Genomic DNA, 72,089 nt, shown 5'->3' with positions numbered 1-72,089 from the left:
GGTTCTCCTTCATGGATGGATTTAGCGGGTACAACCAAATTAGAATGGCTCCGGGAGATGAAGAAAAAACAGCATTTCGAACACCCGTAGGTAATTTTTACTATACTGTCATGCCTTTTGGCCTAAAGAATGCTGGAGAAACCTACCAAAGAGCCATGACCGCTATATTCCATGACATAATGCATGACTTTGTAGAAGACTATGCAGACGATTTGGTTGTCAAGTCAACATCCGGAAAACAACACACAGAACACCTCAGAGCTGTGTTCACTAGATGCAGAAAGTATAGGCTCAAGATGAACCCTATGAAATGTGCCTTCGGGGTGTCATCTGGAAAGTTCTTAGGATTCAGAGTCCACAAAGGAGGCATTTCACCTGACGAGGATAAGATTAAAGCTATCCAAGACATGGAACCTCCGAAAGACATCAAGGGACTTCAGAAGTTCATAGGCAAGCTGGGGTACATTCGAAGGTTCATACCAGCATTAGGGGAGCTTTTAGGACCCCTAAGACCTTTGTTGAAAGAGAAGAACACCTTTATGTGGGGACAACACCACTAAGCTGTGATGGACAAGATCAAGAACGTTCTCACGTCCACTCACACCATGACTTCCCCTCAACCTGGTGCACCATTGAAGGTATACTTAGCGGTAGGAGAAGAAGCAGTTAGTGGGTTAATTGCACAAGAAGGTGAAGACAAAGAGAAATCCATTGCTTATGTTAGCAGAGCCATGAAAGGGCCAAAACAAAGATACTCTTCACCAGAGAAACATTGTCTCGCTCTGGTGTATATCTCACAAAGATACTGACACTATTTTCAAGCACACCAAGTAGAAGTCGTATCGAAAAATGAAGGTCTCAGGTTTTTAATTGAAAAGCCAATGTTGACTGGAAGAATGAGTCGTTGGGCACTCCTAATAAGTGAATATGATGTGAAATTAGTGACACCTACCACCATTAAGAGCCAAGCTTTGGCTGACCTCTTGTCGATCTGTCCTGAAAAAGCAACGATTGAAGAGTTGCCAGATCAGATTCCAGGAACAATAAAGACTGTTTATGCTTGCAATGAAGGGGAAACATGGACCTTCATGTTTGATGGAACACCCTCGAATCCTCAAGGAGGGGCATGAGTCATCCTTACAGACTCCCATGGAAGAAATCTGTCCTTCATGTTTCGATTGGATTTCTCTTGCACCAACAATGAGGCAGAGTATGAAGTACTAATGCTCGGTCTAAAGATGGCTTAAGAAGTTGGTATCAAGAAACTTCATGTCAAAGGAGACTCCAACCTAATAATACAACAAATCTTAGGAGGGTATGGCACGAAAGAAAGAAGTTTGGCCTTATGCAGAGAGCAAGTGTGGCGCATGATGAAGGTATTTGATAAGATCTCATTTGAGCATGTACCCCGAACAGAAAACAAGCATGCGGATGCTTTAGCAACATTGGGGAGTAGAGTCACTATTCAAAATGGACAACATGCTTTGGAACACCGGGTAGCTGAAAGTCCTGCCAGAGAAGAAGGGAAGTCTGTGGAAGGAAAAACAAATGATTGGCGAACGCCTATACATGAACAGCTCAGAACGCTCAACATCACCAAAGAAACAAGAGGATTTTGCCTCCTCAATGGGCAAATGTTCAGAAAAAGTAATGATGGACTCCTCATGAAATGTGTAGGAGAAGAAGAAGGGAAAGAAAAAGCAGAACAACTGCATGGAGCTACTTGCAGAGAAGAAGGCCCCGGTTTGTACCGAAGGCTCCAGAGGTGGGGTATTTATTGGCCGAAAATGAAGTTTCATTGTGATGAATTACAGGCTTCCTGCAAGGCTTGTCAAGAAACAAAAGAAAGCATGCAGATATGTAATGTTCACAATTGGCAACAACCCATCGTAGAGTACCTCGATGCTGGAGTTTTGCCTTCAGAGAAAATAGAAGCTGAGAGATTGAAGAAGAGATCAGAACGCTACTTCTTGCAAAAAGGTGAGTTGTTCAAAAAGAGTTTTACCGAAGAGATGCTAAAATGCGTTCGAGATGAAGAAAAAGATAAAGTCTTGGAAGAAGTCCATCAAGGAGTATGTGGGAGACACCAAGGAGGAAGGGCCTTATGGTATGAACTAATCAGGATTGGCTATTACTGGCTAAAAATGAAGGAAGATGCAATCAACTGGGCCAAAAGGTGTGTACAATGCCAAAAGCATGCAAACTTGATACATGCGCCAAGCGTGCAGAAGAACAGCCTCAAAACACCATACCCATTCCATACATGGGCGGTAGATTTTGTGGGACCAATCAACCCCCCATCAATGGGGAAGAAATGGATTCTAGTTGCAACAGAAAGCTTCACCAAGTGGGTGGAGGCTGTCGCTGTCAGGGAAGCAAATGCTAAAGCAGTAGTGAGATTTATCAAAGAAAATATAATATGCAGGTTCGGGCTACCAAGTGTTCTAGTGTTCGATAATGGAACCCACTTTGTTAACCAAAGAGTGTGGGGGTGTTCTTGAACAATACCAAATCAAACATCACAAGTCTTCCCCTTACTACCCGCAAGGCAATGGCCAGGCAGAGGCTACTAACAAGAGCCTTTTGAAAATACTCACAAAGATGGTGACCGATGCTCATAAAGATTGGAGTGAATACCTACCACTTGCTCTTTGGGCTTACAGAACAACCAGACATGGAACAACCGGAGTAACTCCCTTCTCGTTGGTTTATGGGGTTGAAGCTGTACTGCCAACAGAGATTGAAGTGCCCACCGCCAGGATGTTGTTAGACGAGGCAAGGGATCGTGAAGCTGAGTTGCAAGAATTGGAAGAAAAAAGAGAAGTTGTGGGAAGCAAGATGGAGGAATACCACCGGAGACTAGCGTTAGCTTACGACAAGCATGTTCAGCCCAGGGTGTTCCTAGAGGGTGATCTGGTGCTAAAATCAGTAGACGCAGTAATGAGAAAGATGTCTTTGCCAAAATGGGCTCCCAAATGGGAGGGTCCTTACATTGTTTCTGAAGTACACCCCAACGGACACTGTATCCTACTGGACCCAGATCATGGAACAACCACTGGCCCCATCAATTTCAAGTATGTCAAGAAATACTATGCCTAATTTCAGCTTTAGTAATTCAAATTTCAATTCTAAAAGGCTTCTTTATCAAGAGCCAATGTTTATGTTATATTATTCTACAAGCATCCTTCAATACATGAGAAAACTGCTTTAGCAATCATACACTCAAAAAATGCGAGTGATGCATCTTAAGAAATTTACAGTACAAAATAGTTCCAAAAAAGTGAAGTGTCCCACCCTCCAAGCTCCTAAAAAGAGTCGAGCATAAATAGGGCAAGAAAGTTATGGGTACCTTCCTTTTCTTTGCCTAAAAAAAAAAGAGGCAGAAAAAAATAGCAGTAAATAATCCTGCTCATCTTAAAATCATACCCTCCCCCTGCAAAAAAAATGTGTGTATCCAAAATAAAATGATCACATAAGCAGGTAAAGCCCCTGGAGGAGTATGCATATTATAAAAAAAAAATGAGGGAAAACAGAACACCCAAAAAGAGGTGTACAATGAAAGTCATAGAAGCAGTAGGACAAAAATATACTTTGTCAAAGTATTACATATTTTACAAAATAAAGTGCTGGAAACTATCACAGCCACAAAATATCACTGTAAGAAATCGCAGAAGAAGCAGCCTCCTTATGCTTGGCCAATTGCTCTCGCTCCATGCTGACGCTGGCTAACCTAGCCTTCATGGTGTTCAATTCAGATGTAAGCTTGTTAACCTTTTCTTGAAGAGCAGAAACATCAGAAGAGAGAACGTGATGCTCTTTAGACAACAATTCTTCTCTAGCAAGATCAGAGATCCCAGGTGGAGGCTACAATTTTGCAGAAAGATTTTCAAGCCAATGACCACTAAATTTAAATAACTTAAGGTTATTTAGATGATTTGCTACCATATCCCGATGAGCACCCCACAAGTCCGCAAGGGAGTGTGAAGTAAAGAAATCCCATGCATCCAGAAAAGCTTGGTACCCAAGCTTCTTGAAAAGGCAGTTCAGGTCATTTGGAAGCAAGAAGGAAGGAGCCCGGGATGCAATCTCCGATAACAAGTTCTTCGCATCGCCATTGAAATGCTCAAACTCATCGCGGACAGAAACTGAAAAGCAAAACAACCTTTTTTCATCAAGAACTTATAAAGTGCTGGCACGCCTGACAAATGAAAAGAAATACAATGGAACACACCAGAAGAAGCACTAGCTAAAGGTTCCTTTGTGATATCAGAAATGCTCGAAGCTTGAAAGTGGTCTCAGAAACAGCATGAGAAGCTGAAGATACAAACATACACACAAACAGCATGAACAAAATCATGTACCCCCTCTAAAAAAAAGAGAGGCAAAAAAAAAACAGTTGTACCTGCACCAGGAAATACCGTTCGGATGGGAGTAACAACACGTCTAGTAGGGTCCCCTTGGCAGGTAACACCCGGCTCAATGTCAACATTGCTCTTAGAACTTGCTATTGCTCGTGGGTCATCTCGCACAACTTCTTGGGTAGTACCCTTGTCAGGGATGTCGCCAACAACAAATGAATTAGGAGAGTCCCCACTGACCCTTTCTTGAGAGCTCTCATCGCCTACATTTACCGGATCAGAGGGTGCATTTAGAATTGTTTTCATTTTACCCAAAAGACGATGGGACCTACGCTTCACAACACTTCTAGATAAGCTAACCACAACTTTACCAGGAGACTGTGATGACTCAACAAAGCAAGCAGTAGCAGAAGAACTTTTAGCTTTTGCCGTCGAAGAAGGAGAAATCCCTGAGCCAGTGGAAATTGGTGAAGGCGTAGCATCAACAGAAGGCCTAGGTGGTCTTTCAAGAGACTTCTTTGCAACCTTAACATTTGAGCTCTCAACTTTACTGCGCTTGACCACTTCAGCAGTAACAACTGAATCATCAGGTTTTCTTTTTGAAGAAGGTGGATATCTATAACACCTGGCGTTCAAGTCTACAAAACACCAGCACAAAAGATACAGCAGTCAAATACACAAAGAGGAGAGAGAGATGAAAAAGAAATGAAAAAAAAACAAGAATCAGCAAAGAGCAAATATTACTTGTAATGGTCGAAGGAAAAAGGTTGCCAGTCATGAAATATGGATCCTTGATCAAAACTGGGACAAATGATCTGACATCAGGGACGGAGGTACCCTCATATTGCCTAATATGCTCCTTCATACGCATAAGGTAATCCACATACTCCTTTGTAACTCCCCCATCCCTGTCGAGAGGAACAACCAAGAAAGGATTGTACTTCGGGAGTTCTTCTTGAAACAGAACCTTTTTCATTAAATTTTCCGATGGAAAAAAATATGCTCCACGTTTTTTGGATCCTGGTCCCACCCTAGTTGGCGACTTACCCTATCAGGACGGTAGATCACTGGACAGATCAAAGCTCCACAGTGAAAATCCCTATCCATAACAATCAAACCAGGAAGAGGGGTAGGAGAAGTACACAAAAGCCAAAAGTCATAAACCCCATCCTGGCCGGTGGAAATATTATTGCGGTCATGCTCAAGACAAGCAGAATATATACAATAAATAGCCAATGCATCGGGCTGGTAAGAGGTTACGTACGGGCGAAAACAAAAATTTTCCTCCAAGTCAATAACATCCTCCAAAGATTTTGAAGGATGAGCTGAACCCCAAATCCAAGCACGAGGACTTGCCTTCTTATCTGGAAGAATTGCAGGGGGCTTACGGGTGGGAGCAAACAGAGAGAACCGCTAAAAAAGAAAGAGTTGAAGAAACATTTCGTCAATGAAAGACAAAACTGGAAAGCGACCATGAGCAATCTTGAGTTGCTGGGAAAATTGATCAAGCTGCGTATATAAGCTGCCGAGATACATAGGAGCCAATGGTAGACGTTCTCCTCTAGCAATCAAGCAGGCTAAAAGAAACACCCCATGGCTCATACACTCATCCGCCGGTCCCAAAAATACGTATTTACTTAACCAATAAGCAACAAAAGCAGCTCCCCTAAGATCTGAAGAAACAGCGGGAGCAGGGACAAACTCACCATTGAGGAAATCACCAAAGAAATAACGAGACCAATTAGAGTAAGAATACTTAACAGTAATCTTCTTCTTCTTGGAATCTTGCTTGTCGCTAACCACCTCTTTTCCTCTCGAGGACCGACGAGTCTTCGGATGCTCATCCTTGGAGGAAGATTTCTTAGCCTGCCTACTCTTGGACAACTCTTTCGCATATCGACCAGCATCACTTAAACTCATTTGAAGATGTCGTGCAAGCTTAAGCAGATCAGAATCTGGGCGAAGAAGAGTGAGATCCACACTACCAAACACCGGCAGTTGAAGAAGAACCACAACATCTTCCAAAGTGGGTGAAAACTCACCCCAAGAAGTCAGAAAAGTATGAGTCTGAGAACACCACCTCTGCCAAATTCACCCAAAACTCTACAATCTGAAGAATCAAAGGCGGGTTTCATAGTTTTATCCATACCTAATAACAAGCCAGAAGAAGGAGGGTCCAAAAAAGGTTTCTTCATCAGAGGAGGATCCACAAAAGTAGCCCTTTTATTTGATGGTTTAACCCAAGGTTGGGGGATAGATTCAGAAAATCCCATTGCATATTCTTTAGGAACATTGTCCATATCATTCACAGAAGAGTCAGTACCTAAACTATTATTAGAGTCCTCTGGGTCACTATCCATTATCTCAGCAAGTTTCACACGAGGCATGACAACAAAAAAGAAGCAATTCCTAAAAAAGGGGGGGAAGAAGGAGAACAGCAACAACAAAATAGAGTAAACATCAATATCACGCAAATACCAACGACAAAAATGTTCAAAATATAAAGGAGAATATTGCAGAACACTCAAGAAATTCTAAAAAAGCCAAAGAGCATCGCATGTCAAGAAAACAACCAAGGAGTTCTCAAATGAAACAAAAAAGCAAAGGTATGAAAATCATTCATCATATTCTTTATTCGATAAAGCCACTAACTCCTCATATCCTCAAAATATCATATTTCATTTGGTGACATATATGAAAATATTGCAAAACATTATACGTTTATAGCTTTGAAAGAATATAAATATGGAACACTAAAAATTTGTTCTAATTGAAAAAGTTTATAAACAAATTACTTATGACTATACTATACAAAAAAAAATAAATTTTTAATTAAATTATTTTTATTCTTAAATATCTATTTTATAGTTGCAGATGAACATTGCTCATGATGTTTAACTCAATTTCTTTTATTTTGTGATGCCATTGAAAACATATACAAATGAGAACATGTACAAATGAGGATACAACATCCAAGTTGTAAGGTGAAAGACCTTTATCAAAGAATCCCTATAGCTAATCCCAAAATTAGCAACTCAATATATATAGGGCTAAGAGGGGTTACATGAGAATAAAGGCAGAGAACATAATAATAAGGGTTCAGAGTAACAAAGAGTACAGAATGATCATCAGAGTTCAGACAAGAGTTCAGAGTAACAAAAGTTCAGAACAATATGAAAAAAAAAAATGTCAAATATACAATAGTAGATATTCAAGTGCCAGAATCTCACACAAGAAAATAGGAGTACGCATTATATGACAAAAAAGGGAGCAAGACCCAAGACAAAAGCAAGAAAAGAAGAAAAAGAGTCTTACCAAGTAAGAAGACAGAGCAATGTTGAATATGGGAGTGTCCTTTGTCCTAAGAAAAACTCCCAATTGTTGAAGAAGACAGAGGGTTTGGATGGTGGTGCTGCTGTGTAAAAAATACCCTAACAAAGATGATGAGAAACACGCTCTCCCCTATCCTCCCAGGTGTTCTCCCCTTCTTATGTGTCTCTCCAAATCCAAGTATTCAAATTTAAAACGCGTCCAATTAAAAGGGTAAGAGTTTCTCCCCTTCCTATTTCCTTATACATTAATTATTATATTAAATCAAATCTTTCCTCTTTTTTCATTAAAAAAAAAGAGTTTATATATATATAAATAAATAATAATATTATTATGTATATATACATACACTACTTTTAAAAATAAGTACATACATACAAATAAATTATGAATATATTCATTTACTAATCTTATTTATTTATTTATTTATTTTATTAATATTTAAAATATTTGCACAATAACATTCTTTTATTCATTTTTTTTATGAGCACATAATCATATTCAAATTATATAGACATATTTATATTTGAATATCATTTACAAATACATATCTTATTATAACAAAAAATAAATAAAAGAGGGGAGATTTGATTCTTTAGAGTTATGATATGTTAGCTTCTTAGAAAAAAATAAAAAATTATTATTCTTATTCTGTTGAGTACAAAAAAGTTTAATGCAGCTTGAGGGAATACTTTGTACCCTCAAAGACTGCATGGGGGCTTATGATTGTGTACTAAAAATATAAACCTTTTTTGTACATAATTATTTTTATAATGACCTAAAACATGGTCAAAAAAGAGTTAAGTTCCTCCTAAAGGTATTGGGCTAAAAGGATGGAACCCAAAATAACACCTTGAGGAGTTGAATTTCTTTTCAGTGGGAACTATATTGGTGGAAGTGGATTGGTTGGATTTGGAGTGTAAAGGTGTCATCTAGTTGAAAGAAAACCAAACTAGATGTCCCTTCACTAATGTCACATGTCAGGAGCTTTAGTTTAACGTGTGGGAATCAACTTCCTACCCTTTTCAGTTGACAAGACTTGAGGTGATCCCAAATACCTAAAGATATTTTAGAAAGAGCAGTAAACCAAATGTTAGACTAAAACCATTGGCCAAGGGGTGTCCTCTTCATCATGGTTTTACGCTATAAAAAGGACCTCAAACCACCTCTGTAAATCATCTTTTACTTCACTTTTCCTCCTTCATCTTTTACTTCACTTTTCACCTTCACCTTCAATCAGACTCTCACTTTTCACTTTCACTTTGATAATCTTCTTCTTCACAGACCTTGAAACCCTTTTCATCCTTTACTTTCACCTTCACCTTCACTTTCACTTTTTCACCTTCACCTTCATCCTCTTCTGAGAGCTTCTCTTCTCTGTAAACCATTCCTGTCCACTTTAAACAAAGCTCATTCATCCTCTTGTGACATTAGTGGAGGTCTCAACACTTGTTCTCCACCTCTCTTCCTCATTATTAGTTCTTGTATTGCTTATTTACCATTAGTAGAAGTGTCTTCCTCACAAGTTTACTTACCCCTAATCTCTCATCTTAACTATTATTTTTCACTTAATCTATTTTTCACAAAACAACCCGAATCATCTGGCGACTCCACTGGGGAGGAACACTTCGACGTGATGGCTAAATCCAGCAATACTCATCCTGGGCAGAATCAACCACCTAAGCGACGCTCAATAACTCTCGGGATCTCAACCTCAGCTTGGGATCACCTCAAGACGAGGACAGGCACAACCAAGAAGAAGAACACATGGAGCAGCAGAATCTGGGTGCAGGAGGATAAGGAGCTCATGCCCATGCAAATTTCTTCACACCCCATGCTGGAGGTACCACTGGCATGCACACTCATGTAACCATTCCTGCTCATGTGTACAACTATATGATGGACAACCAAACAAAGTTGCAAGCTTTGATCACAGAAATGATGGCTAGAGATCAAACGAGGTATAGAACCCCCTCACCGCCTCCATTCACGAACCAGGAGAATATGGAGGAAGACGAGAACACCCCAGTCACTCGTCGGGAGTTAGCACATATTCTAAAGGGCAAAGAAGAAGCAAGTGAGCCCACTTGGGAGATAAGTCCACCATTTGGGCATGATATTTTGGCAAAACCATACCCTAAGGGGTACCAACCACCTACCTTTCATAAATTTGATGGTACTGGAAGTGCCAAAGAACACATCCTGTCATTCTTGGACGATCTCGGGGTGTTCAAGAATCACCAAGAGCTCAAGATCAAGGAGTTCTCAAAATCACTGACAAGAAGGGCGTTCACGTGGTATTGCAAGTTGAAAGCCAGTAGCATCAACACCTGGGAGCAATTAGTGACGGAGTTCTGCAACAAGTTCCTGGAAGAGGAACCCTCCATGCACATCATGGACCTGGGGAGAGTGAAACAGAGACAAGGAGAAGGATTAGTAGCGTTCGTCAAGAGGTACAGAGATCAAGCTTTACTTTATATAGACACTCTCCCAGAGCCACAATTGGTGTACGGGTGTATTAGAAATGTGGAAGATGGATCCCAAATTTATCTTTCTATGAGCAACATAAACACTTTCTCTGAGCTCTTAAAGAGAGCATCTGACATAACAGAGGCAATGAAGCGCAATGGAAGGAGATATAAAGAAGTTTCTCCTCTGGAAGTGTGTGCCGTTGATGGCAGGGGCAGAAGGAGTTCCTATTCTAAGGGTGTTAAGAAAAGCAGTCCTCCACCCCCACTACCTCTCTCCAAAGCTCAGGCCATGGTTGTCGTAAATGGATGGTTTGAGGATGGAACATTAAACCCCAAAACAGATAGAGAGCCACCAACATCTGAAGACTTAAGAGATCCAAGATATTGCATGGTGCACCGCAATAAGGGCCATGGGTTAACCGATTTTTATGTGGTGAGGACGATGTTTCATAGGCAAGTGAAGGAAGGAAAGATACTCCTAAATGGGGAACAAAACCAAGAAGGTGTAAAAAGCACTCATTTTTCTCAACATGATGTTGGAATGATAGGCATTGAAGGAGAGGTAATGCTGACAGAGATCGTAGATGAAGCAGAAGAGATGGTTACCATGGAGGAGTCCTTGGATGAAGACACCTTGACAAGAGGTCTTTTGAAGTCTCGAGGTTGTAGAATCATGTTCAACCAACTTGGCTTGGAACCCCACATTCAGAAAGAGGTGGCCAGAGCTCTAATAGGAGTCATTCAGAAGCATGAAAAAGGTTTTGGGGGCATCAACGCTCAACTCACAAGATTAGCAAAGGCCCATGCAACCGCCCTGGTGTTTCGGGACCCTGACTCATTTAATGGGGAGTTCTACCATAATAAACCATTGTACATGGAAGCAGTGGTAGAAGGCATGAAGGTCAGATTACATACACCAATTCTTCCCTAGGAACTACCCATTCCTATCTGGGACAAGTCCAGAATCTATCCTCAAAACTGAACTTGACTTAGTCACCTACCAAGCTTTCAACTGCAAAGTACTAACCCAACTTGCAAGGGGATTCCCACAGAATCATGATACACAACATATAGATGTACAAAGGACCTCTAAGACATCTATAGCTTTTTCTTTAATTTTGCACTCTCTGCCTTTTTTCTCTCACTGGCTTTTTCTTACAAATCTCACACTGTTTGCCTTTTTCACCATGAGACTCAGACAAACAAAACTAAAGAAAAGAAAACAAAATGTAACACATTGAAGGAGAAGAACTTCTGTTAGCTTGGGTAGCTATGAGAACTCTGTGCTTACTCTCCTTACTTCAACCCTTGGCCGTTCACCCTTATTATTGAAGGGAGAGCTTCCAAGGATGAAACCGGTTCAACCAAGCCACCAACATCTTCTCCATCATACAAGACTGGTTCGGACAGAGAGAAGAGAGAGAAAAACCGAAAGCAAAACCAACATGCATGTACCTCTCTCTCATCCCTTCTCATCAAGCTTCATCAATCTGAGCCTTCCATCTTGACTTTGTCCCCAAGAAAGATTTCTGACCTTTGATGAACTATTGATCCTTGACAACTCCATCTGTTCCATTTTTGCTTCTTCCTCTACGTAGCTCCAGTAGCTACCTTCTGTGATGGATGAACAAAAGTAGAAACGAGCTTCACCTCAAGGATCTTCTTCTCTGACCAAGGCCGATTGCTTCTACTTTAGGCATGAAGAACTTAAAGCTTCTTCTTCACATCTTCCCTTTTGTGGCAAAAATCTCAGTCACTCCATGCCTTAGATCTTCTTTTTTCACAGGCCATCATAACCTTAGCCGCTTGCTTCTTCCTAGCTTTTCTGTGATTTTTTCTGATAGCTTGCATCTTCTTCTTTCCTGTTGAAGTGACAACCGAAAGCAAGAGAGAGAAGAGAGAGCAGAGGAAAAGAAACTTTGGAAGCAATGAATGAAATTAAACCAAATTAAATCAAATTAAATCCCACTTCCATTCCCCTATGCATAGTAACGTGTGAAGCATTAAAAACAATCAAATCAATTTTGAATTTTCTCTTTCCTATTACCAATGCATCTTGTTACTAATGCATGTAATTAATCCAATTGAATTAACTTTGAATTCCATTCCCATGGAGAAAGGTAACTGAGGAAAGCATGCTTCCAATTCCTTTCTTTCTTTTTTAATTTCGAACCAACACTTTGTTGGATCAAAAGGAATTTGTTCTGGGCTTCTCATTGGTTTTCCTGGCCCAATTAACATTTGCAAAACAAGAATAATTCAGCCACAATGCTTTTGGTATCAAAGGCTGAATGTTTTCTCAACATATTGGGCTTTATGTTTCTTATGCCCAATGATCAAAGTTCTGCACACAAAACAGAAATTATTAAACAAATAATTTTGAAACCAAAATCAAATTAATAATTTCTAATTAATATTTTTAACAATGTTTGATCATCATAATAATCTGAAGTTTTTCAAACTCAACAATCTCCCCCTTGATGACAAATATTATTAAAAATAGAATAGAAAAAGGATCAAGGATTTAAAAGAACTCCCTTGAAGATTTTTGAATCCTCCCCCTTTCCATTTATCATATAGCTCCCCCTTAATGTGTGCATTTTTCAGTGGAAGCTGTACCTGTAACATGCTTTCAACAGTTCCAAAAAATATTTTATGCATTCAACATATGGAACCATTTAAACAAAGACATGTTGAAAGAAGTGATTTTTGAGCAAATAATTAGGACTTAATTTCAGATAACATGATGCTAAAAAATGTTCATGTAAACAAAGTATGTCAGAGTACGTTTAGAGTACATTTCATCAACTGATCAATACTCTACATACCGCATATATCAACATGTAAAAAACAAATCCTTACCAAAAAAAATGTTTCCTGCCAAACTAAACAATTTCTCAAATAGATAAATCACACAGCCAGCATATAAACCCTTTTTAACCAAAAGAACAGAGCATCAATAATCATAAAAAAATCATTAAAAAACAAAAATCAGAACTTCAGAGTACAAGAATTGGATCCCCAATTCTATTTTCATCAACCTCTCAGCCCCCTTTTTCTTTTCTTTTTAATTCCTTCCCCTTTTGTCATCAAGGAGGGGCCTGCAAAACAGATGAAAAACAACATGTCAATAATGCAGATTTTTTATTAAAAAAACAAAACAAGGTAGTTAAGGTATCTCAGTATAGTCATCCAATAGTTCATAAAACACTAAATCAAAAGAACAATAAAACAGAAAGAGTTCAAAGTTATGGGCAGCAAAGAGCACATCAGTCAAGTATCAGAAAGATTTATATCTGAGCCGAGTTGATCATCTTCTTCATCCGACTGGGTCATATCTTTCTCTAAGCTCTTGATCAGCAGATTGATCCTCTCATTGCACTTGGTCCAGGCCTTTTCGTTTTCATATGCTTGTTTCCTATCCTCTTTGTAAGACTTGACCATCAGATTAGACATGTGAGAGAACTCATTCAACACATCCTTGACAGAGTCTGAAAGTTTAGAAAATTTAGAAGGAAGAGATTCACTTTCACTATCAGAGAGCATAGACGCCATTGAGCTTTTTCCTTTTTTTTATTTTTCATAGATTCAGGAAATCCACCTCCCTTTATGGTAGAAACCCTGTTCTCTACAGGCTCATTGATTAGATCAACATTGAAATATTCAAAAATGCAAGTCAGAAATATCCTATAAGGTAAATTTGCCTTTTTATCACTGCGAACACAATCCCACATGTGTCGCACCATGAGATATGCAAAAGAGATAGATGCAGAGGTAAGAATAGCAAATAAAACCAGGGTATCACAAACAGTTACTCGCTGATAGGAACCACTTTGGGGCATTAGAACATGATTAATGATGCGATGAAGCAGAGCTCTCACAGGGCCGAGAGCCTTGTGGGTCAGGACAGTTCCATCAAGTGCAGAAAAGTTCTCACAAACTCGAGACAGAGCAACTTGAAGGGAAACCCCAACATGGGAGTCCCATTTTCCAGACATGTACGTCCTTGCTCCTTCATCTTTGTATCATAGGGCAGCACTCACTGTGTCTCTATTTAGAGTTAGATGAACCTTCTTGACATAAGAGTGTAGAGCTCCAAATTTGGGTAAACCGGTTTGCGAATTTTAAACAGCGGAGTCCATTTGAGTTTGTCAAAGAGAGTAGTAAAATCTATACCCAAACTTATTTTTAAAATCCAGTGAGTCCAAGTTTGGTGGCTCTCGAGTGTTGTGAAGAATATAACCCTTCGAACGCTGAAAGGGTGCAGTTCGGCCAGAATGATGGGGAGTTGAGCGCCGTGGAGGTGAAGGTGGTGGTGAAAACTGAGATGCTTCTTCTTCCTTAGGCATTGGAACCTTTTCTTTTGCGTCTTTCTTATGCGAGGAGGTTCTTGGATGAATAACCTTCTTCCTCATTGAACCGGTTGAGTGAGACGATGGAGATGAGGATAAAGCAGAGTGAATATGAATATGAGTGTGTGTTTGAGGGGCAGAGGAAGATGGAGGTTTTTTGGTAGAGGGGGTTCGGTTGCTTCTTCTAGTAGCTAACTTCTTTCTCATGATAGAAGATGAAGTAGATAGAGAGAAGGTAAAGAGTGGCTGAAGAAGATGGAAGGTGGAGAGAGGTTTAATCACATTAAATGCTTAGTGGAAGGAATGTCATTTAAAGAGAAGAGCATTTAATGAAAATATTTTTCAATCAAGGAAATTTAAAATTAAAATAAGTAACTGAAAGATCTTTTCCTTGAAACGTGGGTGAGAATAAGGAAAAAGATATTGACTTGACATGAACTCCCCCTATAAAGATATGATGTGATAACCTTTCAAGAAAAATATTTAAAATTATTTTAATGAAAATATGATGAAAAAAAATGAAAACGGGTCAGACTCATGGAATGGATCAAGGAAGTTGGATGGGCATGAGTTCAAAGTCACAAAGGTCCAGTCTCCCCTTGATTCACAGCTTGTTCATCATATGCCCGGATTACATACACCAATTCTTCCCTAGGAACTACTCATTCCTATCTGGGACAAGTCCAGAATCTATCCTCAAAAACATGACTTGGTCACGTACTAAACTTTCAACTGCAAAGTGCTAACCCAACTTGCAAGGAGATTCCCACAGAACCATGATACACAACATGTAGATGTACAAAGGACCTCTAAGATATCTATAGCTTTTTCTTTAATTTTGCACTCTCTGTCTTTTTTCTCTCACTGGCTTTTTCTTGCAAACCTCACACTGTTTGCCTTTTTCACCCTGAGACTCAGACAGACAAAACTAAAGAAAAGAAAACAAAATGTAACACATTGAAGGAGAAGAACTTCTGTTAGCTTGGGTAGCTATGAGAACTCTGTGCTTACTCTCCTTGCTTCAACCCTTGGCCGTTCACCCTTATTATAGAAGGGGAAGCTTCCAAGGTTGAAACTGGTTCAACCAAGCCACCAACATCTTCTCCATCACACAAGACCGGTTCGGATAGAGAGAAGAGAGAGGGAAACCGAAAGCAAAACCAACATACTTGTACCTCTCTCTCATCCCTTCTCATCAAGCTTCATCAATCTGAGCCTTTCATCTTAACTTTGTCCCCAAGAAAGATTTCTGACCCTTGATGAACTCTTGATCCTTGACAACTCCATCTGTTCTATTTTTGCTTCTTCCTCCACGTAGCTTCAGTAGCTACCTTCTGTGATGGATGAACAAAAGTAGAAACAAACTTCACCTCAGGGATCTTCTTCTCTGACCGAGGCCGATTGCTTCTACTTTAGGCATGAAGAACTTAAAGCTTCTTCTTCACATCTTCCCTTTTGCGCCAAAAATCTCAGTCACTCCATGCCTTAGATATTCTTTTTTCACAGGCCATCATGTAAACCCCGATTAATTAGTAGATAATTAGTCAGTAAATTAGTTTTTAATAAGGAGGATTATAAATGCGAATATTATATCAAATTAGGATAGAGCTCATTGAAACGAGAATTTTGACACTAATTTCGAAGAAAACGGTCCAAGATTGGACCGAACGGGCCGAACCGGTTGAACCAGACTCGAACTGGGCTATCGGTCCAACCAGACCAGACCTTTTAAGTGAACCCAAGCCTTTCTTCCCCTTCATTTCACCAGGAATGAAACTAAAGCATGCATAGGGGAGAAAGGAACGAAACTTTACCGAAACCCTAACGGTGAACTCCGAACGCCGTAACTTCTCCATCCGAACTCCGATCGTAGCACCGTTTGCGACCACACATTCACCGCGTCGAGCTCTACGTTTCTATCTAAACAATTTCATAGATAACTTTTTATTTTACACTCAGTCTTCATTTCCTCTAATTTTTGAGTTTTGAGAAGGGGTGTTGAATTTCTTTGATTTTTGATATTTTAGGATCTAATTAGCTTGAGAAAAATATTCACTCTTGCTTATGTGAAGCTTGGGTAAGGTGAGAATATAATAATTCTATTTTAATTTCATTGGATTTGAGCTTTGAGTATTAAATTGGATATATATGCGTTATAAATGTGTATTAGGTTGTGAATAAATAATTGGAGCTTGAAATTGTGAATACTGGAACTTGGAAGAAGTGGATTAGTTGAGGTTTTGAGGGCTGTGTTCTTTTAGGAAAATTGTCTTGGAATAATACTTGGGAATCGGCTAAGGTATGGTTTAGGTTTCTTACATTTAATATATAATGTTTTGTGAAAACTTAGGCTAGATGACCATAGGATAAGTTGGAATGCAGGTGTATATTTAATGTTTAGTAATGGGTTGATTAATATGCTTGGTTTGGTTTGGTGATTTCTTTGTAAGATGATATTGGTTGCTAGTTGGATCTTTAAAAGGATATGTGATTGAATTGTTGATTATATGGCTATATTTTGGTTTGGTTGAATGATGATTGATGAAAATATATGGAGCTTGTTGAGGATTATTGTTGGCAATTTGGATTGGTGGTAATAGGTTCAAAAATAATTGGAATGGAAATTTTGAATGAAAAATGAGGTATTTTGTGTTAAAAGCCTAGGATTTGTGAACTATGATTTTTAGTTGAATTTTGGTTGTTGGATTTGAATATTGTATGAGTATAATTGTTGATCTAAGGTAGATTTATTGTGGTGACTGTTATGATGATGAGGAAGGGTATGTTGAATTGAAAAGAATGCAGGTTTGGACCCGAAAAGGGTGGCAAAGTCCGAGTTTTAGAGGAAATGCTGCCGAAATTTTATAAAAATTAGAGATTTTGTTTATATGATTATTTAAAAAGATTTAGATTCAAAGGTTATATGGTTTGATTTAGAGTTATTAAGAAAATGAGCATGTTTTAAGTTTGATTCATTTAGAAAAGAATGAATTATGTTTTGAATTGAAACTATTGATGGACGGAATAGGAGGTGTGATAATGAAAGATAAGGATTGAATATGATTGATGTATGATGATGAATGAGATGCGATTGAGAATGATGTGAATGTTGATGAATTATAATTGAATTATTTATATGGCTTGAATAATTTAATGATCTGAGATACGAGGTTCCCTGGATTAAGTGCCGTGGCTTGCCACCACGTGTACCAGATTGAAAACTCGATACTCTGTTGACCCTACGACGTAAGTGTGACCGGGCACTATATAAATTCCCGGGAATGTTACCCCCGTTGAGTAATATTGATTATTTGAGATAAAGCTATGCATAGACTCTTGGGGATGCACGTCGGGGGATAGTCTAAGGACAATTCAAACTTGTCGGGTTGGCTGGATAACTGACAGATGAGCCTCATCAGCCTAGGACAGGCATGCATCATCTGCATATTACTTGAATTACTTGCTTGTGCTTTAATTGGGTGTGGCTATCTGTGCTTGCCATGTTAAATGTGTATTTGTTACCTGCAGTATTTGTAACCTTCTTGTGCTTGCCTTTATCTGTCTATTTGTCTGTGAAAATGCATGATGGAGTTGGAGGTATGGAGGAATGGCAGCATGGGACTTAGATTTAAGGTTAATTTAAGTTAGGTTTAAATATTCTTAGAAACCCACCTTTTATGGCTTCTTTTTAGTACTTTAAGCTCTATAATCTAAGTGTTGGCGTTCTAGGATTGCCTCTGGCATTCCCAGGACCTTATATATTATGTGTGTGACACCTTTACCATACTGAGAACCTTCGGTTCTCATTCCATACTATGTTGTTGTTTTTTAGATGCAGGTCGAGAGGCATCTCGTTAGGCGTCTGGACTCTTGAAGCGGAGTAGTTACTGGGTTATTTTGTTATACTATGATATATATATATATATATATATATATACACTTAGCTTTCTCTCCATATAACTTATTCTTTTTTATCCTCCTAGAGGTGTATGGAGAGGCAGGATTTTGTTTATGTACATTTGTGTTTTGGATATGTATATATATGTACATATGTGTGTATATTCTCCGGCCAGTCTTGACTTCGCAGGCTGAGTTAGGAGCTCGTTATTTTGTATTTTTGACTCTCTGTTCCTGTTTTGGGTTACTTTACACTTGACAGCGGTAGCTTTCTTAGCACACAAGTTAACTCATTTCTCGAGCGTTGCGCTTTTATTTCACGATTTCTATTTCCTCTATTCTTCAAGGATCCTAGCATATTATAATTTTTTTGCTATTATATGTACTTATTTTATTTTAGAGGTCGTAATACTACACCACCTCTATTTTACGACTTAAGCATAAAGCTCGGTGTAGTGGGGTGTTACACATCATAACCTTATCCGCTTGCTTCTTCCTAGCTTCTCTGTGATTTTCTCTGATAGCTTGCATCTTCTTCTTTCCTGTTGAAGTGACAACCAACAGCAAGAGAGAGAAGAGAGAGAAGAGAAAAAGAAACTTTGGAAGCAATGAATGAAATTAAACCAAATTAAATCCCACTTCCATTCCCCTATCATAGTAACGTGTGAAGCATTAAAAACAATCAAATCAATTTTGAATTTTCTCTTTCCTGTTACCAATGCATGTAATTAATCCAATTGAATTAACTTTGAATTCCATTCCCATGGAGAAAGGTAACCATGGAAAGCATGCTTCCAATTCCTTTCTTTCTTTTTTAATTTCGGACCAACACTTTGTTGGATCAAAAGGAATTTGTTTTGGGCTTCTCATTGGTTTTCCTGACCCAATTAACATTTTCAATACAAGAATAATTCAGCCACAATGCTTTTTGTATCAAAGGCTGAATGTTTTCTCAACATATTGGGCTTTATGTTGCTTATGCCCAATGATCAAATTTCTGCACACAAAATAGAAATTATTAAACAAATAATTTTGAAACCAAAATCAAATTAATAATTTCTAATTAATATTTTTAACAATGTTTGATCATCACAATAATCTGAAGTTTTCCAAACTCAACACACTTAATCACACAATTATATCCACATCATAATAAATACATAAACTTATTCAAAACTTTCAAATACAAATCTTTTCCTTCTAAAATCTTAAAATGACAGATAACGAGGGGTAAAATCTCAACAAAACCATCAATTAGAAAATACAACACATATATAAATCTTGTAGATTGGTTGCGGCTTCGTGCCAAAAGCTTCCTGAATCTGTCACTGAAAAGAATTTCTGTAGGGGAGTGAGAACATCGTCTTCGAAAGGGTTCTCAGTAGAGGGTTTAAGAATTGTTATAAGAAGATACGTATAAAAGAAAAATTAATTTCAAGATAGTGATTATTGTTCGTCCTATGAATCTTTTTAAAAAAATAACGGCTAATCGTCCAAAACCTTTTCAAAGAAATAATATTTAATTTTCCAGAAATCCAAAACCTTTTTTTTTATAAGAAAATCTTAATCAGTTTCCTAAACTGTATGAATGACCAACTTATTCCAAACATAGGTTCATTAAGTCTATGCTGAACTAGTTTGATTTTTCATACTTTACTAATAACTCAATCAGAAACCAATCTCAGCCTTCAGCTCATCACATAATCAATCAACACAATCATCATCTCATCACCAATAATCTCAAAAGTACCGCATTAGAACAAACACGGACAAAACAGACAAGGAAAGTACAGGTATAGATAGCAGTTAATAACAGTTTAGCAATTAGGCAAACCAAAATAAATTCAAACTCAAGCAAAGCATACAAATGCATATGATGCATGCCTATCCTATAGCTAATTAACTCATCTGTCGGTTATACAGTCAACCCGACATGTCCTAGTAGCTAACCATGGACAGAACACAAAACACGGAGCAAGTGGGACAACGCTGCAACCCTTGCATCTTACCCGCGTAACCAGAGCAGGGGACAACTTCAACCTGCCTCTTACCTAAGTGGTGTTACAGTTCTCAACTCGGAGCAAGCAGTGACAGAACTCAACCCGTCAACAATAGCCTGTACAGCAGTAGCCCCATCATCAACCGTATCACCTCACTCGCGTCCACGAGATGCCTTTTGGATCTTGTCCACACCGAACAATCGATATTAAGGTGATCAGTCTTAACATCTCAAGTCTAGTGTTTCGAATCTCCAAAAGTATTGCTCATGAACATTTATGCTATATATGTCAATAGACATCCTAAATAGCATATACACACAGCTAAAGTATGCTCAAAAGCATAGTCAGTCCGTTCTTCAGACTCTACAGGAACAAACTGCTCTGATACCATAATGTAACGCCTTACCACATAGAGCTTTACACCTAGAACGTAAACCAGAGGTGGCGAGGCGCTACGAACTCTAAAAAATAAAAATAAAAAATACTGATGTAATATAATTGAAGGAAGTTGTAACTAGGGGTCTTGAAAGAGAAGTTAATAAAAAACGAAATAGAAAACGCATTACTCACGAAAGATTAAGCAGAAAGGTAGATAAGATAGAACGGAAAGGATAATATATATATATATATATATATATATATATATATATATATATATATATATATATATATATATATATATATATATATATATATATATATATATATATATATATATATAAGATCAGAGTTCTAAAAATATAAATAATAAGCTCTAGGCTGGGCTTGCAAAGCAAAGGCCGACGAAAGTATACATATAGGGGTGGCAAACGGGCCTAAACCCGCCGGGCCGGCCCGCGTAACCCGCCAAAAAAGGCGGGTTAGGCTGGAAAATTGGGACCGCCAAATAGCAAAAGCCCGCCTAACCCGCGGGCTTTGGCGGGGTGGGACGGGCTTCCCCGCCGGGCTTAGCATTTTTTTGGCAAGGGATATTTTTATAATTTTTTTGTCAAAACCCAACTTCTCCCAACCCAACTTACAAGAGAATGAAGATAAAAATTGAGTGTTTTGGATTATGTTTATTTTGTTTTAGAGACAATATTTATAATTATATTTTGAATTATGTTTATTTTGTTTTGGAAACAATATTTATAATTATGTTTTGGATGAAAACTTAGTTTATAATTATATTTATTAGATATTTATAATTACAAAGACTTTAATATTTGTGAATATAAAAATTATAATTTATTTATACTTTTAGAAATTATAATAGTTAAAAGTAAAAAATAGAAGAAATTTTTATGCCTTTATATATATTATTTAATAGTTAAAAGTAAAAAAAAAAAAGAGAATATTTGGCGGGCTTAGCCCGCCGGCCCGCCAGCCCGCCATTAGGCGGGGCGGGCTAGGATTCTGGGACCGCCTCACTAGGCGGGGCGGGCTTCCCCACTTGCCACCCCTATATACATACATAAAACAAAATACTTGTTTCTCCAAGTTTACCTCTAAGAGGGACAAACTTACAAGTTATATACAAAGTGGAGAATCTATATACATATATAAACATAAACAAAATACAAATACCAAGTCCCAAGATAGTTCTTCACTTCCAAGAGTCTCCAGAATGCTCAGTGCAGTGCCTCACGACCTGCATCTGAAAATAACAATATATGTATGGAATGAGAATCGGGGGTTCTCAGTATAGTAAAGGTGCCCACATAAATAATATATAAGGTCCCGAAAAAAGCCAGAGGCATTCCTAGAACTCCGACACTTATAATCAAACTTAAGGAAAGTAAACTAAACTAAAAAGTAGGTAACTGTCTAAGGTTCTTAAGTCCTAAATCAATTTCTAACTTAAACCTTCACTTTCTGCTTCCTCCAGCCCTCCGAAACACCGGTGGAATAGCCCTCGTCACTCTTCCGCCAGACAAGGGACCTCTCAAATGTAAGCACAAGCAAAATAGACAAGGAAAGCACAAGCATGGATAACAAGTACAGCAAATAGGACATATAGCAATTAATTACAGTCAAACAATTATGCAAGCCAAAGCAAAGTATTCTCAAACAAATCACACAAATGCACGCGATGCATGTCTGCCCTACGACTGATGAGTCTCATCTGTCAGTTATAAAGCCAACGCGACATGTCCGGTAGCTAACCCGGACATCGTCTTCTTGAAAACATGTGAGCGGTACAGTACCACTATCCTCACCTTGTGAGCGGTAAACCACCTCGATCTCCACCATCTGCAGCCGGTAAACCACCTCGATCCCCACAGAAATTTTCAATTAGAAATGAACAACCTGTGGGCGTAAATAACCACGATCCCCACCTCAACTGCAATCCTTGACAAGCGGTACACCACCATGATCCTTGTCAGGTGCATAAATTACAATTTCATAATCCGTGGACGGTAACCAAAAATAGTTTCATTTTCAAATTCATTATAAACCATTCATACATTCATTATATCTGGCATATTCGCAACCTTCCATACTTCCTCAATTAATCAATCATAACCACAATATATCATTACAGTCATTATACCCCCTCTCATACACTCACATTTCATCAATTCAAACTCAGTTTTCATCATTCTTCTTTCTCATCTCTTTCCCGGAACAAGCGGACAACGCCACTGCCTCTTATCCGGGGGTCACATATCTCATTCATTTACATATTCTTTGAGCTAACTTCAAAACCATTTTCGAATTTAAACTCTTTTCAAAAGACAAAGAAAAACTATTTATTAGTTAAACCCCTCGACAAGGCCTCTAGACTTTAGGGGAGCGATAACCAATCTCATTTCAAAATCATATCATTTAAACTCAAACATAATTCATTCTTTTCTTAAATAAATTAAAATCAAATAATACAATTCTTTCAATCCAAATTAACCAAAATAAAACTTCTCAGAATTCTTCTAAAAATTTCGACAGCACCTCCCCTAAAACTCAAACTTCTACCACCCTTCAAGGGTCCCAACCATCAGACCAAACACCTCTCAGTCATTCAGATCATTCCTAGTATCAAATCATTTCAAAATCAAACCTATTCCAATATTAAATCTTTTTCAAAAACCAACCAACTCCAATAACAAACCGTTTATAAAATCGAATCATACATCTCTCAACCAATCCATTCAATTTAATGTCACAAACTCACCATCAATTCTCAACACATCAACAATCATGTTTATTTTATACTCATCAAAGTCACAATCCAATACATACAAGTTCATCTATCCTTTATACACACATCATATACCATATACATAATCCATCAATAATTCATTCAGTTCATTCCTATCTTATAGTCTTTTAGCCTAAGTTTTCACGTTACATTATATTTTATCTACGAGAAACCAAAATCATACCTTGGCCGATTCCTCCTTAAACCCGGAACACCTCTATTATCCACCGTTCTTCAAGCTCCAAAGCTCCAATTCCTCACCAATTGAATTTTCAGTTCCCAGGATTCAATTTCAAGCTTCCAATATCCACCAATTTAACTCCAATTCAACAAGATACACGATCTAATTCATACAATACCACAATAATCAACATTGATCTCACTAAATCACCAATTCACAAGGGTTAGGATTTTCTTACTGTTAACCACGAGTCAAATGGACAAAATTCGGTGATTATCCACCGCTAGAGTATCCCTAAACCATCAAAATCACAAAATTGCTCAATACTAAAATCCAAAATCATGAATTGAAAAGGGGAGAATTGGGTGAAAAAACATGATTCTCTTACTAAATTGTTCGATAAATTTTGTAGAGAATTCTGAGACGAATATGTAGCAGCTGACGACTCGTCAATCAGAATTTTAAATTAAAAATTATGGACGATTTTGAATTTTCGAAAGTGAAGATTAAGTGTTTACTTTAAAATAATAATTAATTTATTAATTAATTATTTACTAACTACTCGAGATTTACATGACCAACGGTAATAAGTGATGCAACGCGAGTATAATATGATACAACAACTGAAACAGTTAAAAGTGATACTAAATGATACGATTAAAGGACGTGGGAGAGAAGGTAAAGAGTTTAATAATTTTTTTATTATAAATGAGAATAAAAATAATGAAATTAAGATTACTTTTAATTTAGGGATTTTTTTTCACTTGTTAAACTGTTTTTACAATCTATATATTAATTGGATACAATTAAATATTCTAATTGGTTATCTAATAAAATTATTTATATAGAATTTATTTATTCATTTCATTATTTGAATGTTCAGATAGTAACTATTTTAAGTGATTGGGTTTAATTTGTCCTATTTTAAAAACTCTTTTACATATGTATTTGTATATTGGCTAAATCAGTATAACAAAAATTTAATTTTTCTGTTAAATCCGATGAACCCAAACAAACAGAGGAATCAATATATTTAAATTTTAAAAAAATAAAAAATTTGAATATATTTTTAAATTTTTAAAAATTTAAATATTTATGAACTAAAAGATCAAAAATCTATTTATTCTGTTCTCTTATTTTAATTTTCTCTTCTTTTTTGCCACTCAGATCACTACTGGTGTATAAACAATTCACGATGATGAATATAGTGATGAGTAAAAAGGCTAATCATTTACTTTGCTTGATCAAAATTATATTCATATCCACCATACCTTAGCTTATTGTATAGTGTGATGCATTATATTATATACTTATTAAGAGGTGTCAAATTCAAGCCTTTTCAGGTTCAAGAGCTACGAACCTCCAAAAAATCACTTGTGAAAAAAGATATAACTTTTCTGGTATCAAGATTAAAGGATTATATATGTGATTATATGTCCAGACTTATGTATTCATTGCCTCAGAATTTGAATAATAATCGATCTAATTATTAATTTATTATAATGTGGTTGAACAATAATTCCCTGATTACAAACCAAATTAAAGAGGCACCGCGTCCTGACAAGCAAAGGACTTGGACCCGGCTTGCAATAATGCAATATAATTCATTCGATGCACAAAAAAAGAAGTATAAAGGGATTATTCCAATTTCCATCAATGTAAATAATGTAGGTATTTTTCTTCCTCTTCCCTATATAAGTTATATAATTAAGAATCTAACTAATTTCTTCTATCTGTATGCATGTTAGTGTTTCCTCTCGGAGGAAAATGAGGAATAGGATTTTCGAGTTTTCTAGTTGTAGAACAAAAATGGTTGAATTCTAACATAAAAGTTAAAACAAAGTTATTGTGAATTTAACGTTAGGATAACGCTTGAAATAAATAATATATATATGCCAACGAGTTATAACTCAAATGACATAACGAAATAAAAATAAAAGATATTTTACTAAATGAAAGACCTCTTATTAAATAGAGAATGAAAAAATAAAAGAGGCCAGAATCTCCACTCCTATTATTCTATGTTATCTCTAAACTTGACATTATAAGAATTTTTATCTTTTTGTAAATTAAAAACAGAGAGGGTCCCCACATCCCTAAACTTGACCTTATGAGTATTTTTATCTCCATGTGAACTAAAAAATCTCATTTAATTTAAATAGTCATTGAATTGAATTTTGGAATCTACTATAGGGCGTGATAATCTCTAACAGGTAGCGTTTGGTAGAGAGACAAAGACAAAAAAATTGAGACTGAGAGACAGAGACTAAGAGACAGGGATTGAAATAAATCTCAGTATTATGTTTGGTGTAAAATGGGATACAGGAAATGAAACAAGAATGAAACTCTAATTTAATTTGCACAAAGAATAAAATTGGAATTAATTAATTAAAATGAAAGTATTTTAAATATAAAATGTTATTAAAGTTTCAGTCTCCATCTCTAAAAATTTCAGTCCCCTGTGTCCCTACTTTTTGGAGGTACTGAAATACTGAAATTTTAGAGATAGAGACAAAAATTTTAGTACTAGTCTTTGAACTAACAAACACGATACTGAGTCTCAGTCTCTCAATCTCTATCTCAGTACCTCGAAACAAATGCTACCTTAGAGTAGTATAGTATTTTAAACATAAATTATTCGCAGAATTGAATTAAAATTTGAATATTTAAATTGCAACCTTAAGAATGTGAGACAATATTATATATCTAGGTCTGAGTGATTTATTTGAAGATTACACTCCAAAATCCAAATCTCTCTATACATATATCCAATAACAAGGGGATAATGTTGAAGACAAAGCTAACGAAGCATTAGATTCCGTGAATACACTCTAAGCTAGTCTCTAATAGCTAAGACGACATATTTTAAAAGAAATTAAGAAAAGCAAAAATGATTAATTAGGAAATGTGGGCAAATAATGGGAAAGATTAGCATGTGTTGCAATGGTGAAGCTTCGAGGGAGTTGGAGCATATTCCGTATACTTAATATTGCTAAAGATATTTAATTTGATGTGAAAAAAGCAGTTTATAGAATATATTACTTTGAAAAGAAATTCTGGCATGCAGGTCCTTATCCTTAGTTATCCAAAACGAACCCCAGAAGAATGAGGGGATCCGAATTCTTTTAATACTTCACCAATAATATATGTACTCAATTCAATTCTCTTCATCCCCTTCCATCTATATTTGTTCTTCTCTCCACTTTACACCTTCTTTAACACCATTCCCCATGTGCTCGTTGCAACCTTTATTTTAACTAATTAATATTTAATACTCCATTTTTTGTAAATTACGGATAGATACATAATCATCCCATATATTTGCTTTTGGGATACCTTCCTTTACCAACTAGCAATCTTATCAAATTCATGGCATTTGAAATTTTAATAGATCAGAGTCGTCTAGCTAGGCGTTCCATATTGATCCCACTTTATTGGTTAAACATCAATATATTATTAATCACGAGAGCATATATATGATATCCACTTAGTATAAGAATTAATTAGGTTTGATATATACATATATGCTCTTAGAATATCTTCTTGGTTATATGAATAATATTAAAAAGTGTTAGCCGTCCCTCTGCATGGAAAATTATTAGGCATGTGGATAATTTCAAGGAAAATATACTTGATTAATTAAGCACTAGGGTTTCATATCTACCAAGACAAATCTTGCAAATTAAAATGGATATATATGTCGAAAATGTTTGGTAACAAAAAAAAATCAGCAAAAAACAGTCATAATTTGTCTTATTTAGCATTTATTAATTATTGTGATAATTAATTAATGCTAAATAAGACAAGTTCTGACTGTTTTTTTTTTTTTTGTCTACCAACTCGGAGCTTCAATAATTTTTCACATTCCATTCCAGTATTAAATTATTGAAGGCAATTATATATTTATTTATGAACAATACATAAAATTAATATAATTTATTATTTTTTATCAATAATTAATTAATAATAGTTAAAAATATTAACTAAAAATACTAGTCAATATAAATTAATTTTTTTTTTTTATTTTTGAAACATAAAAATGGGAAATCCTTGTCTTCAACTATTTTCCATATGGAGAAAGGAAATGTTTCTTTCTTTCTTTCTTTTTAAGGTAGCGTATCTGTGAATTTCTTGTGATATCCGGCGCTTGAATTTTTTCAAGAATCTTTATACGAAATAAGTGAAACATGCATTATTATGATTTCCTTGCCGACCACTTAAACCAGTATTTAATAATTAATATGGCATTTAGAAAAATCTACAACTGCATCCAACCAGAGGGTTGGTATCTTTGGCCCTAAATCACAAATAGATTCTTTCAAAGATTTGATAGAACATAACTATGGGTTTGGATCGGATTTCCTTTTCTCATCTGATCGTTCCATTTTAATAGAGCAAATATATTTTTATTTTTTTTAAAAGGAGAAACACTTTAGAAAGAGAGAAATTAAAAATTAAAAGAAAAAAAAAAGAGAGAGAGAGGGGGGGGGGGGAAGGGGGAGGGGGAGAATATGGCGGAAAAGAATAAATTTTGTGTATGAAAAATACTGAAGAATCAGAATTTTTATCCTAATATCAAAGTGATATTATTGTGTATGTACAACTGTACAAGTTGACTTGAAATCTATGAGCGAGTCATAAAACGTTAATATTTAGTAACAAATTAAATTTTGTTATTTTTAACATAGTATCAGATATTTTCTATGTAATTAGGACATTTAATTTATAAATTAAATAATGTGCAATTCTATCTATGTACAGACTTTATATTTCATCAGATATTTAATCTTCGCTCGTCACGTGATATTTGTTATTTTATACAAATTTTTTATATTTATATATTATGTCAAAATAATGTATTTATAAAAAATACTACTCGTATAAAAGTAAAATATATATTTGCAGAACCAAAACCTACTAAAGATGAGTTTATGTTGAGTTTGAAATTTGGATACTTTTTATTTAAGTTTTAAATGTTTTTATTTTTTTTAAATTTTAGATTTTTTTTTCTTATTATGTTATTGAATGTTAGTTGTAATATTATTTGTGCAATGTGAACTCTTAAAATATTTTATATTTAACTAAATTACTCAGCATATATACCACTTATTTATATTTATATAAAAATATTGTTTTAAATAAGTACCATAAAAGAATATTAATAGAATTGTACATGAGAAACATCTAGCTAGGGTCAACTTGGTATGGGAATGGGAGTCCTATCCGAATAAAAAACGAAACTAGAGCAACCGCCACCTTATCCATAATCCAAGAATTCTTATTGTGCGTGTCATTCTTACAACTTCTGCTTTGAACGCATTATTGATGATCTTTTAGGTGTCAATTACACATGGACTCAAAATGTTCTATGAATTTTAAGATTTTTCAATATTTATGCGTGGTGCAAATGCAATTGTTCTAGATATAGTAACTATATAGTGACTTGGTATGGCCTTAATTAGGTGATATATATTGGTATAATGGTATATGGCCTTTATATGGAAAAAGTCAATGGCCAATAATTATATGTGTGGAAGAATAATTAAAGCCTAGTATAAATATAATAATTATCATATTTGAAATAAAAAAATCAATTACATTAATGAAATAAATTGCATTTCATAATTTTGAAATATATGTTATCAATAAATGGGCAATTTATCAAAATAAATAAACTGGCATCTAATATTATCAATTACATAAAATGTAAAACGGATACTAAAATGTATTTTTTTCATGATCTATGTAAACCGCAACAAGAGCTGCAGTTTATAAATACACATAATTCGCTACACGCCTACAGCGATTTATGTTTATATGCAAAATGGCTAAAAACTGCGACAGGGGTCTCGCAGTTTCTGTGTATATATATTTTTTGCTCCAGTTGAACATTTTTTCAACAGTTTCAGTACTTCATTCATGTCAGACATCTCATCATTGAAAAGCCCGGACGTTAGACGACCAAGGTGTGTCTTTTGCTTTTTTTTTATATGAATAAATAAGATAAAATGATTATTTCTTTAAATACGAGATGGAATTGCATATCATTTTAGTCATGGTGCCTGCTAATTTGAGATTGAAATCATTTTTTATATCTGTTCACTTACACCTGCGAAATGAGACGCCTACAAAATAGAACAGCGCTATTGACTTCCATTAGAATATGGTAGAAACTCATCTACAGTAAACTTCACATGAAGTTGTTTTTGGATATTTTTATTTTTTAATCAATTTAATTTTATTTAAATAATTATAATTTTAAATTATAAAATTTGTATTAGTTTATAATTTAAAATTTAAATAGATATAATTTAAATTAATAATTTATAAAATTGTATATATTTGTATTATTGTACTCATATGATTAATCATATTTGAGATATTATAAGTAGGTTTATTTAAAATTTTAAATTTTAATATTTTAAATAAACATACTATTATTATTTTAAAATTTTTTAAATTTAAATAAACGTACTCATTATTTTTAAAATTCTAATTATTTAAATAAAATTAAATTGATTAAAAAATAAAAACATACTAATACAATTCAAATCGTATTAAAACGTAAACAAATTTGCTGAGTCTATAAACAAATTTTACGTAAATAAATAAGTTTAGAATATTTAATTTTTTATTAAGTTAATAATTTATTTTTATATAATATCAAACATGAGATATATTTGTTGAATTTATAGTCAATTTAGTTCTAAAATTTAGGATTGAACAAGTATATTTGTTAAATTTTTTTATTTAGTACTGAGTACGTATTACCTGAATTAAAAGAGTTATGGTAAATAACAGATTAACTTGCTAATCTTATTTTTGAATAGTTGATGCAATTAATTATTTTAAGATTGTAATTTATTTTATATTTAAAAAATAAATTATTCTTAAACTTGAAGGAATAATTAGGAGCATCATTGAAATTCCATTGATTAAGTGGTAGAGAACTTAGCCAATGAAATGAACCAGTAGATGAAGAAGGCATAACCTGCAAAAAAAAATGAAAAAAATAAATAAATAAATAAACGCAACATCCTAGACAAAAAATTGATCTTTTGATAAAATTGAAACAAAATAATTAAAAGGGTCGCTGAAAAAATCAACAAAAAAATATTTGAAAAAAGAGAAAGCAAAATATCCTGAGAATTGGGCAGCATGACGGGAGAATAAAGCAATGCGCTGGGACTAATGTTAGGGGTATAGTGATGCATAGTGATGTAGAGCAACAAGATGGAGATGTAGAAGCTAAAAGGGTCGCAATTTATGCACATTCTCAACTCACACATAAATAGCGACACCCCTACCGCGGATTATGTGTATTTTGGCTTCTAATGTAATCCACGACACCTCTATAGCGGATTGCATGTATTTGTAAACCGGACCCCTGTTACGGTTTATATAGATTATGAAAAAAATGCATTTTAGTATCCGTTTTGTATTTTGTGTAATTTGATAATATTGGATGCCAGTTTATTTATTATAGTAAATTGTCCTCAATAAATCGATTTAAAAAATAAAAAATTAGTATTGAGGCTCCGATTAGTTGATGTATAAGATGAGATATAAACACAAAGACACATACATTAAAGACAAAGACATAAAATATATGTATATATGCGTTGTGTTTGACAAAAATAATAAATAAGATACAAATATTTAGAAAAGACTAAATTATCTTCATTCAAAAAAGATTTGAAGAGATAAAAGGATAAATTTTAAAAATTTAAAAATTGAATAAAAATTTAAAAAAAATAAAAAATTAGTATCTTATAAATTGTGTTTTAACGTCTTCTCAAATTAGATTGTACATAAATTTATGTCTTTATATTTATCATCTATATTTTTCTATATCTTTTTAAAATTTGTGTCTTACCAAATTAAACAACAAACATATAATATCATATTCATGTCTCAATGACACATAAACATCAACCAAACACTAGCTGAGATATCCTTAACAAAAGGATCATATTGCTTATTGATTTACCGATGAAGAATGTCAAGGACAAATTCAGTTATGTGGTTCATTTCTAACATGAAAGAAGTTAGGTAAGCATGCATAAAGAACTACTTCATATTCACCTATCATCATATGCTGTAGGCTATATATAGCCACAAGCCCACAAGAGTGGTGTAGTGTACTGGCGAAACTTAAAACAAAATTTTGGGGAGATCAAATAAAAAATAATTGTCAAAATATTTTTTTATATGGACCTCATTTAAGATAAGTTCGTCTAATCTCATCTCTCTGGTTTGGGTGATACTGTCAAATTTAAAGTCCTTTTTTCAAGATCTCGTTCCAAAAAGTTAAAGTTAAAGTCATCAGATATAAGTTTTTGAACTTTTGAAGGTTATATTTCACTTTCTTTGTGATTCATTAAAGTAGAAGAACTATTTACATGTGTTGATATTGTAAAAGTTATATGTTCTCCTTCTTAAATATTAGCATTTCTCTTAAAAAAATGTATCAATTTTTTTATTTTTCATTATTATTTTATATAAAAATTTGAATATATGTCCTATAAAATATATAAAGAAGAAGTTAGAAGGACAAATATTAAAATTTATAATATTTATTGAATTTTTTTTATCAATTTATACAAATACAATAATATTAATACTTATTGAATATTCTATTATTTTTTATCATATAAAAAATTAAATTAAATAAATAGTAAAATATAAAATAATATTAAATTAAATAAATAAAAGATATCTAATTTTTTATATTTGAACCTAAAGATAAAAAGAGTGTTGTTTATTGAACTTATTAGATACTTTAAGTCATAATAAAGTATTTAAGTCAATTAAACTATTTTTTATCTTTTGAAAAAATAATACTAAATTTTTTATCTTTTGAAAATTATTTATCCTTAAAATTTAAATTAATAAAAAATATATAAATAATTACATTTTTAATACATTTAACTACTATATATAAATAAATTGTTTCATATTAATGTGTAGTATAGATAAGTTTTATATATCTACTAATATTCAATGAAATATTTATCTTTCTAAAATTGTTAAGATGTTAGAGTTAAGATAATAATAAAATAATTAAATAATTAAATATTTTTATATTAAATATTAGAATACACAACGTCTACATGTCAGGTTAGATTTGACCAAAATCTTAATTAGATTCATATTAAAAAAATAAAATTAAATAAAGAGAAATTCTCCACATAACATACAAGTCATTTATTTTTTCTTCTTTTTCTTTCTCTATGCCTCCTCTTTTTTTTCTCCTTCTTCTTCTTTTTCCGTGCTTCTTCTTCTTTCTTTTCTTACCTTCTCTTTCTCTTTCTTCATTTACGTGCTTTTTTCTCTGTTTTCTTTTTTCGTTATTCTCGATGTCCATTTTTTTTTGACATCAAACTCTGAAATCGTTTTTGAAAAAGAAGAAGCATGAGGAAGAGAAAGAGAAAGAGTTCTGCATGAGGTGTACTTCAACAAATTTTGGGTGTATTTCTTAAATCCTTTGGGTGTATTTTCGTAATCCGTTGGGTGTATTTCTGTAATCCTTTGGGTGTATTTTTATAATCGTTTGGGTGAATTCCTGTAACCGTTTGGGTGTATTTCTGTAATTCTTTGGATGTATTTATGTAATTGTTCAGGTGTATTTCTGTAATCGTTTGGATGTAGTTCTGAAGTTCCATTATCTTCAAAACGATTTCAAAGCTTGATTTCAGAAACCATGAAAATCGAAAAAAAAAAAACGAAGAAAGAATACCAGTGATAAACACAGATAAAACAACGAATGAAAAGACAAAAAGAGAACGCACAAAAGAGATCAAATTTGACAAGAAATTCGTTTTCATGGAAGAAGAAGAAGAAGAAGAGTAGGAGAAGAAGAAGGAAGAGGAGAAGAAGAAGAAGAAGGAGAAGGAGAAGAAGAAGGAGAAGGAGAAGAAGAAGGAAGAGGAGAAGGAGAAGGAGGAGCACGCCATGAAAATCGTATATGGGTCATATGGGTCAGTGTATTTTTTGTTAAGTTTATCCCAACTTGTATGATGACTTATAAACCAAATGACTTGTATGTGTAGCACTCCTCTTAAATAAAATATATAAGTCTCTTATTTCTAAATCCTATTTGATTTGACTCTATAATCTGCAGATCAAATTAGAATTGAATAAAAAGATACAAGGGATTTCAATTTCTTTAGGAAATTTTGTTTTTTTAACTTTTTTTATTGTATATTTTTGGATAGTTTTATTTTAATACAAGAAAAATAATGTTCATTAAAATTTATTATTTTTATTTATTAATTAATTTTTTAAAAAAAAATAAAAGAGATCAACACACTAAAGTAAAATAAACAGAATTAAACAACCAAAACATACCGGCAATTCCAAAAAAATAACACAAAAACAAAAAAAAATCCTCATATCATTTCTGGCATAGCCATCAATTACACGAAGAATGTATATATCTCCACTCGTCACAGCTAAGCATGGTTATGTTGATGATTTCTTTTACACTTTTGTTTTTGTTCTGAAATATCCTTCTATTCCTTTCCATCCAAAAGTTCCAAATAATCGTATAATAAAAACACCTCAACCACTGCTTTCGATTCTCTTTTCTACGCGATTCTTCTGTCCAACTTAAAAAAATGGTCTTTCATTGACCCCGGAAAAGACCATAATCAGTCATATACAGATATCCACGCACTCCATAACTGCCAAGTAAAATCACAGCCAAGAAATAAGTGATGGACTTGTTCAACATCCTTGTTACATAAAACACAACTCTTATCATCCTGACTAATAATTTCGAACCGACTTAATTTTTTCTTAGTATTCACCCTGTCTATCAAAACAAATCAAGCAAACAGTTCTATTCTTATGACCTTCTAACATTTTTAATAATAAAAATTAGATAATTAATAAAAAAATCTAATAAATAATTTTTTTATTTTTAATATTTTTAGTCAAATTTATTAAACTATATCTACAAATATAATATTAATATTTAATATATTTGTGAATTGGATTGAATATAAATTAGATTTCCTTTTATACATATCTAAATATAATATAATCATAAATTGAGTTAGAAAATATTGTAACCAACTAACATAATATCTATCTAAATATATTTTATAAATTATTTGTGTCATTATGATCAAATTATATCGTCATTTATAAAAAGACACTTTGCGTTGTCTTTTTACAATACATTAATTCAGCGTATCATGTATTTGATTACTATTTATTAAAAGACAAATCAAACTTGTGACATGCTATATATAATTTGTTGGTATTAGCGAGACTAGTTTTAATTTTGTATAGAATAAAATAAAAATTTAAGTATAATTATAAAATTAATAATTATAAATTATTACATAAAATTGGGATAGAAATTTGGTCTTAAGTCTCCAGAATAAAAGTAAGAAAAAGTCTAACAAGTCAGTAATTTTATTAAATTTTGGTCATCATGTAATCAACAAAAGAAGAATAAATAATTCTATAAAATTTTATATCATTAATAATATCATTAATAACTATTTGATAACTACAAATCACAAAAGTTACTGAGTTGTTAGATTCCTCTAAAAGTAATAGAAAGAATGGGACAGGGAGGTGGCAAGAGGGGTTGGGATTTGGGCATGGCGTCCAAATGGGGCCCAAAGAGAGAAGCCACGTGTCAAAGAAGAGAAGAGAGAGCACATGCACATGCTTATGCTTATGCTTATAAATACCCCTCTCTTCCTCTTTGCTCTCTACCTTCAATCTCACTCACTACACATCCCTCAAATCCAACACGTGCTTCTCTCTTTCAATCTTATCCATTCCCTTTGCTTAATTCATCAAATACTAGTTACTCTTGTCATTCATGGACAACAACAAAAAGAAAGCTTCTTCTTCCTCATCATCCTCTTCCACCACCAACTTTGATCATCTTTTTGGTCCCAAGGATCCCTCTACCATGTCATCTTCTTCCACAAGCATCTTTGGCTCTATTTTCCCCCCTCCTCCTTCCACTGTATGCATGCCTCTTAACATTTATTCTTCATTCTCCTCTTGCATGTTCCTTTTTTCTTTTTTTCTCTCACATAACCTCCGCCTCTCTTAATAATTTTGGTCAATATTGTAATTATTCTACTATATACGGCATTAATTACTTGAAGCATATTAACTTTGCACCTCTCTACAGGTTATATATATATAATATGTGAAGGCCTTATGGGAATATATATAACTAACATATGACATGAACAAATTTAGGTTGGAGGGAGAGATTCAAGGAAGCAGGAGGTGGGATTCAAAAATTATGGAGCACCAGGTTCGTTAGTATAAAATATATACTAGTTGAATTTATTTGACTTATTAGTACTACGATCCCACATTTGAATAGTACAAACAAAACAATAATTGATAATATGTTGTCTACATAGAGGGAACATATTTAATTTGCTTTATAATATAAGTTTGAATGTTTAGGCGGTTTGGGTAATATAATAGTGCTTGGTTTGCAGGTAATTACGGTAAAGGTGAAAGCAGTTGTGGCAACAAGAATGAGACAGTGGAGCCCAGCAGCTACTACAGTTCATCAATCTACTATGGTGGTCAAGAAAATTATTCCCCAAAAACAACATCATCATCAACCAGGACCACTGAATCCCACCATGCTGTGAGTGCCTTAATCCCCATCCTTTACTTTATTTTCTGCTGGTCCATGCATCACACTTCACACATATTCTTTTATTATTTTATTTAATTGGCTACTATGGACCTGCACCTCACACTATAGCTTATCACCGTTACAAGTTTGTTAACCCTCTCTGCCATCTGGCATATGGTAGTTAAGTTAATTTATCTACACTTAACTGACCATTACTTCATTCATTAATTGCACTTTGAGCTTCACTATATACATATATTTTAGATAAATTAAATTTGTGTTATTCGTGCAGTTTAAGAAAGATAAGAAAGATGATGATCCCGATGGTAACGACTCAAATAGCGCCTCAAGAGGAAACTGGTGGCAAGGTATATACATACACTCATCTCATACTGTTGTTTATATACAATAATTAACCTAATTTTGATCATTATTACTTTTAATTTTCAGGTTCCCTTTATTATTGACACACTACACGCTTCTTAACTCCCGGGCCATGTTGCAGGGTGATGTGAACTCTGAAGAATTAACTATATATAAAGTGTATGATAAAATTAAATAAGAGATCAGATGCTAGCTAGTGCTGGTTAAGTAGTATATTAACAACATGGGTGTTTTTTTTAATTAATACCAAGCAGGTCGCATCACATATACATAACGTTAACTGCACATAAACTAAAGTAGTTAGCCCTTAATTACCATCAAAATCAATAGTACTTAATTAGTACACATATAAATTATAGTTGCTCCCTGCTGCTCAGTTTGTTTTTGTAATTTTATTTTACATAAAAGGTTAGTTTCGTCTTTGTAGCTGACCTTCAGCTTTAGACTTTAGGTCTTGTATTGTTACAATCGTGTGATCTCTTAGCTTGTTGCATGTACTTTCAGGTTTCTGGATCTATATAATATAGTGTATCCTTTGTAGTTTACATAAATGTCTTTGCTCTTCTCTCTATCCCTTCTGAAAATGACATGCATGTTTATATTGTAAGAAATTTGATAATATAAAACGCGCTGACAACAAAATAAACCACAGTGAGGATAGCAACAACAAAAGATAAAAGAGTGTACTAGATGATAGTATTATTACTTGATCCAATATAACCAACAAATTAAAATAAACCACAGTAAGGATAGCAACAACAAAAGAGTGTACTAGACGATAGATCTTATATTATTACTTGAAAGGCTAAGAAAGCCGAAAGCTATTTATTTATTACATTATTACTTGAAAGGCTAAGAAAGCCGAAAGCTATTTATTTATTACGTTTAGATTATTACAATTGAACATACACGTGTGAGCTGCTATATATACATAGCGAGCTCAATTTATTATATATTAACTATAGAACAACTATTATTGTAACTTGAACTTGACCATATGGCATAACTTCAAGCGCCATATATAGCTCACGCTCTTAGCCTTCAAGGTATGTGATCATATGCTGCAAAATGATCATGTGAAGAAAAATTCAATACGTAAGCATATCGTTAGAATTTCGGCCAATACAAATTGTATATACTCTAAATCACTTGTTCCTTTATTATAAGTTAAATTTTACGGCCAATACAAATTGTATATACTCTAAATCACTTGTTCCTTTACTATAAGTTAAACTTTCACTTCAGTATAATTAATCGGTATTTGAAAAGCAAAAGAAGATATCACATTGAATTTAAGAATAATTAAATAAGTCCCACTGAATAATATGGTTGGAAGAAAATCTGTTTTTTTATTCAGTTTGGTTGTTTTCTAGTTCATCGCATCATGAAAAAAATTTTATATTCTAAACCGTTTAAGTTGTGATGATTTGATGAACTAAAAGAGATTAAGAGAAAAAGAAAAATAAGTTCTCATTGTTGAAGAGAATGAAAAATTTCCTTAAAAAATATTTGTTGAGTTATTATATTTTATATACTATGTACTCTTTATGTACTCTTACTAAAAAAAATAATTACAATAGTAAGTCTATTAATTGAAAATCGATCATCAGACTAATTTAGTTCATGATAAAAATTGATTATCAAGTTTAAAAACTGAAAAATTTGGTCAAAAAATTTAATAAACGAATCAAATTAATTTTATTTTTTAGTGTTTAATTAATTTAAAATAAAAATATTTTATATATAAATATATTATTTTATTATATTTAGAACATAGTTAAATCTTTAAAGTTTTAAATCTCTAATTTTATTGATTAAATCTCCAATTTTACTGATACTTAATTCGATTTTTGTGATGTTGCTAAATAATATAACCAAATTTAATTTAAAATTATGAACTAATTTTTTTCAGCTAATAATCAATTAATTATTTGTTAGGTTTTGAATTTTTTTTATGTTTAATTAAATATTTGTTTACTACTTTGTACTGACAGATTGTTAATTAAAAAAAAACTGAAGGATAGGCGTGAATTTATTGTTTTTAAATGACATATTTAGTTATTTAGTTATAAATCTGATGCTTTTAGTCTAATAATTTAACCACGTATTTTTAATTCACAACTAAAAAATAATAAATTATAATGTTCTCTAGCATCAATATTAAAAAAAAAGAAATTAGTAGATTTAATGACCTGCAAGGTTTAGGGGTTGTCATGATAGGCGTGGTGGCAGCGAGAGGGGATGGTGATGGCGACGTGTGGGTCGACACCGATTTTGGTGAAGGCATCGGAACTGAAGACGGTAACGAGGCATTGGAAGGAAACGTTTTGAAGGTCCTGGCAACACTGCCTGGAGACGGGTGCGTACAAGTTTTTTGCTGGTTTCTCGCAGTGCCTGAGCTTATGAGTGAGTATCCTCTGTGTGCTGAACTTCCCGCATGGCCCGTAATGCTTCTCGCTTTCAAGCTCAGCCACTGTCACCCCTATCACCAAACTCAAAACCACCACCAACAATATTGACTTGTTCATTTTCGATAACTGATTAACTGATGATGTGTCTATGTATGTATCTATGAATGCTGTGTATGTGATGAATATGATATGATAGTGCTCAGTGTTAAGGACTATTTATAGCGACAGATTTGCTTCACTAATAACGAAAACCCAAATGCTAGTTTTCCTTTAACTTTTATTCTTTAGTCATGCACTATAACAAGGACGTTGTACGGCTTCTAAAAGTCTAAAACAATGTTCCAAAAGCATATGGTTTTTGATTAGTTAGAGTCCAGAAATTATGTATTTATCCATATTAAAATTTTTTGGAGCGATAAATTAAGAAAAAGCTTAGAAAGCCAACTATATTATAAACTAATTAAGCCAACTTCTTTTTATTATTGATTTTTTGAAATTTAAAATTTTCGGATAATAGAGAATTATTACTTATTTTGTTTTATGATAGACTTATTTTTTAACTAATTTGTTGAAATTAGTTTTACCCTAATTAGTTCTCTAATAAAACCGATAAATTAAATGCCACCCATTAGAGTGTTACAAAAATATATAGCGTGGAATTTTTTCAGTTAGGAACTACCTATTATTTTAGGTAGTAATAAATATTTTTTATTTTTGAATTAATGCTAATTCATTTTTATTTTTTTATATTAAAAATATTGATCTCTTAATTTTTTTATTATGAAAAAAAAAGATGCTTCATGATGAAAATAAAAATAAATATTAGAGTAAAGTATCATTTTTGTCCCTAACGTTTGGGGTAAGTCCCAAAGATGTCCCTAACGTTTCAGTCGTCCTATTTAAGTCCCTAACATTTCAAAATTGACTCAATATTGTAGGGATCCGTTAATAGAATTGACGGCGGGACAAAATTGAGACGATTTTGAAACGTTACGGACTTAAATAGGACGAAAACGTTAGAGACAAAAACGATATATAAAAATAAATTTTAATTTTATTTTATTTTTCAATAATATTAATTTTTTACTGTATCTAGTATTTAATTATTTTTTAATTATATCTAAATAAATTACACTTAATCACATTACTTTCATTTTAAATAAATTTATTTTTTATAATTTTAAAGAATTTTGATACATTAGAGACAAAAGGTATAATTTATATTTTATTGTATATATATATATATATATATTTTTTTTGTAAGTTTATATACTAGTTATTTTACAAACATTTCATGATAACTAGAAATTCTTAAGAGTAAAATTATAAAAAAATAATTTATTTAAAATAAAAGTAATATGATTAAGTGTAATTTACTTAAATGTGATTAAAAAATAATTGAATACCATGTACAGTAAAAAATTGATATTATTGAAGGATAAAATTAAAATTTATTTCTATGTATCATTTTTGTTCCCAACATTTTCGTCTTATTTAAGTCTCTAACATTTCAAAATCATCTCAATTTTGTCTCGCTATCAATTCTGTTAATGGATCTCGAACGGCAGAATAACATTGAGTCAATTTTGAAACGTTAGGGACTTAAATAGGACGATTGAAACGTTAGGGACAACTTTGAGACTTACCCCAAACGTTGGAGACAAAAACGATACTTTACTCTAAATATTATTAATTTTTGTATATTTATGCATATTATATTATTACCTACATGCATATTTTTTAATAAAATAATCGACAACCAAAATAATTATTAAATATGTTATGATAGAGTAATAAATTTTTTTATAATAATATAATCAATTTTTTTATGAAAACTAAATATAAATTTCTATACAATGTCAATCATTGATTGACAACTAATTTTTTGTTAAAAAAAAGAAACACAAAATAATTAACTTATATAATTAAGATGTTCAAATTTGATTATAATAAATGTTTAATTTAAAAATTTTAATGTATGCTTTTAAATACATATTTTTTTATGATTTTAATATTTTTTTTGGTTATGTACCAAAATTTTTCAATTAAAAAAATCGTAAATATGAACGGATGCTTTCTATTGGCGAATGAATAATATAGTAAGTTAATAACATATACTGCATGCATGTCTTCAGTTTTGGTCTTTTAACGACAGGCTGTACGATACTACGATTATAGATAAGTCAAATCTAAATTCTCAACCTCTTGATTTTATGTATTTAATAGGGTGGCAATGAATAGATTAGATAGAATTTGAATCTAATCTTATAATTTTATTCGAATCGAAAACTTTATATAAAGTTAATTCTATTGTATTTGCGAGTAGAGAATATCTTAATCTTAATTTTATTCGTTTTTAATCTGAGTTATTATTTAAGAGATAATATTATTATATAATTTGATGATAATTTAAAATAAAATTAATTTTTATGTAAAAAAAAATATATTAAATTATTAATTAATAATTATTTTTAATAATTAAAAAAAATTTGTATTTAATAAAAAAAATTTTATTCAATATCTACTTAAAATAATTTATGATATATATATATATGCGACGTGATGTCGCCCCTAGTACTAAACATATAATTTGGTATCATTCAAACTTCAAAGGGAGTAGCTAGCTAATTCTACTTTGTCGTACATCACAAAACTTGGATCTTATTTTAGTAGTTACAAACCTATGTGAACTGTACTTTTGCTCGATGGCTTTTAATTTCTCGAGGTTCAAATTCAAAAACAAAACGCACCAATGGTAATGCAAATTTTGTTGACTATTTTGGAGTGTTACAATGTACCAACTTTAAACTTGGGGCATGATTTAAGAAATAATCTAATCGATACAAAGAGAATGTATACTAAACAGGTAGAGTATAATTCTGGTTCTTAAGATTTTTGAAAATTAAAAAAATTAATATTTAATTTAATTTTTATTATTTAAAATAAATTTTAATTTTATTCCTAATGTAAAGTTTTTAATAGTTAGTCAATTCAAATTTTTTACACTTTTACGGCTGAACTATAATGAAAATTAAAGCAACTATGCAGACGGACAAAACTAGGGGTGTACAGACTCGGTCCGGCCTGAATGTCCGGTCCGGTCCCGAACACTTTAGGGGCTAATTTGGTGTGATTTCATCGGGTTTAGAGCTGGGTAGGGGTCTCAAAAATAGACCCGGTCATTATTTTGGATCGGATTCGGGCCATAGCTCGGGTCACTCGAAGTCGGCCCGGTGGCTCAGTCATCATACACAATTAATATTTTATGTTATTAGTGATGGATCATGACTATTCTTATGTGGAATTTAAGTATTGTAAACCTTAATATTTTGTGTTATTAGTCATTATAAGACTATAAGTTAATGTTTTATGTTTAGAATGCTTAAAATTTTAGACTAATGCATAATATTGTGTTATTTGTATTAATTCAAATATTTAGTATTATTAGACAATATTAGTATTGATTGTGATTTTGTTTTAGTATTGATTGTGGTTATGCTTTAATTTTAAAGAAGGGTTGGTTCTTGTTATATTTTTCTAAGTGAATTTTACCATGTTAAATAATGGTTGGAGTCTTAGAAATTTGGATATTTTTACATGCTAGCTTACAAGAAGGTATCAACGTATAGTAATGTTAACGGCCCGGTTTTTACCCGGTATAATTGTGGCTCGAAAGTGTATTGGTTTCATCGGGTTTAGGGTCGGGTTCAGGTCTAATAAATAGACCCGGTGTATATTTCGGGTTGGGTCTGGGTCACATCAAACCCGGCTTCACCCGACCCATGTGCACCTAGACAAAACAATGTCCGAAAGCTTGTGGTTTAATTTTGAATCAAATCAATATGTATATATTTTTGTTTACTATAAGGAGACAATAACAAAAAACGAAATCAAAAGCAAATCAAATAAAGTGGGCTAATATAAGCCCACACTAGTTGCTACTTATAGAACTTACTACCAAGAAATCCAATTGCTTGAAGAGTTTATAGCTGTAATGTACGGATACTAACACGGATACAAGATACGACATGATATAAGACACATATAAGACACGAATACAAGACACGACACGATATAAGACAGACACAAGACATGACACGATATAAGACACACAGACACGCGAATCTAAATTTTTTATAAGACACGGGAACACGACATATATAAAAAATATAAAATATTTTTAGATAAATTGTAATGATATTTTGATATTTTATTGATATTAAAATATAAATTAATTTGTTAAGTATTTTTAATGTTTTTTTTAAAAAATATTTAAAATATTTTTTTGTTTTAATAATTAATAATATATATTATTTCTAAACTCATTTCAAGAATAAATATTAAGAATAAGACTGAACACGTTGATACATGTTGTAATTAGATGTGTCCAAGCGTATTTGAAAAAAAAATTTTTATTTTTCATTAAAACATGGTTAGACACAGAAGACACGCGTGTCAGATAAGTATCAATAAATCCGACACGCGAACACGACAAATTAAGGAAGTGTCCATACTTCATAGGTTTTTAGAATTTTGATACTCATTACTCTTATTAAATCCGAATCAATAACCGTGGCTATAAACCAAAAAAATAATCCATGTTTAAGTTAAAACAATTATGAATGGTTACTGCACTCCTAATAACAGGAGTAGATTTTAATATTTTATAACAGCATAAAGGGAAATTAGACTCTGAAGTCTGAACTTATTTTTCTTTTTGACTGCATCAACTATAACAAATTAGAGCATTCCCACTTTCACCAAGGCCAATAAGTAGAACAAACACAAGGGAAACGTACATTGTTGGATCTTCCTTCTCTTCAAAGTTCAATTCAAAGCTCAATTACTTTTTAAGCCAGCAACATTTATGGTGATAAGGCAACTAAGAAAGAGTGATTGAATGCGAGTCAGCATCATATGGCTTGCCAATAGGTTTGTCCCACCACCCTCTGCATTAGGGTTTTTCCCTTAAGAAGAAACCAAACACAACCACTACTCTTTATGAGAAGACAACATCATCAATAAGCAATTAAAGACAACAATAACAGCCTTACCCTGTTCACTTAAAGCTTTCTTGCCCTCTAAGCTTCAATAAAAAGTAACCCTTATTTTTCAACTTGTTTTTTGTTTCATTATCCTTTCGAGATTTCTATCATGCTCTAAGCAACCCCGCACATTACTTGATTTGAACCCCCTACACAGACTTTAGCAGTTGGCATTATAAGGCAGAAAGGCACAAAACCAAAGGCAAAATGCTACTCTGTCCAAGTATTACCACAAAAGCTGTTAAACTTGCCAAGGATACAAGGAAACTCTGTCCCCATGTGCATACAAGATTAAGCCAAACAAAGATGTTAGAACCACCAAATGATCTTATCCTAAATCTTACACAATTTTCTTGAATTTAGTATCATCTACAGAGAAGTGATCACTTGAAGAATGAAGAAGAATGTAGCAGCTTCTAATTTCCACTGCATTACTTATAATATTTGTATTGACGAAAACTACAGATTATATTAAAAATTCAAATTCAAAATACAATCTCACTTCAGATCATAATCATCCATACCTTACTAACTATGATTCACAATATCAACAATTACATTTTACATGAATATGAATTTAATAACTTCACCAGTCCTCATTTAAAGTGATACTAACTACAACACCATGATTACATGGTCCAATTCAACCAAACTTTCCAATTCACCATCTTACTGTGTTTCATTCCAAACAAATTCAGCACAAAAGAAAACAATAATTACAACAAAAACCACATAAATTAAAATTAGTCACATCACGGAACAAGATTTAAATAAATAAATTCAGGATTTAATTTTCGAATAAGAAGAAACAAAAACAGATTAGTCCCGTTCATTCAAGGTGATTGCAGAGCACAAAGTACAAAAAGAACAAGAACCCTAGCGAGTAAAAGCGTACAAAACAACGGAAACGTAAATGAGGAGGGCGATGGGGACGAGTATGAGAAGTGGTACGACGGCGGCGTAGGCGTGGGAGCTGCCGCAGGCGAGTGTTCCAAGCTTGATCTGGACAACGTTGACGAGTGCGAGCATAAGGAAGGCGCATCCAGCAACAGAGCCAGCGCCGGAGACGAGCATGCCAGCGCGGAGGGCGGAGCGGTTGATGCGAGCGGCGATGAACTCAACGGCGGCGGGGTAGTGGATGGAGAAGTGGTGGTTGTTGTGACGGGAAAGGCGGATGGCTTGCTTGAGGGCGAGGGCGACGAGGCTGGAGAAGAGGAAGGAGCTGAAAGAGTAGACGTGGAAGGCGACGAGATTCTCGGCGATGGCGGCGGTGGGAGAGCAGGCTGGATCGGCGTTGAGGTTGTTAGAGGGGTCGTTGGGGTTCCAAGAGAGGCCGACGAAGACGGCGAGGGTGAAGAGGGAGTTCACGTTCACGATAGCGTCCAGTGCTGTAATGTGGAGCCTCGTGAACGACGAAGACGACATTGCGTTTTGTTTCTTCGTCGTGATCTTTCCAAGCGCGTCGTCGTCGGAACTCCACAGTGTCTTTGTCCTTTCCACTCTTTCTTCTCAAAGAGTAAAGTTTGCTAAACCAAAAGAAAAAAAAATGTTTCTCCAAAGTTCAAACAATTTTAATTTTCTTTATGGAAAAAAAAAATTCATAAATAATTATAATTGCCATGTGCAATTAGGACTTTGGTCCGCATTCCGCAACCTGATTAGTAAACAGCAGTATTAATTAATTAACCATACAAAATCAATAAAAAATATAAAATATATAGTAATTAATTTTGATGACTAATTTTAATATATAAAAAGTATTTTTATTAATCAATAGTGCTTAAAAGGTTCAGTAACCTAAATGAAAATCACTGAAACAAGAAAGGGCATTTGGTCTAGTGGTATGATTCTCGCTTAGGGTGCGAGAGGTCCCGAGTTCAATTCTCGGAATGCCCCACTCTATTATGATATATTTTCAATTACATTTTTTCCCCATCAGTGCCCTTATTCCTTCAATTTTTTCCCCACACTTGCTAATTTTGCTACGTATGAATGTATAAAAATAATTTAAGAAAAGAACTCTAGTACCTTCAATTTTCAAGTAATTGACTAGATATCATTTTAAATACTAAAATGAATTTCAGCAAATTTAAATACAAATACATATACTATACCGTTACCAACTACTTCTGCTTCTAATAACTAGGAATTTGAATTCTAACTAGCAACAAATATTCGTGAACAATAATACATGGTAGTTCCTTGTCCATCACTTTGTCTTGTTCTTTATGGTCTGAGCTGCTTGTTGTTGTTGTTCATTCTTCTTGTTATTCAGATTTGAAGAATTAACCTCTGTAGAATTGCTACATATCTTTGCCTTTGTCTCTACTCCAAGATAATTTGACAAGACTCTTCTGACCCCAAATCCCCGCCTATGTGGTTTCATGATGTTATTGTTGTTGTTGCGGAGGAAAGGAGTTCTCTCCCCTCTTGCAGGACTAATCAATGGCGCCGGAGAAAAGCTAGGTGTGCCGATTCCTGCTTTGTGTGGAGTGCCAGAGAGAGACACCGAGAACGGACGCGAAACCTTTTGCTGAGACACCACATTAACCGTGCTACTAGGAACCAATGGAAACCTATCCGAGTGTTTGGTCAGGTCATCCACATATAGCAAGTCATCAATACGTGCTACAATGTTGAAAGCCATGCTCTCCAACACTCTTGAGTAGCTCTCCAATATGGATTTTCCAACATCCTAAAATTGAAAGAGTTAAATGTGTCAATAACAACATTTTTATAATATTTGGATTGGATAAAAGAGAAATGTATGGAACCTTGTTGCATTGGATCTTGCTGGTATCAAGGGTAGTTTGAGTTAAGCCGGGGAATCGCTGCTTCAAGGAATTTAGAATGCTTTCAGCTCTGTCTGCTAGCACTTCTCTCTTGTCTCCATCTACCATTAAGTCCTTAACAATCTCCCAAGAGGACTTTGTAGTTGAACGGTTCGGATTAGGTGAGGGTCTCGGGTGAGCTCTCCGGCGCCACACATAGATCGCCGCCTCAACGCGGTTAGCAATCTCTAGTGCAACATGCTCAGAGGAGAGGTCTAAGCAATCTAGCAAGCACTCAGCAGAGAATTGATCTGATGTGATGTAACGGTAAATGAAATCCCCCAAGCATGTCCTTCCATTCTGAGGCAGGTTTCAATCATATTTTGGTTAGAAAGATTAATCAGCAATTGTTCCATCAAAGTGTAAGAATTTAAACAATAAGAAACCTTAGGAAGCAATTCCAAATATGATTCTGGAACTTCCATATCAGCCAAAGCAATGCTGTTTATGGACATGGCTGCTTTTAGAATTTGGTTTGCACATTCTCTTGAGTGATTCAATTGTTTTCTTGAGTTTTCGCCAAGACCTGCAGGGGGGACACGGGGCACGGGGAGCCACCACTTCTCGTCTTGCCGTTGAATCGTCTTGCGAAATGAGGCCGTTCCATCGGCTTCCGGGGCTACAATTCCTTGGTCAACATACCAGAACTCAGTGGAGGTGAAACCATCCAATATGTCCTGTAATAGAAAGTATAAATTCACATGTGACAACAATCACCAATGTAGTGTGCATTCAAACAACAAGATTCATCACTCACGAGAAGCATGTTATCAAGTTTCCTAAGCGCTGGAACATTGATAAAAATATCTGTCCTTGGCCTGCAAGTCATTACCTGCAGAATAAAGCAACATATTCGAAATAGAAACATTATGATTCATATTCCACTTTTGTTGAATGAAACCGCACTTGAAAATTTAGGACTCAATCCAAATTTACCTCTAGCTTGCTTCCATCAGGGAATGTTTGCCAAGAAGGTATTAGTTCAACAATGTGATCACTAACACTAACAAGCCATTCCATCTCTCTTCTCCACATAGCTTTCTTTTCAGAAGGTAGAGGTTCTAATCTCCATAATTGTCCAAACACAGTGGCTACACACGTTGCAATAAAAGTTCAAAATGAATTAAATTGCACAATTTAAATTCGAACTTTGAAGTTTGAAAGTATCAGAAGAAGGAAATGCATACCGCACAGATTAGTGATAGCATTTGAGATGGCCAAAGCAGTACAAACCCCTTTCCCAGAACCTGACATGTCTTCACCAAGCAACAATTTTGCAAACCTTTCCTTCATCATTTCAGCATCTGCTCCAATTTGAAAGGAATTAACAAACCTACTAGCAATAATCATATATCATCCTAAATCATCTTCTAATAATTCTTCTACTTCCTACTAAATAAGGTAAAAGTGAAATACATTTATTATCTTAAAAACAGAACAAACAGTAAAAAAAAAAATTCCTTATTTGAAAAATTGACAGGATATTTAGAAAAATGATTTAGGAGAATAAACTACAACTAAACCGACATGAAAAGGGATTATTAGATTCCAATGAATAATTAAACTGAAAAAAAAAAAGCCTTGTCATCGTTATACTTTTGAAAATTCAAGCACATCAACCACTTTTATAGTTCTGATATCATTAAACAAGACAGATTTCTTAAATAACGAGAAACTGACCTGACACTTTTGAACCAATACTACTAAATTTTGTGTCATCCAAATGATGTTCTTGATCATTATCTTTTTCATCAGATTTCCCACACTTGGAAACTGCAGCTTTCAGAATAGGCCATCCAAGAGGAGGAGCAGGTGGAGATGGAGAAGAAGACCCTTTTGCTGCTTTTGCTTCTTCATTTGATGAACATGAGGAAATTGAATTTGATCCACTGAAACTGCTTTCTCTTGACTCAGCAGTGGAATCAGTTAACGACTCTTTCTTAACCAACCCATCTCTCTTCTTCCGAAATTCTTCACTCTTCTTAGACAAAGCACTCATCTTTAACACCTAACTACAAATTCTCTTTCACTTCCCACACACAACACAAGCTTATATATATGAAAAGGCAAAAGGGGAAGTCACCACTCACTTCACCACTGACCCAGATAAGATTCACCAGGTCCCAGTAACATAGGCTTGGACATGGAAGGAACAAAGGAAGAGGAGAAATGTGATACTGTTATTATAGGGAGGGACCAATTCTAAGGTTGTTTTGAAACGAAAAAAGACGATGAAATGATGAAGACGTGTGGCCTTTTCCGTAAAGTTTGTGTGTTTTGAGATGCTTCAAAAAAAGGAAGCACATTTGATACAGAGAGTGTTAGAAAGTTCGGAAATTTGATTTCAAGTTTGAAGCTTTGCAATTGGAAGTGGCACCTGCCATGTCCCAACGTCTCTCTCTGGCTTTCGCTCTCAGAGTAATGCGTACGTTCAAATTTTATATCATTTTTATTAACAATTTTTGAAAACTGGTTGCTGTGCAAAACGACGAATACCTCAAATTACATTATTGCCCCTATGCACAGTTGAATAATTAATTTGTTGTGTCTTTTTGTAAGTGTACTTTAGCAACGAAATTAGTACTGTTATGCCAAACTAGTACTTTAATTATGCTAACGCAATCAGAATGTTATAATTTATTCTTAAAATATATTTAATATATTAATAGTAATTATTTAGAGAGTAATATTACTTACTCTCAAGTCTCAAAGTCACAATTAATAATTCCATTTTATTATTGTGTGTGATTTTTCAAAATTATCTCTTGTTTTTATTACTTTACTTTTATATACAGTAAAAAAAATATTATTGAATAATTTCAGAATAATATACATCAAGAGAGAAATATTATCAATTAAAGAGTGACAATATTACACTCTTAATTTTCAATCTTTTCTCTATTTTTAATTAAAAAATTATTGCTACTCTTAAAATTCATATTAAGTATGTTCCAATATCATGCCGGTATTTCTCTGATTTGAGAAAGTTATCAATGTAGGAATATCAAACATAATTTTATGCTACATCATATCGTCGCTTTTGATTTTTTATATGGAGAAGAGAATGTAGTAATACAACAATGTGTGAGAGGAGAGATATTTTATATATATATATGGTGTTAGTAGAAAACAGACCCTCCGTTTTGAGTTTGAAAAAAAAATAAAAAAGTTAAAAATCCGTTTTGATTTAAAAAAGGAAAAAAAAAACAAAACTAACCAGACGGTCCGATTTGTAATTTTGAAAATAAAAAAATTTTAATGTTGAAATCGGACCGTCTGATTTTCATTTTAACAAATTAAAAAAAATAAAAAATACATATCAAACCCTCCGATTTGGTGTTTATTTTCTTCTTCAAGCAAATCGGACCCTCCGAGTTGTAGTTTATTTTTTTTATCAAACAAATCGGACCGTCCGATTTGAATAAAACACCATATAAAAAAAACACCTAATTTTTCAATAACAATGTATTACACATATATTTAACCAATATAAAAAAAAAGTAGCCTCATATCGTAACGATTAAAGTTGTAATAAAAAGTAAAAACAGCTGGCAAGTAGTAATAACTTATTAGAATTCTAATTTTATAGTGATACGTTAGCATGATCTATATTAACATGAACTGTTAAATTTTACAATAAGTAAAGTATCTTTTTTGTCTTTAATATTTAGGGTAAATTTTAAAGTTGTTTCTAAACGTTTTAATTGTTCTATTTAAATCCTTAACGTTTTAAAATTGACTCAATGTTGTCCTGTAGTTAGGAATCCGTTAACAGAATTGACGGCGGGACAAAATTGAGAAATTTTGAAACGTTAGGGACTTAAATAGGACGAAAACATTGAAGACAAAAATGATACATATCAATTTTTTATTGTACCTAGTATTCAATTATTTTTTAATTACATATAAGTAAATTACACTTAATCACATTACTTTCATTCTAAATAAATAATATAATGTGATTAGAATGAAAGTGTAAAATTATAAAAAAAATGATAAGTAATGCGATTAAGTAATGAAAGTAAAATTATATTATTATTTAGAATAAAAGTATAAAATTTATTTATTTATAAAAAAATTATATTATTTTAATTGTAAAATTATAAAAAAAATTAATTTATTTAAAATAAAAGTATAAAATTATAAAAAATATATAAGTAATGTGAGTAAGTAATGAAAGTAAAATTACATTATTTAGAATGAAAGTGTAAAAGTTATTTATTTATAAAAAAATTATATTATTTTAAGTGTAAAATTATAAAAAAAAATTAATTTATTTAGAATAAAAGTGTAAAATTATAACAAAAAAATTATAAGTAATGTGATTAAGTAATGAAAGTAAAATTACATTATTTATTATTTAGAATGAAAGTATAAAATTTATTTATTTATAAAAAAATTACATTACTTTAAGAGTAAAATTATAAAAAAAATTAATTAATTTATAATAAAAATAATGTGATTAACTGTAATTTACTTAGTATATACTGTAAAAAATTGATATTATTGAAGAATAAAATTAATTTATTTTTATGTATCGTTTTTGTCCCCAATGTTTTCGTCCTATTTAAGTTCCTAACGTTTCAAAATCGTCTCAATTTTATCTCACTGCGTAGGACAATATTGAGTCAATTTTAAAATGTTAGAGACTTAATTAAATAGAACGATTGAAATACTAAAATTAATTTTGGAACTTATCCCAAACGTTAGAAACAAAAACAATACTTTACTCTCTGACCATTTATTCATCTTGCACATCTAAAATATTTTGTCTAAATCGGCCAAATATGATCTTATTATGAAATCAAAGTGCTTGATGATATTTATAAGTTATAAATACCGAACGGTTGTTAGATTCATGCTGCCTTAAAAAGGGTAGCATCCTTATTTAACTCGGCCCATAAATATAAGCATTAATACACTATTAATATAGCATCATAATATCCAGCTATTAATATACTTTTTTATCCTAATTACAAAAAGACAAACAATTTAGTTAGTAGTTAATTTGTTTAACAGGTTAAATTAAGTTACGGAATACTCACTAGGTAAGATTTAAAATTTAAGCAATTTTCTTACCAAAATAGCGTATTTTTAACTGTATGTATCACCCATTTTGGATCAATCCGACATTGGCATTGCTAGCAAATTTTTTTATTGCACCGTAAAACAAATTGAAAAGTCCTATTAGCACATTTTAAAAATAATAAATACTGAAATGACAAATATGAGGATAAGATTTGTATATTTAAAAAATTTTAAAATAAAAATTAACAAATATAAGGATTAAATTTGTATGATTAAACAAATTTAAAATTAAAAATAACAAATCTAAGAGCCAAATTTATAATTTTAATTTCACATCATAAAAAAACAAACTAAGTTTTAACAATGTTGAAAAACACCAATGGAAGGCAACATCAAAATTAAAAGTGGAAGTTTGTGGTATTTTTTTTTCCTAAAAATAGGTAACATTTCTTTAATTTTTACTAGTAAATTTTATATTTATAATATTGGAAACTAATTTTGCTACTCTTTAAATTGATAATAACACTCTCTTTTTTACCATTTTTTCAAATATATCTTTTATTTTCATTATTTTATGTTCTTAAATACATTTTTCATAGAGAATTAGTTGAAAATAATATAAAATAAAAAAATATATCGTCAATTAAACGCAAAATCACTCACATATAATAGCATGTATACCTCTCCTCCACCCAATCTAATTCTTGTATTATTATTTATTTGGTGTCGTTAGGAAAAGCCAATCAAAGAAAAGGATAATGTTAGGTAGAAAAAAAAAATCACAACTTGCTTTATTTAGTATTAATTAATTATTGCAACAATTAATGAATGTTAAATAAAGCAAGTTATGACTATTTTTGGCTAATTTTCTTTGGTTACTAAACATTTCTATTGCAGTAATTTTTTAAATTTTAAAATTAAAAATATAAAAATTTGGCTTGAGTTAGGGCTGATTTTTTTTTGTATAGAAGAAATATTGGTGTTTTTTTGGGAAATATGATTATTTAGTGTAATTACAGATGGATGGATTTTGTAGTTAAAAAGTTAACACGTGGGGGGCGTGGTGCAACACGTGGAGGGCGTGTTGGACACGTGGCAGCGTATTGTGCAACACGTGGGGGGCGTGTTGAATGAGTTCCACAATACTGTAATACACTTTAAATATCAATATTCAACCAAAACACCATCTCCATTTCCATATTAAAAATAATTTCTGTTGAGTTAGTGTAGTTAACTTTCTAGACTTTTTTGTATTTAATATTATTATTTGTGTTTACTTCGTAGAAGAACACACTCATAGAAGTATTCAGTCTTCAGTGTTCAAAATATGAGCCCTGGGCAAAACCGTATTTGCAGTTAAAAGTGCAAGGGCTATTCAGTAATTGCTGTAGTAGTCATGAGGTTTGGTCATTTTATAATTCAAACTTATAATAAGCAAAATGTGGCCGTTAAAGAGCAGTTGGCAGAAGTTGCTGACGACTCTCCTTATCAACACGTCAAATATTAATTAAACAAGTAATATATATATATCAAAGTGATTAAACAAACGGATTTGGATATGCTTCCATCAATAATTAGAAGAGGAACCAAATTCAGCATAAAAACCTAGTTAATTGCAGCTCTATACTAGTTTGATCAGGTAAATAACAAGTTTGATAGTGCATTAATTCAACCGTCTTTGACTTTGCAGGTTATGTATGTGAGTTGACGCAATGCATCTTACTTCACAGATTTCTATTAATAATTGATGGTCATAATTCATATATGAAAATCTAAGCATAAAATATTACATACTTCCATTTAATCAGTAGCTTAAAAATAAACCGCCACGATCTATCATACATATTTTTTTTTTATTTCTATTAAATCTTCTTTTGATAAACTTAAAACTTTTTACACACCGTTTTTTCTTCTTTTGCAAATAATTAGCATAAAATTTGCCTAATAATCAGGAACTTCTGCGTGCTGCATAGGTCGGCAAAAAAGGATATATAATATTAATTTTAACGGTATCGGTATAATACCAACAACGTTTCTGTCAACTTCTGTCAACTCTTATTTATAATTGTGTTTAATGGAAGTGTCTTTGTGGATGTGTCTAATAAAAATGTATTTTTTATGGCCGTGTTTAATAGAAGTGTCTTTATAGATATATTTTTTGGATGTGTCTCTTTATATATTTGTTTAAAATATAATAATTAATTATTATTGGTAATAAGTTAGCAGATAATATATTGATACCCTATACTTTTCCTAATTTTAATTAGCGTGTAAGCGATAATTTTTTACACTTATAACGTAAATGTAATCCCAATAATTACAAATAGATAAACAAACATGATCTGTTATTAAATAGTTTACGTTAACAATATACCAAATTATATATGTGTGTGTGTGTGTCTGAAGCCGTTATGGACGTTTAACGTAAGATACTTGGATTCAAAATTCTGGATATGTTTCCGTTGAAATCCAACCTCTCCAAAGGCATCAAAGGCTAAAGGCCAAACATAGTGCCTACAGCTACAACGGCTCATGCATCATGCATACTTCTTTTATCTCTTTTGGGTAAAGTATTATTTTATTCTTTAAGTTAGAGTTAAATTTTAATTTAGTTTTTAATATTTTAAATATTTTATTTTAATTTTTAAATATTTTAAACATCATATTTTAATTCCAAAAAATTTTAAATATTTAATATTGTATATTAAAAAATTAATAATATTCAATTTTAATATAAAAATAAAATCAATCTACCAAATAAAAATATATTTTTTAAATATTGATGATTGGTTGTTAAAATTAAAAAATTTATGTTAAAAAAATTATATTTTTTAACACATGAAAAATATACAACCTAACTAATAAAATTGTTAACATTCATATTACTCACTTTGTTAATAATTAGTAACAAATTTATGATAAAATAATATTAAATTATTTAAATTTTTAAAAAAATATTAAAAATTAAATTAAAATTTGACTCAAATATTAAAAATTAAAATAATATTTTATGCTCGTCTTTTTAAACTCGCGGAGGCCAAGTGAAAAAGGCAAAAGTGTTTTATATCCGTTTGTGAAAATATAGAGGCACCGTAAGCCCTTGACTTTAGGTTTGTGCATGGCAGCTACTTTTTCTAAAGTTCATTTTTTGTGTGCATCTTCTTGATTCCACCAATGCCATCGATTTCCTTTAACAATTTCAACTCTGCTTTTTCTTTTTTTTAGCACCACCCAAAGTATTTAGTACTACTTGCTGTTGATATTGGTACTAAGTTCATGCAATTCAAGACTAGTTTATGCCTGTTATAATTAGGGAAAATATTTTGCAAGGTAAAAAAATTAGTAAAGTAATAAAATAATAAATTAATTATTAGTATCTTTTTATTTATTATCTGTAAATTTTATTATTTTAATTTAAAATAATTAAATATTTATTTTATTATTTTATTAATCTTTTTTAATTTTGAGGAATTTTATTTTATAATCAACATTTTACTATATATAATCTATGAATAATGTTAGGAAGATAATAACATAAAGTTATTTTATTTAATGTAATATTTATAATTTTATATATATAACATTTTTAATTACATGTTTATTATATCTGAAATTAATTATTTAATAATTAAAAATAAAAATAAAAAAAATCCAAATGCACACTTAACACAAAGTGTCAATGTTAAAATATCACTTTTGAATAAGTGGGGATTTTTTTCAAATAGTTATTATGTGAAAATTTCATTTGGTTGTCACGATGACTTTTTGATATAAGACATGTAATATTTTGTAAGTAATCCGTAAAATTCGCCCTGAAATATAGCTCGTTTTTTAAATTGGTTCGCGGAATTTTTTTTTAATTAAATTTATTTTTTAAATATTTTAAATTAATTATATTGGTTTTTTTTTTAGTGACAATCATATTAGTCTTTTCTGTTACTATTTTTTATTGACAATATTAAAATTAAATATTATACATTAAATAATAATACAACACAAAGTTTTAATTAGCTGATAATATTATAAATTTATAAAATAAAATCAAATCAAATTTTAATTGAGGATGGACCTTGAAGTATTAACCTCTCTTAATTTGAGATTGATTGATATAATTTCATAAATTTATTATATTAGCTGTCAATTAAAACTACTAGATATGTATTATAATGTTATTTAATATGTCATATCAACAAATTCAGACGCTATTATTAGTAATAAAAGTGACAGAATAATTAATATGATTAATTTAAAATCTTTTAAAGATAAATTTGATTAAAAAAATTCTTTCGAGAATCAATTTAAAAAATGAATGATCTTCTAAAAACTAATTTCTCAATATTTTGCGAATTAGAAAATTAAATCAAATATGATTCATTAGTTTTGTCTTATATATTTTTTTATTAAAGCAAACAAACATAAGTGAGAAAGATATTATATTGTGTTTAGTTAAAAGAAAAAAAATATAAAAAAAAAGAAATAAAAAGAAAAAATTGAGAAAAGAAAGAAGTTGAGAGAATTTTTATTTTATTTCGATATATTTTAACGAAAGAAAAACAAAAAATATATATAATGTTATAAAAAGATAAATTTATTTTTATATATTTTAAATATATTAAAAAAAGGATAAGTATTGTTTTGGTCCCTCACGTTGAGGGTCGTAATCGAACTCGTCCCTGGTCTATATTTTTATTTAAAATCATCTTTAATGTGTTTTTTTTGTATTAAAATCGTCTTTTTAAATTTTTTTGAACAAAAATGCCCTCCACTACCCTCAGCACTTTTACCTCCATCACCACTAGCATCTTTCCTCCAACCACTACCACCAGCACCTTTACCTCCATCACAACAAAAAAAACAACATCAATAAAATCAACACAAATTCAACAAATCCAAAAATCATAAATTCAACAAATCAATACAAATTCAACAAATCCAGAAAAAAATTCAACAAATCAACCCAAATTCAACAAATTCAACAACCAAATAAAAAAACAACAAATCAAAATCAGAAGAAGAAGCAGAGACAGTCATAGAATCAGAAACAGAAACTCAAACAGAAGCAGATGCAGAAGAAGAAGAAGATGTTGATGCAAAAGCCGAAGCTGTAGAAGCAGATGCAGCAGAAGAAGAAGCAGAAGAAGCAGATGCAACAGAAGAAGAAGCAGAAAAACAGATACAAAACCACCGGCGCTTGGCCACCCATCCCCAATGGCGGCGACGGAGCGTCCGAGAACCGGCGACGCACTCCACCCTCTGATCCCTCTCTCTCCTCGGCCACCCATCACCCGCGGACCTGCGACGGAGCATGCGCGGACCAGCTCAACCTCGGATCCCTCTCTCTCTCCTTCGCGTGCCGCCCTCCTCGCGTGGTGCTCCTCTTCCCGGCGACGCACTCCACGGCGGCAGAAGCATGCATGAACGGTCCTCCCTTCCACCGGCGTTCCCTCTCTCTTTCCCCTCCCCCTTCGCATTTCCTTTCGCCCCCTCCCCCCAACCCCCAAAAACGCGTTTCCTCTCCCCCAAAAAACGTGTTCTTTTTTTATTTTATAATTTTTTTATTATTAAAGTAGGGATATTTTAGGAATAAAATTATTTTTTTTTTAAAATGACGATTTTAATACAAAAAAATACGTTAAGGATTATTTTAAATCAAAATATACACCAAAAATAAATTCGATTCTGACCCACAACGTAAGAGACCAAAACAATATTTATCCCTTAAAAAAGGATAATATTAAAATATTGATACTAACTATATTTTTTTTTTCATCCAATAAATTGAAGAAAAAAATTTAATAAATCCCACTTTTTTGCTTTTGATTTTTTTATACAATTAAATAATAAAAAATAATTATTTTTCTTTTATCTTTTTTTTTTACCTTTCAATTTTACCTCAAACAAATACAGTAAGAGAGAACCACCTTGCGCACGGAAGGGGGACTTAATATTCGAAATGAGGAGAGGACGTAAAATAAAACGTTAGTAGATATTTTACTTTCAACTTTCATTTTCTTTTTATTTATAATAATAAGAGTTTAGTTAATATATAGCATATGATTAGCTTATTATTAATAAAAATTTTAAATATTTTTATTTAATAAATATATTAAAAATTTAAATTTTTTATATTTTTAATAAAAAAATTCTTAATTTATAAATTTAATATGTGTGTCAATAAGTTATAGTTCAAATGACATAATCTCTTCATATTCATTTAAGAGGTCGTAAATTCGAGTCTTCTTGATAAAAAAAATTAATACGTATTCTTAAAACACAAGATAGATAAATAATAATAATAATAATAATAATAATAATAATAATAATAATAATTTTGCTTTGATTAAACCAACAGACAATGACAAATTTTAGAAATTTCCTTCTCCTCGTCGCGTCTTTTTCCTTTATAAATCCAAAAAAGACTGGTGATTAATATTGTTCTTTATAATTAAGTATAAACCCAAAATTTGTCAAGTAGTCGGTCGCAAATAAAAACAAACTTTTATAGCAAGCAAGAAAAAAGAGGTATTCATGATCCGGTCATGTTAGATAGCCAAAAAATAATTATAATATAAAAATATTATATAAAATTTTTTATTTTCTTAATAAGTAAGTGACATATAATTTTTTATTATTTATTCTCTTTATCACCTACTATTTTGTTGCATGTTTAGAGTCATTAATATTCTTTTTAAAATTAATTTCAATTTCTTCCAAATCAAGTTCTTAACATCTTTCAATCACATTATTATCCATTAAAATACAATAATTTTCTGCAAAAAATATGAAAATTAAATTAAAAAATTTTAACAACTTCTACTATACAACTTATATTTTACATATAAACTATTAAAAAATAAAATATAAAATATAAAATATAAACAAAAATTAAAAAATAATTTTTTAAAAATAATTATTAACTCGTCATATTAAAATCAATAAATAAGCATATATGAATATTAAATAAAAATATTAAAATAATTAAAATCATGGCCTATTAGTGCACATATGAGATAATTTAAAAAATACAATAAGATGTATAGTTTAAATTTTGATAATATTAATTATAAACATTATAGGTATGAAATTATAAATATTATGAATACAAATTATAGATGTTATGTGTATGAATTTATAGATATTATGTGTAAATTTATCAATTGAATAAATTAATTTAAAAATTTAATTTTTTTTAAATTCAATTATGATAAAATTTAAAAGACATCTGTGTTAACTTTATATTTACATATACAATAACTAAAAAATGACATGTGTATGGATGTAATATCTAATAAACATGAATTTAATTTTTAAATGTTAGTTGTATGTAATTATGGATGTTATGTATATATACGTATGAATATTATGTGTATGAACTTAGTTAGTATATACAATATAATTATAAATGCACATAAAAGCACAAAAAAAAATTAAATCAGTTTATTACCATACCTCATCAAAATTAGTGTGGTTTTTCATATTCTCGAGAATTGGTTGACTGACAACAATCTCGTCGGGTGAGCCCGTCTGTTGTTCAAATTCTTTATCAGCACTTTCTACCATAAGTACCGTATTAAGGTCAAATTCAAATGCCATACTATTTGCAACGATAAACGCGACTTCTTGTAAAATTTCTTGACTTATACACTATTCTGTTTGTCAATGGTATTATAGTCATGATTTTTGAATAATCATAATTAAATTAATGGAAGGTATATATTACAAAGAATCAAGTGCAAGTAAATGTCTAAACGGAAACAAAGAATGAATGATTTTTTCGTATTTTCATTGATTGATATTAAATGCATTAAGGGAAACAAAGAATCAAGTGTAATTAACTCAATTAATGTATATTATCATTACCGTCCATTCTTATTATTATTATTAATATTTAATGTATTCTTAAATATAAAAATTAAATTATAAAAGGAATATTAAGTATTGATTACAAGAATGCATAATAGTAAGGAATATGATATTATAATTAATATTATTAATAAGTAGAGTTGATAAAAATATAATAAGTGGAATGATAAGAGAATAAGATAAAAAATAAAACTGTTATTAAATAATATAAATGAAGTAAATTATAAAAATTTTTGGCTAATTATGGCTGAAAATTTTTTGTTACCAAACTTTTTCGTTCGTGATCATATAAAAAATTTTAAATTTACTTGTGATCTATCAAAATCTCCCAACAATTATTATGTGCTGAATTTGAATACTGGTGCGATAATTTTTGTCAAAAATAATAACACTCAAAATAGAGAGATGGATTTTGTATTTGTCCATGTTCAAACCTTGAAGCAAGGATACGATAAAAGGATCATAAATTCCTATTGCATTATAAAGAGCGATAAATTAATTCATAATGTATCAGACTATTAATTCATGTAAAATTTAAAATATTTATGTTGAGTTTATTAATTTGGTTTCTGTTCCTTTCTTTCTCATATGCTTCACTCACCCTAATCCAATTTCAAACTGCACCAATGAACGAATATATATATATACACGAAACTTCCTAAACAAAAATTCAACCCCATCACGTGATTCTCTAAGATATTAGATATGTATTAAGATGTATTCATTATTCCACCGCAACACTATAAGCGTATTTGAATTCCTTTGTTTCACCAATTAAAGACAAACGTTTGCATGGACCACTATCATCACTACTATATATATTAATATATTATTATATACTATATACTATATATACTATAACTGTATCATATCATATTATGATATATCTTCTATCTCCTATCCCTTCTTTATTATTAGGCTGTATCCTTTCATATAATACATGTGCCTCACCGAGCCAAATGGAATTTTCAAAAAACAAAAAGGGAGTTTGAATTTATCATTTTCATGTGATGCCAATGCTGTTTTTTCTATTTGTGGATGTAACTGTTAGCACAGCGGTGCAGAAAATTGTTGGGTATAATTAATAAGGACAACAACTTTTGAAAATAATTTCACATTGGAATATTTCATTTCCTCTATCTAAAATGAGAAATTCAAAATGGTATCATGCGTTTAATTAAAAACTATATGAATCAAAATAATGAATTTTGTTTTCCTTCTTTATCAAACTAAATTAGGCCACTAAATTAATGTCAATTAAGTTAGAGACCAAACTAACAATTTATAGTTGAGTTGCCAAATACCCTCTCTTTTCTTTCTTTTTGGTTTTATTTATTTTTCTTCCTCAAAAGTCAAAAGTGTTGGGATTTGTAGTGAACTTCAATGAGCATAATATTGGGCCCTCTGTTCTGGTATTTCCCGGCTACAAAGTACAAACCCAACTATCCAATCCATTATTGCATTAAATATATACATTTAATTCTTTCGCAAAAAAAAAAAAAAGGTAAAGGACAAATAGGTCACTGACATTTTTTTTGCGGACATTTTCGTCTTCGAAAAATAAAAAATACATTCATGTCCCTGAACTTTGTAAAACGTGGACAAATATATCCCTCCGTTGAATTCACTGCGTTTGACCTGACGGAAAACTATGACGTGGCAAAAGAGGAGCTGACCTGTCTGTTACAGGATGACACATGGCTCTGAGCTTTTGGAAATTGGACATATTAGTCCCCAGGCAAGAAAACGACGTCGTTTCACTACCTTACTAGAATAATCCACTCTCCTTGCTAGCTCAGCTTCTCTCCTCAAACACTCACCGCCTTTCAACCCTCTTTGCAGCCCTCCATAGCCACCGGGGGTCTCTGAAGTCCCCACTCATCTCCAGTGCCTCAACCAAGTCGGTCAATACTTCTTGGATCTTCGAATCGGATCACCGTCGCAGAGCCTCCTCCTGGTGGCAGACACCGGCAGCGACCTAGTATGGTTTTCTTGAAACAAAGACTATTTAATGATTTGCTCTATGTAACTATGATGATGCATTATTTTTACCTGTTAGAATGTGCCAAGAGATGCCAAAATGGAGCCCCCAATCCAAACAATGTACTTCCTCTCTGGTGGTGCTACAACCTTAATTTTCATGCTACTCGGTGCTAATGCTGTAATATCCTTGCTCATCCTGTCAGCAATGCCTGGAAACATAGTGGAACAACCACTCAAGACAATGTTACCATAGAGATCCTTCCTAATATCAACATCACACTTCATGATCGAATTATATGTGGTTTCATGGATTCCAGGAGATTCCATCCCGATCATGGATGGCTGGAAGAGAACTTCAGGGCATTGGAATCTTTCAGCTCTTATTGTGATAACCTGTCCATCTGGTAGCTCATAGCTCTTCTCAACAGTTGAGCTAGTCTTCGCAGTTTCTAGCTCTTGCTCATAATCAAGAGCAATATAAGCTAGCTTTTCCTTCATGTCTCTCACAATTTTGTGCTCAGCTGATGTCGTGAAAGAGTATCCACACTCAGTCAAGATCTTCATCAAGGCATCGGTGAGATCACGCCCTGCAATATCCAAACGCAAGATTGCATGCGGAAGAGCATAACCTTCGTAGATAAGAACTGTGTGACTGACACCATCTCCAAAGTCCAAGACAATCCCTACATAAAACAGAACAAAACAACATCAAACCCGAACCTGCAACCACACCAAGATCCACTCCCCATGTCTGTACTCATACTCTTACGTGGACGGTTCCACCACAAGCGGCTTTACTCAATCTCAAAAAGTTGATTAGCAGCAATCTCTCCTGACTCTGAATCACCTGAATCATCGTATGCTTTACATGCCTCCACCATATCTCCAACCTTCACATAGCCAACCACCATAGCCGTCCATGAAACTACATTCTTCTTAGACATTCCATCAAACACCTTGCGAGCATCACCAATCTTTCCACATTTTCCATGCATATCGACCAAACAGATTCCAACAAACATATCACCTTCAACCCCACACCTCAACGCCGAGCCATGGAGCAATTTTCCTTCGCAGGATCTGCACATGCTTGAATAGGCCATAAGAAGGGTGGTAATGGCGGCAGTTGAATGCGGCGGAGAAGAAGGGTGTTGAAATATTGAATTCATTAGAAGAACGGTGTCGTTTTGGTGGACTGGGGACTACTGCACATGCTTGAACAGGCTATAAGAAGGGTGGTAATGGCGGCAATTGAATGCGGCGGAAAAGAAGGGTGTTGAAATATTGAATTCATTGGAAGAACGGCGTCGTTTTGGTGGACTGGGGACTAATACGTCCTCTGTTCATAAGCTCCAGTCCACGTGTCATCCCGTAACGGCTAGATCAGCGTCACGGGAGCCACATCAGCGTTTTCCGTCGGGTTTAACAGGGTGACTTCAACGGAGGGGTATATTTATCCACGTTTTACAGAGTTCAGGGACATGAATATATTTTCTATTTTTTGGGGACGAAAATGTCAGCAAAAAAAAAAAGTCATGAACCTATTTGTCATTTACTAAAAAAAAATTCTTTAAAACAAATATTATTAATTATTAATTATTGTGTAAATTAATCTATATGATTATGAGTACTTTTGAATCAAGGAATTTATTGAGTATACCATTAGATGATTATACAAATGTTATTAAAATTAAAGTGATATATTTTTATATTTTAAATTAAAATACAATTAAATAATAAAAATATTATTTTTGTTATGACGAGAATTAATAAGAATAGATGTTCATTTATGAGTGTCTCATTTTTTCTATATTAAAAGAAACAAGTTCTTAGAATGAAGCGAACTTAATGAAGTTTGAAAACCATATTTTGTAGGTCTATAACACCATGAATTAAGACAAAATGGTTGCACACAATTAATAACAATTCTCTTCGTCTTTTTTATACTGTCAAACACTCTTCCTTTTTTTATATATACATTACTACACACACACATATATATATATATATATATATATATATATATTATTTTTATTATATTGAGATATTAATTGTGGTGAATATTAATACTAGAGTTATTTATTTACATTTTTTTATTTTATATTTATTTTTTTCTTATTTATTTGTTTTACAACATGTTATCAGCACGAGACTCTGAGCAAAATTTAGGAAAATTCAGGTAATAAATTGTTATTATGTCAAAGCTATCTCATCTTGAATTTAATACTCTTGATATATCTGAAAACAACTACTTATCATGAATAATAGATGTTGAAATCCATTTTGATTCAATGGATCTTGGAAATAACATTAAGGCTGAAAATAATACATCCCAAAAGGATAAAGCCAAAGTCATGATCTTCTTTCATCGTCATCTTGACGAAGGATTAAAAAATGAATATCTCACACTAAAAGATCCTGCAGATCTGTGGAAAAACTAACCTTAAAGAAAGTTATAATCATCAAAAGACAGTGATACTTTCTCAAGCCTGATATGGCCGGACGCACTTGCGGCTACAGAATTTTAAATCCATAAATGAATACAATTCATCAATGTTCCGAATTACCTCATGAATAAAATTATGTGGGGAAAAGATAACTAATAACGACATGTTAGAGAAAATTTTTTCGACCTTCCATGCCTCGAATGTGCTTCTACAGCAACGATATCGAGAAAAAGAATTTAAAAAATATTCTGAACTAATTTCTTGCCTTATTGTTGCTTTTAAAAAATCATGAAGCGCGCCCAGCCGGCGCCGTCCCATTTTACGACGCAAATGCGGTAAATCATTACATCATAAGAGATAAATGGCAAGGTTTTTGTAACAAGAAAAATTATGAAAAGAAGAAAAATTATGTTCACACGAAATGATCTCACCAGAAGTGGAATAAAGAAAGAAATAATGGACAAAATAAATTAACATAGGATAAATGTTTCTGTTGTAGTGGAAAGGGTCATTGATCGCGTACCTATCGTTCCCCAAGGCACCTAGTCGATTTTTATCAAAGGAGTCAAATTTTGTTTCGAAGGATGTTGCTGAAAATTACACCACTCATTATGAAGTATCTGATTTCTTTGAGGATCCTGAAGGAAATATTAGTAATTTGATCAATGATGGAAAAGTTTGATATTTGAGTTCAGTACTTATGTAAAAAAAAAAAAACTTTTTAAGTTTTATTATCTATGTATTTAAATTTCAAGTGTAATGTATATAAATAATATTTAATAAAATATTTATGTTTATAAATTTCAAAATTACTAAATATGCTAAGTTCTAAAATAATAATAATAAAATTTTTAGTATATGATACTATGTACAATACTTTTTAGAAAAATATTTTCAATCAATAAAATAATTTTACTGTGCAAATACTTTTACTTATTCTATTATTATTTATCTTTGAAAAAAATGATAAGGACATATAGTAAAGATGTTTGTCTTGCGAATAGTGCAAGTTCACATACCATTCTCGAAAGTAATATATATTTTACATATCTCGTACCAAAAAAGAATATATTAATACTATTATTAACTCAAGCAATGTGATAGAAGACTCCGGAAGAGTTATAATTTTATTTTTCGGAGGAACAACATTCATAATAAATAATGCACTATTGTTTATCAATTCTTTAAGAAACTTATTAGCTTTTAAAGATATTCGCCGAAATAGATATCATATTGAAACAATGAATGAGGGAAATCATGAGTACTTATGTGTCACAACTCATGATTCAAATAAAAAGATTATATTAGAAAAGTTACCCTCACTTTCATCTGGGTTATATTATACTAAAATTAGTACAATTAAATCACATGCCATTGTAAACCTAAAGTTTACCAGTCCAAATAAATTTATAATTTGGCATGATCAATTGGGTTATCCGAGAACAACTATGATGCGAAAAATTATTGAAAACTTCCATGGACATTCACTAAAGAACTAGAAGATTCTTAAATCTAGTGAATTTTGTTGTGCTATACGTTCTCAAGAAAAGCTAATTTTAAAGTCATCACCAGTAAATATTGGATTTGAGTCCCCTGAATTTCTAGAAAAGATTCAAGGCGTTATATGTGAACATATTCATCCACCATGTGGATCTTTTAGATATTTTATGGTGCTAATAGACGCATCTTCGAGATGGTCACATGTGTGCTTGTTGTCTTCTCGCAACCTGGCGTTTCTGAGATTACTTGCTCAAATTATTCGATTAAAAGCACAGTTTTCAAAAAATCCAATAAAAGCAATTCGTTTTGACAATGTTGGTGAATTCACTTCCCAAGCCTTTGATGCTTATTGTATGGCTAATGGAATAAATGTTGAACATCTAGTAACTCATATTCACACACAAAATGGGTTAGCAGAATCACTTATTAAACGCCTCCAATTAATTGCTAGACCTTTACTTATGAGAACAAATCTCTCAACCTCAGGTTGGGCATGCTATTTTACATGCCGCAGCACTTATTCGTTTGAGGCCAACAGTTACCAGCAGTAAAATATTTTCCATTTAAGAATATTCGGTTGTGCGATATATATTCCCATTGCACCATCTTTTCGCACCAAAATGGGATCTCAAAGAAAATTGGAAATATATGTTGGATATGATTAGCCATCTATAGTGATGTATCTTGAGATACAAACTAGAGATACATTTAAAGCTCGATTTGCAGATTGTCAATTTGATTAATCAAAATTTCCAATATTAGAGGAAGAGAATAAGTTTTCTAAAAAGGAACTTAATTGGAATGCATCATCCTTAATGCATTTAGATCCTCGATCAGGGAAATGTGAACTAGAAGTTCAAAAGATTATACATTTGCAAAGAATAGAAAATGAATTGCCTAATGCATTTTCTGATACAAAAAAGATTACTAAATTCTATATACCAGCTGAAAATGCTCCAATCCGAATTGATGTTCCGGTCGGACAAATGGCCACCAAAATAAATTCACGTTAGAATCATGTTAGGCCTGTCGGTTCCAAAGACAAAAATCCTCGAAAAAGAAAAAAGATAAATATTATTCCTGTCGAAAAAGATAAAGACATAGTAAAGACAATTGCAGTTGTTCAAAATTCTGATATAGTTTCGACGCAGAAGACGTTCAGGTACCTGAAAATTTTGAAAATGACGAGATCTCGATAAATTATGTCTTTACAGGAGAAAAATGGGACTAAAATAAGACAATTGTAAATAAAATATTTGCATATAATGTGGCACTAAATATTGTAAACCCCAAGTAATTAGTAAATAATTAACCAATAAATTAATTATTATTTGAATAAATTAAAAAATCAAATTCTATAGTTTTATGAAGTAGAAATAATCAAAATATGAATTTTAACACTAATTTTAAAGATTTTGGCCTAAAAACAGGCCAACAGATCGAACCGATTGAACTCGGCATGAACTTGGCCCAAACCGGGCCAATGCCCATAGTATAAATGAGGCATTCAGCCTCCTTTATTTCACAAACGGGTTTCACGCTGAGGAAGAAGGAGAAAAGAAACGAAACCCTCCTAAAAAAATTCAATTCCACGTAACTTTCAATATGGAGCTCCGATTGACGAGCCGTCAGCGACCATGCGTTCGTCTCAGAATTCTCTACAAAACCCACCGAGAAATTTGGTAAGAGAATTACGTTTTCTCACCCAATTCTCCCCTTTTCAGTTCGTGATTTTGGATTTTGGTAATTGAGAGATTTTGTGATTTTGATGGTTTAGGGGTACTCTAGCGTTGGATAATCACCGGATTTTGTCTATTTGACTTGTGGATAACGGTAAGAAATCTCTAACCCTTGTGAATTGGTAATTTAGTGAGCTCAATATTGATTATTGTGATATTGTATGAATTAGATCGTGTATTTTGTTGAATTAGAGTTAAATTGATGGATATTGGGAGCTTGGAATTGAATCCTGGGAGCTGGAATTCAATTGGTGAGGAGTTGGAGTTTTGGAGCTTGAGGAGCGGTGGATAATTGAGGTGTTCCGGGATTAGGGAGGAATCGGCCAATGAATGGTTTTCGTTTCTCGTAGTTAATGTTTAATGTCACATGAAAATTTAGGCTAGAATATGTTAAGATCAGAATGAACTGAATGAATTATTAATGGATTATGTATATGGTATACGATATGTGTATTAAGGATGAATGAATTTGTATGAGTTGGATTATGATTCTGATGAGTATAAATTAATGATGATTGTTGATGTGTTGAGGGTTGATAGTAGGTTTGTGAAATTGAATTGAACTGATTGGTTGAGAAATATGTAGTTTGATTTTATAAAAGATTTAATATTGGAACTGCTTTGATTTTGAAATTATTTGATAGTGGAAATGATTTGAATGACCGAGAGGTGTTTGGTTTGGTGGTCAGGACCCTTGAAGGGTGGTAGAAGTTCAAGTTTTAGAGGAGATGCTGCCGAAAGTTTTATGAAAATAAGAGGCTTCGTTTGAAGTGGTTATTTAAGAAGATTTGGATTTTTAAGGATTTTATAATTTGATTTTGAGTTATTAAAAAAAGGAATTACATTTTGAATTTAATTTATTTAAAAAAGAATGATTTATATTTTATATTTGAATTATTGATGAATAGAATGGGAGGAATGATGATGATTGAAAAAAAATGAAGAATGATGAGATTATGATTTAAAGTATGATTTTTTAATGAAACTAAATGATAATTGAGTGAGAGATTGAGTTTAAATGAAGGGTGAGGTGAGGATGATTGATATTGAAGTACGATATTTGAATAAATTAAATGATTATGAAATGTATGTGACCAGGCAAGAGGCGGTGGCGTTGTCCACTCGCTTCGGATCAATGATAAAGTTGTATGGGATATGATTGAGGACGAGGTTGGCTATGAGGAAGAGAAAGGTTGAGGATTGATTTTGATTATGAATTTAAATGAATATGAATACTCCGGGTAAGATGCAGTGGTGTTATCCACTTGCTTTGGGTAAGAGTTAATAAGTCGGGTAAGATGTAGTAGTATTATCCACTTGCTCCGGAAAAGTTTGAGGCTTCGGGTAAGATGTAAGGGCTGAGTTCTGTCGCCGCTTGCTCCAGGTTGAGAACTATAACACCACTTAGGTAAGAGGTAGGGTGAAGTTGTCCCCTGTTCCGGGTATGCGGGTAAGATGCAAGGGTTGCAGCGTTGTCCCACTTGCTCCGTGTTTGGTGTTCTGTCAAGGGTTAGCCACCGGACATGTCGGGTTTGACTTTATAACTGACAGATGAGATTCATCAGTCATAGGACAGGCATACATCATATGCATATGTGTGTTTTGTTTGATCATGCATTAATTGGATTTGCCTATGTGATTATTATGCTTACCTGCTATAATTACCTATTGTATCTATATCCTACTTGTGTTTGCTTTTTTTGTATTGCTTGTCTATGCACCAAAATTTTGGAGGAATGGAGAAAACGAAAAATAAAGGATTGGATCACAATTAGATTGGAGGAGACAGAGAGTGAATTGTAGGGCTAGCGTTTAATAAGATAGAAAGTGAATTGTAGAATTAGAGTTAGATTGAGACTTGGATACTTTAGATAGTTTTACCAAATTTATGATTTAGTTTATTCCTTTAAGTTTATATCTGAGTGACGAAGTTCTAGGATTGTCTTTGGTTTTTTCACGACCTTTTATATTAACTATGTGAGCACCTTTACCATGTTGAGAACATCCGGTTCTCATTCTATACATGTTGTTGTTTTTCAGATGCAGGTCAGGAGGTACCTCACTGAACATTGTGGAGACTCTGTGGAAGCAAAGAACTATGGAAACATAGGGTTATATTTTATTTATGTTTATATATGTACATAGATTCTCTATCTTGTATTTTATGTTTGACCCTCTTAAAGGTTGACTTGGAAAAACAGGTTGTCAGTTTTACGAGTCTGGGATATTTTGGGTTATATGTATGTATATATGTATACTCTAGCCGGCCTTTACTTAGCAGGTCGAGTTTGGAGCTTGACATTTGTATTTTAGAATTATAATCTATGTTTATGGTCTTTTAGCTTTCCTTTCAATCTTTCTTATCTGTCTACGCTTATCTTTCGTGAGCGACATGATTTTTGTTTCGATTTTTCTTAACTTCTTTTTCAAGACTCCTAATTATAACTTCTTTCAACTATATCTATGTATGTATCTTATTTTTAGAGGTCGTAGCATCTCACCACCCTGATTTACATCCTAGGCATAAAGCTCTGTGTGATAGGGTGTTACAAATATCTTGCATGAAAGTAAGGATCCTGAGTCAAGAACAGTCAAAGAATGTCAACAAAGGAATGATTGGCCAAAATGGGAAGAAGCTATGAAGGTTGAGTTAGACTCACTTGCAAAACGTGAAGTCTTTGGATCTGTAGTCCATACACCAAGAGATGTAAAACCTGTTAGATACAGACGGGTATTTGTGAGAAATCGTAATGAGAAAAATAAAGTTGTATGCTACAAAACTCGACTTATGGCACAAGATTTTTCACAAAGGCCCATAATAGATTATGAAGAAACATATTCCCCTATAGTGGATGCAATAACATTTCGTTATTTGGTCAGTTTATCCGCATATCATAAACTACATATGCATCTAATGGATGTGGTCACAACCTATTTATATGGATCATTAGATCGTGATATCTATATGAAAGTCTCTGAAGGACTAAACATATCTAAACCATCCAATGAATATTCACAGGAGTTATACTCAGTCAAATTGCATAGATTTTTATATGGTCTAAAGCAATCTGGACGAATGTGGTATAATCGTCTTACTGAGTATCTGGCCAAAAATGGATTCAAGAATGATGATATCTACCCATGTGTTTTCATAAAGAAATCTACATTTGGATTCATTATTACATTGATGATTTAAATATCATTGGAACCCCTAAAGAGATTCCAACAATTATAAAAGCTCTAAAAGAATAGCTTGAGATGAAAGATTTTGGAAAGACTAATTTTTGTCTCGGTCTACAGATCGAACATACAAAAAATGAGATATCTATTCATCAAACAACATACACAAAAAAAAAAATATTGAAGAGATTTTATATAGATAAGTCACATCCATTAAGTACTCCAATGATCGTAAGGTCTTTAGATATGAAAAAAGATCAATTCTGTCCTAAAGAAGAAAATAAAGATATACTTGGTCTTGAAGTACCATATCTTAGTGCCATTAGAGCACTAATGTATCTTGCTAATAATACATGACCTGACATATCATTTGCGGTGAATTTACTAGTAAGGTATAGTTCCTCTCCAACCAGAAGACATTAAAATGGAATCAAACAAGTCTTTCGATATTTTCATGGAACGATTGATATGGAATTATTTTATCCATATGAATTTAAGTCACAACTAGTTGGCTATGCAGATGCAGGATACCTGTCTAATACACAAAGGAAGATCTTAAACATGATACCTATTCATATATGGTGGTACAGTTATATCATGGAGGTCTACGAAACAGATGATTGCAGCAACATCTTCTAATCCAAGGTTATGAAAACCGGACCGGTCATTGAACCGGTCAAGCAACTGGTTCAATGGTCCAACCGGGGTCGAACCGTGATCGAACTGGTTTAATTAAATATACACTAAAATTATATAAAAATTCAATATATAATTTTAAATATACCAAATTAGTCTCAAACAATAGTATTATACTAACTCAAACAATAGTATTATACTAAAAAATGATTGGCTAAGCTATAATATCAATTAGTCTCAAACAATAGTATTATACTAACTCAAACAAAATTAACTCAAACAAAAAGCAGCAATTCAGAAACTAACCATCAACAAATAATTGCAATATTTCTTGCTCCACCTGGCCCTGTTCCTCCAAAGGCTTCCTTTTTTTCTAAATTAGTTGGCTAAGCTACATGCAAAACTAAATTTCCTATTTTATTTTGATTAAAGTTTCAAAACCAAATCTGGCAAATCAATAGATACTATGGGAAAAATAAAACTGCATATCTAATTGAAACAAAGTTCTCACGTTTCTACAGCCTTTTCAATATTCTAGATCATGACACCCTTAACTTCAGAGACCTTTTTCTGAACCTTGGCAAGCTTGCTTATCTACTCCAGTACTGCATATGCTCCTTGAATTTCAGCCTGCACCATCCAAA

General features: G+C 32.4%; 7 protein-coding genes and 1 non-coding gene across 8 annotated transcripts in view; 4 read left to right on the top strand and 4 right to left on the bottom strand.

The window, feature by feature from the left end:
- Positions 1 to 560, top strand: part of LOC148572512 (uncharacterized) — a 3,273-nt gene extending 2,713 nt beyond the window's left edge. The window contains exon 2 of the mRNA XM_088507561.1: positions 1 to 560. This exon is cut by the window's left edge and continues 512 nt beyond it. Within this exon, the coding sequence (XP_088363687.1) occupies positions 1 to 560 (560 nt within the window).
- Positions 561 to 2,601: 2,041 nt separating this feature from the next.
- LOC148572511 (uncharacterized) lies at positions 2,602 to 3,099 on the top strand. The gene has a single exon (XM_088507560.1). The coding sequence runs from the start codon at positions 2,602 to 2,604 to the stop codon at positions 3,097 to 3,099; it is 498 nt and encodes a 165-aa protein (XP_088363686.1).
- Positions 3,100 to 35,497: 32,398 nt separating this feature from the next.
- On the top strand, positions 35,498 to 37,327 carry LOC107631157 (uncharacterized). Its single transcript, XM_016334505.3, has 5 exons — positions 35,498 to 35,759; positions 36,002 to 36,059; positions 36,253 to 36,407; positions 36,691 to 36,766; positions 36,849 to 37,327. The coding sequence occupies exons 1-5, from the start codon at positions 35,610 to 35,612 to the stop codon at positions 36,863 to 36,865; spliced, it is 456 nt and encodes a 151-aa protein (XP_016189991.1). The 5' UTR covers positions 35,498 to 35,609; the 3' UTR covers positions 36,866 to 37,327.
- Positions 37,328 to 37,551: 224 nt separating this feature from the next.
- Positions 37,552 to 39,376, bottom strand: LOC110270356 (uncharacterized). The gene is made up of 2 exons (XM_088508959.1): positions 38,975 to 39,376; positions 37,552 to 37,843 (listed from the first exon to the last, which is right to left on the bottom strand). The coding sequence occupies exon 1, from the start codon at positions 39,308 to 39,310 to the stop codon at positions 38,984 to 38,986; it is 327 nt and encodes a 108-aa protein (XP_088365085.1). The 5' UTR covers positions 39,311 to 39,376; the 3' UTR covers positions 37,552 to 37,843; positions 38,975 to 38,983.
- Positions 39,377 to 44,867: 5,491 nt separating this feature from the next.
- MEE60 (maternal effect embryo arrest 60) lies at positions 44,868 to 45,803 on the bottom strand. Its single transcript, XM_016338095.3, has one exon. The coding sequence runs from the start codon at positions 45,661 to 45,663 to the stop codon at positions 45,115 to 45,117; it is 549 nt and encodes a 182-aa protein (XP_016193581.1). The 5' UTR covers positions 45,664 to 45,803; the 3' UTR covers positions 44,868 to 45,114.
- A 259-nt stretch (positions 45,804 to 46,062) lies between these two features.
- On the top strand, positions 46,063 to 46,134 carry TRNAP-AGG (transfer RNA proline (anticodon AGG)). The gene has a single exon. It is a non-coding gene; the product is annotated as a tRNA-Pro (tRNA).
- A 147-nt stretch (positions 46,135 to 46,281) lies between these two features.
- On the bottom strand, positions 46,282 to 49,492 carry ROPGEF5 (ROP guanine nucleotide exchange factor 5). Its single transcript, XM_016334506.3, has 7 exons — positions 48,750 to 49,492; positions 48,257 to 48,373; positions 48,006 to 48,160; positions 47,827 to 47,901; positions 47,456 to 47,746; positions 47,013 to 47,369; positions 46,282 to 46,933 (listed from the first exon to the last, which is right to left on the bottom strand). The coding sequence occupies exons 1-7, from the start codon at positions 49,066 to 49,068 to the stop codon at positions 46,448 to 46,450; spliced, it is 1,800 nt and encodes a 599-aa protein (XP_016189992.1). The 5' UTR covers positions 49,069 to 49,492; the 3' UTR covers positions 46,282 to 46,447.
- Positions 49,493 to 62,015: 12,523 nt separating this feature from the next.
- LOC107633709 (actin-93-like) lies at positions 62,016 to 62,522 on the bottom strand. The gene has a single exon (XM_021117421.2). It carries the CDS (start codon positions 62,505 to 62,507, stop codon positions 62,016 to 62,018), a length of 492 nt encoding a protein of 163 aa, XP_020973080.2. The 5' UTR covers positions 62,508 to 62,522.
- Between the last annotated feature and the right edge of the window lie 9,567 nt (positions 62,523 to 72,089).

Source organism: Arachis ipaensis, chromosome B3, assembly GCF_059453495.1.
Source record: "Arachis ipaensis isolate K30076 ecotype BB chromosome B3, ASM5945349v1, whole genome shotgun sequence".
Lineage (NCBI taxonomy): Eukaryota > Viridiplantae > Streptophyta > Magnoliopsida > Fabales > Fabaceae > Arachis > Arachis ipaensis.
Note: the sequence above shows the minus strand (reverse complement) of the source record. Positions and strands in the feature narration are given on the sequence as shown.

What these genes read in the sequence shown, in the direction of transcription:
- LOC107633709 (XM_021117421.2), bottom strand. Translation starts at nt 62,507, where the DNA reads ATGAAGATCTTGACTGAGTGTGGATACTCTTTCACGACATCAGCTGAG.
- LOC110270356 (XM_088508959.1), bottom strand. Translation starts at nt 39,310, where the DNA reads ATGAACAAGTCAATATTGTTGGTGGTGGTTTTGAGTTTGGTGATAGGG.
- ROPGEF5 (XM_016334506.3), bottom strand. Translation starts at nt 49,068, where the DNA reads ATGAGTGCTTTGTCTAAGAAGAGTGAAGAATTTCGGAAGAAGAGAGAT. An exon ending in CTGATGGAAGCAAGCTAGAG is followed by an intron (nt 47,902 to 48,005) that starts GTAAATTTGGAT and finishes TTTATTCTGCAG; the next exon opens with GTAATGACTTGCAGGCCAAG. An exon ending in GCAAGATCCAATGCAACAAG is followed by an intron (nt 46,934 to 47,012) that starts GTTCCATACATT and finishes TTTCAATTTTAG; the next exon opens with GATGTTGGAAAATCCATATT.
- MEE60 (XM_016338095.3), bottom strand. Translation starts at nt 45,663, where the DNA reads ATGTCGTCTTCGTCGTTCACGAGGCTCCACATTACAGCACTGGACGCT.
- LOC107631157 (XM_016334505.3), top strand. Translation starts at nt 35,610, where the DNA reads ATGGACAACAACAAAAAGAAAGCTTCTTCTTCCTCATCATCCTCTTCC. An exon ending in TCCCCCCTCCTCCTTCCACT is followed by an intron (nt 35,760 to 36,001) that starts GTATGCATGCCT and finishes GAACAAATTTAG; the next exon opens with GTTGGAGGGAGAGATTCAAG. An exon ending in CAAAAATTATGGAGCACCAG is followed by an intron (nt 36,060 to 36,252) that starts GTTCGTTAGTAT and finishes CTTGGTTTGCAG; the next exon opens with GTAATTACGGTAAAGGTGAA.
- LOC148572511 (XM_088507560.1), top strand. Translation starts at nt 2,602, where the DNA reads ATGGTGACCGATGCTCATAAAGATTGGAGTGAATACCTACCACTTGCT.